General features: G+C 34.5%; 3 protein-coding genes and 1 long non-coding RNA gene across 10 annotated transcripts; 3 read left to right on the top strand and 1 right to left on the bottom strand.

Annotated features, from left to right (window-relative positions):
* The first annotated feature begins 21,145 nt into the window (after positions 1–21,145).
* On the top strand, positions 21,146–33,682 carry LOC137408706 (uncharacterized). 4 transcript variants are annotated; one of them, XR_010980116.1, is made up of 6 exons: positions 21,146–21,235; positions 22,134–22,324; positions 22,473–22,589; positions 23,301–23,429; positions 30,832–30,927; positions 33,530–33,682. XR_010980116.1 is itself a non-coding variant. In XM_068095282.1 (4 exons), exons 2-4 carry the CDS (start codon positions 22,135–22,137, stop codon positions 25,995–25,997), a joined length of 357 nt encoding a protein of 118 aa, XP_067951383.1. In that variant the 5' UTR covers positions 21,146–21,235; position 22,134; the 3' UTR covers positions 25,998–26,048. The 4 variants fall into 4 exon arrangements, 2 of the variants coding, with proteins under 2 accessions (XP_067951383.1, XP_067951382.1); XR_010980117.1 differs by lacking the exons at positions 30,832–30,927; positions 33,530–33,682 and adding an exon at positions 24,032–24,048; XM_068095282.1 differs by lacking the exons at positions 23,301–23,429; positions 30,832–30,927; positions 33,530–33,682 and adding an exon at positions 25,948–26,048.
* Positions 23,840–25,361, top strand: LOC137408707 (uncharacterized). The gene is made up of 4 exons (XR_010980118.1): positions 23,840–24,240; positions 24,409–24,541; positions 24,683–24,704; positions 25,153–25,361. It is a non-coding gene; the product is annotated as an uncharacterized lncRNA (long non-coding RNA).
* A 133-nt stretch (positions 33,683–33,815) lies between the features above and the next one.
* Positions 33,816–38,804, top strand: LOC137408614 (uncharacterized). Of its 3 annotated transcripts, none has more exons than XM_068095203.1 (10): positions 33,816–33,915; positions 34,550–34,723; positions 34,984–35,083; positions 35,448–35,565; positions 36,231–36,322; positions 36,630–36,744; positions 36,932–37,015; positions 37,695–37,781; positions 37,927–38,056; positions 38,282–38,804. In XM_068095203.1, exons 3-10 carry the CDS (start codon positions 35,039–35,041, stop codon positions 38,451–38,453), a joined length of 843 nt encoding a protein of 280 aa, XP_067951304.1. In that variant the 5' UTR covers positions 33,816–33,915; positions 34,550–34,723; positions 34,984–35,038; the 3' UTR covers positions 38,454–38,804. The 3 variants fall into 3 exon arrangements, with proteins under 3 accessions (XP_067951304.1, XP_067951302.1, XP_067951303.1); XM_068095201.1 differs by having other exon boundaries at positions 34,937–35,083; XM_068095202.1 differs by lacking the exon at positions 34,984–35,083.
* Positions 38,805–39,544: 740 nt separating this feature from the next.
* LOC137408767 (cytochrome c1-like) lies at positions 39,545–43,258 on the bottom strand. 2 transcript variants are annotated; one of them, XM_068095350.1, is made up of 10 exons: positions 43,175–43,258; positions 42,711–42,847; positions 42,376–42,535; positions 42,021–42,122; positions 41,528–41,725; positions 40,885–40,959; positions 40,669–40,751; positions 40,302–40,441; positions 39,908–39,968; positions 39,545–39,728 (listed from the first exon to the last, which is right to left on the bottom strand). In XM_068095350.1, exons 3-7 carry the CDS (start codon positions 42,410–42,412, stop codon positions 40,741–40,743), a joined length of 423 nt encoding a protein of 140 aa, XP_067951451.1. In that variant the 5' UTR covers positions 42,413–42,535; positions 42,711–42,847; positions 43,175–43,258; the 3' UTR covers positions 39,545–39,728; positions 39,908–39,968; positions 40,302–40,441; positions 40,669–40,740. The 2 variants fall into 2 exon arrangements, with proteins under 2 accessions (XP_067951451.1, XP_067951452.1); XM_068095351.1 differs by lacking the exon at positions 39,545–39,728 and having other exon boundaries at positions 39,907–39,968; positions 40,343–40,441.
* Positions 43,259–72,089: the final 28,831 nt, after the last annotated feature.

Below are 72,089 nucleotides of genomic sequence, written 5' to 3'. Positions count from 1 at the left end.
ACGGTTCACATAATCGATGATGAACGCTGAAAGTGATATATGTAGTGTGTGTGAACCAGCCTTTAGATGGAAAGTAGCTGATTATTCTATCTTAGATGAACTAACTATTTCAAAATATTAACGAAAACTTTCAAAGCTTCATTTGTTCACCTACCGCATTCAGAGGCGTCCGACTACCTTATAGCCAACCACCTGGTGCCAAAATATAAAAAAAGTTTACAGATGTAGAAAGAATACAATCGGAGCCTGACTGCCCTATGCATAGCCTACACTATGCCTGGTGGAACCGGGAGGAATCGTAAGATGCGATATATCAGCTAATTATAAACCCTCAAAATAACTTGGGAGGTTCAATAGGATCTTAGATTATCTTAGATCAGCGCAGTAATTCTTCACTTTTCCTGGTTTATCGGGACTGATGACCACCACCCGCCATAAGTAGAAATCCACAAATTAGAAACTACTAAACTCGTATGTAAGAAACCCACTTTTTCAGTGATCATAAGCATTTACGTCTTTTTTTAACGTTCATTAGAGAATATTGAGCGTGGAGGGTGTATAGGAGGTGGGATGAATGGTGTCACAAGTGCTTTGCAATTTTTTTCGACTTCATAAAACGTAAGAAGAGAACAGCGAATGGCCACGACTGCCATCTCACTGATGCTCATTGAGGTACCTCTGTACAAGATCCTTCGGTGAGAGTATAAGAGAAATTTATATATTTTAGTTTTTTTGTTCTTGTATATTTTTGCTAGTTTTCAATTCTTGACCCTAAGAAATACTGTGGAGGACGGGACTATACTAAACCATATGTTGTGCTTGAGACAACGTTATTCCTAGTTACTTTATGTATATTTCTTAACCGGTTATATAATACTCTGGTGAACCTGTTACATAATACTACATTTTTTGGGCCTGCTTCGCAGGCCTGCTAGCACCCCATTATACCTATTGTCTGGGCCTGCCTCGCAGGCCTGATATAACACAATGGATATTATATAATTGTGGGCGGAGCAAATAGTATAAAAGGAGCAGGCATAAGCCAACTCTTTGGGATTCTGCTTACGGAATTGATACTGTCAAGACGAAGTTGTACATGTACTGATATACGCTAAATACACTATACTTATTCTTACAAACTGCCTGCGTTTGATGCCTGCCTGGTCGGCATAATAAGGATCCTTCTGCCAGAACTGATCTGGCTTCAGGCACGAACTGCTTTGGGGAGACACCTAAGGAAGGCTAAGGGTGGGCTGCTTTACGATCGGACCTGATCAGAAATGCGATAGCATTGGAGATCAGGCCCTCCAGTAAGCTAGCCGGGACCTGAATTAGCCAAGATAGGGTCTCAGAGAGCAGGCCGTGCTAGCCTTCCAAGTGAGCCTGAACTGAGGACAACCAGCCGCTGCCTGATCCGACTACTAGGTGTGTCAGGCAGGCCAACGAGGGGAAGGCCCAGTGTTCAGACTGCACTGCCTTGCTAGGAAAAGTAAAGCTGGCTCAGCTACCGGGGCCAGACCTTTACAATACTGAGCTGTACAAACAAGGGCACTTGATTCTTCAACACTTGAATGCGCCTACGATCTGTTTCCCTGTTAGCAAAGAAGTTAAAAGGAGACACCTTGAGAATGGGCACAGAGCTTCTAAAATATGTACAGCTTAAATAAAGCAACTAAAATTTTTGGTCTAAAAATTCTGAAAGGTCTGAACAGCACTAATTAAATTCATGTTTTTCCATCAGTGTTTTGTATGATTGTCATTTCACTTCACACATTTGAGCCACGATCAAAAGAACATAAAGAGAATATTGTACTCATTAATAGTAAGTTGTCCAATCAGATGCAAGCTTTGGTTTTACTTGCTTGAACCAGGTTGAACAAGACTAACACCTTTTAATATCTAGAAGTAACTATTGGGTTACTTCAGCTGCTTCCTTAACAAAAGCCAATATTGAAAGTCTCGATTTGGCTGTAATCATGGTGGCTTTCCGTCGCAAATCCTTCGTTTTTTCGTGACGTAATTTTATCGTTGTTGGCCATCTTTATAGACAATTTTATTGTTTGAAACACGAAGCTTTTGCAATGATCTTTTGAAAACAACACCAAAAAGTACTAGTAAATAAAAGATAAACGATCGTTTTTTACAAATATGGCGGCTTTTTCGTGAACGAGCGCATGTGCAAATGACTTGATGACGTCAAAAAAAAACAATGGATTGACATTCATAAAACAGCCTACCATCTCACAATTTTTTACTCTCACTTTTTCGAAAATAGAGATAGCCAGCAAAGTGTTTATAACAATTTTTTTGTATCTATTTAAATAAGTTATAAGTTTGATTGGAGACGGCTGCTGCCTGACTGAGTTATCATTGTTAGCTTTGCTTGAGTAGAAGCTGTTTAAATAAAACATTTTTATGATCTGGCTTGCTCATGTTACATTTGAACAAGGAGGAGTGGGGTGTAACGGGCGCCCTAACTATAGTCATGACGTACAGCTATGTGATAACACGGATAATGTTCTGACTCACTATCCTTTGCCTCATAACTATAGACAGCTGCCTTTCACCCTCCAATATGTTAGTTTCCCATCACCGTCTACACATTTACTTGCGCAGGGATTTAGAAGAGCTTAGTTGCGCTTCTCCTCTGCTACCCTAATTAAACATGAATTTACAAACATTTTAGTAGATGTTGTCAGAAAGTATCGGTATATTTCTATTATCTGTGGTTGTTTTGATGTTTAAGTTGATCTGCCTACCAAAATGTTTCAAGATTTAAATCTGCAAAACTTGATCGGGTTTAACTGCTAAGAAGGAAAATAAAAGCCGAAATGATGTCACAAGTTGCTTGGCTGTTTGTCTCTTTCATTATTGATATCAACTAATTGGTACAAGTTGCTGAGTTACGAGTCTCTGTTGGTCTCTTTGCAACTATAAAGGTCGGTCTCTCACTTTTGGTTGAATTTGAATGTTTTAACCCTGATGCCTTGACATAAGGTGTCGCACAACCATCGCTCTATTATAGCACCCTGTAGAAACATGATCTTACGGAATCATAATTTGCATGTCAGCCCAGCGATTCGGCACTGACACTCAAGTGTCGCTAAAACATTCATGTATAGAAACTTAGTATATAAGTGGTGAATGTATATTATAAAGTAAACAAGTGGAATCATTCATATGAGCTGAAAATAAAGAATCAAAATGTATCTTTATATTGTAAGTTTATGACATTTAATAACATATTTCAAACTGGTTTACCATAAAACATGAAATTGTATTTTTAATATAGATCTGCTCACACGTAAAATTTTCCATGTTTTTATTTTAAAGTTGCATTTTGGGATATGTATGTAAAATATTTGCTAAAGAATAAGCAAGAACAAAACAGAACACCTTTTACAAGTCACTATCCTGTACCTTCTATGTTGTCTTCGTCTAAATCTATGAGCGGTCAACATAGGTACATTTAGACTTTGTGTGCTCCGATGCGATATAAATTACCATTGTTGCCAGTTATTTAAATCCATAATAACTAGTATTTTCTAAACTGAATCACTAATCATAGAATCATATCAGTTGCAAGTCTCTATTAAATTTTAAATGAGTGAGACAGGGTCATTGAGCTGTTCCAAATACCTAGCAATATTGACGCCTGTTGAAATCTGAGCGCCACTATTATTACTACCTACTACAGCAATCGTAAGTTCAACCTTTCATCCCGTTTGTAAACGAGAATATCCCACTGGTTTTAAAAACGTCTTCTCAAGTTTTGAACAGTGGTGGGCACCACCATGATCTTTTTTAAATTTAGTAATTAACTAGTGATGTAACTACCCAAAAGAGCAAAAAAATGCTCTCTAAAAAGATTCTAAAAGTTTTCTTCCCATATTACATTAGTGTGAACCCTCAGTGGTTTACACTATATAACTTTTTAGTGCACTATTTACTCTTTTTTGGGGGTGACTGCCAAAAAACTTATATATATGAATTGTTTCCTCATCATAATTTACCGAAGTAGGTGGTAAGGGGTAAACAAGCTTGGGTCTTCTACCAGAAACCTTGGAGTTCATTTATAAAATAATAAATTATCATAATAATATATACCAAGCATATTTGCAGCCATTAATTGGAAAAGGTTCAAACATACAACCTAGACATAATTTTCAAAAAAGCAGCAATCAGCAAGGCATTTAAAATGAACTACTAGCTCTTCTATTCTGATTCATTGAGACATAAATCAATCTTCAGCTTGATTTTGGCAAGCAGCAGGGTTGGCAGCACCAACTTGGCATTCTTGAACAACTGCATCAAAATGCGACTTTTTTTAGGGTTTTTAAATCCCCTGAACTTCTGTTACTCTAGTTTTTCTACAAAGATACTACTTATGTTTTAATGCAAGGGCGCCACAAAGCTTCATGCTCTAGAAAGCTCACCAAAACTCTACAAAAGTTCCACGCTGCTTACCCATGTACAAAGCTCATTGAAGTGTGAATTCTGCGAAGAGGTATCTCTATTAGAAAAGCATTTTTTAAGGAACAGCGGGAGAATTTCGAGTTACCTACCTTTTAATTTACATTAACTTTAAAACTATGTAAATAAATGTCTCACTTCAACACCTAAACACTTCAACTTGATGTTTCAAAATCAAAGATTCCCCAGCCATGTCAAAGTCTCTTCTGTAAAGCTAACTAAGCACTAAATGGTTATTTTAAAATAGCTTACCAATCTAATCTTAAGTTAGCCAGCAACGATAACCGCCACTTTCTGTGGTGAGCTGTGAACTCGGCAGGTGACTATAAGCTGAAAGCACGACTGTCAACCTAGTTAGTAGAACCTTGTATGAGCAAACATCTCACCTATTCATTGCCGCCTTTCTTCAGAACAAATCAAGTGCAAAAGCTTTGTTTCGAGCTCAGCATCTACTAGAAGAAATGTTAAAAACGAAAAGCAACGCCCGCAGCTGGACGATAAACAAATCTTAGGTGTTTTATTTTGTATTCATATATTTGACTCTTCCAATGACAAAGTTCCAACAAAAACCTGTAACTTAGTCAAAGTGGCGCATATAAAAAATTAATGGTAAACTAAACATGTTTCTCAAGTCTCGCTCTGACTAGCTAAGAAATATTACATAATTTCGAATTTCCATACTTTTGTTAGCTGTTACCGAACCAGGTGGCTGTCATTGTAATGACAGAGCTTGGTGTGCACTGATCCATAATCAACACTAGTTTATAACAAAAGATTTGTAAAGTTTATAATTCTATTTTCATGCTGTTGGTAGATTATTGATTACGTATTTCAAAAGTTACTTTTTTCTTTCGTTCTAGTCATTCGTAAAGCATTCCTCTTATTGAAAAAAAATCGATAAAACTGTGTACCTAAGAAAAAACTTCCTGAACTTTGTTTCGTGCATGGGAGTTTTAGTTTTAAGGTTTCCCTTTATCATCAACTACATTTCAAAATACATTATTTTGGTCACTCTTATTTCTGACTCATTTAAATAGGTTAAACGTCTTTCAATACCAAGATCATTAGACAACTCTCAGAGTTGAAAAAATATAACTATGTATATATATATACATATTTATGTATATAATATATACATAAATATGTATATATATATACATAGTTATATTTTATATATACTAAACTATATATACGTATACGTATATTTATGTATTTATATTATATTCAAGCCGGATTGAACTCACGACGATTCCATGACAACATACTAATCCAAACACTCTACCACTGAGCTACAAAGCCATAGTGGTTGAAGATGTTTTAATATAACGGATACACAATGAGCGTGCTAATTATTTTAGCCTTCAGCGTCGACGAGGTACGATGCTTCTGTTCAGAACTATTTTGGGGCCTAAGCATATGCAACACCATGCCTATTCATCTTTTTCCGTTTGGGTTGACTTATTCGGCTTCACGATCATTAATCTTGAACTTAAAACTTGACGAATTATAATTGATTATATAAGTTAATAAAAGATTTACGTCACTGAACTTTCCATGGCGAGTTATCTGTATCCGTTATACGGTATATTTGGTATCAGTTAAAATAAAAACATCTCGCAATGATATAAATTAATGCTAAAGGTTTATGGTTCACTAAACTGCATACTAAAACTTCTTTCAAGTATGTGTTTAGTAAACTAAATTCATTTAAGTTAGATTCGGAGTTTATGTTATACGTTTGTCTCGAAAGCAAAAACTCCACACGTAGCACATTGTAATGTTATATTATCTTGGGCACGCAGATCATAACCACTAAATTCACTGAAATCATTGTAGGTACCTATAGTTACTAAGGATAACATAGTATTTTGGCACTATTTTTAATGATGATAATAAGTCCCTACAGTCTACGATATTAGCCTACATGTCAATTTTTGCATGCCAACACTGAAACGAACTAAAATCATATCATTCTTATATCAAATAATTTTGGATTGTAATCGTTACAAAATAGACTATATTTTGCCATTATTTGCTAAGGATTTCACATTTACATTTAAACGCCTTTAAGTTTCTAGTTTTCCTTCTGATTTATTTCAACGAAACACTTCTTCAAGTTATGAAATTTTAAATTTACAGTTGTTTAAAAACTTTACAGTTGTTTTATTTATTTTTAATTTAGTTGTCATTCTCAAAACTTGTTCCTCATGGTATGAAGTTTGAAAGTTACAGTTGTTTGATCAAGTTTGAAAGCCTCTACAGCTGTTTCTATTTTCTCTTAAGTTATGTCAACTACACAAAACATTTCTTCTATGATATGTAGTTTGAAAGTTAGAATGGCAAATGTTGTTATATGTTAAATACAAATGAATTTTCTGTCCCAATAGGCCCGTGATATCGACAATAATTTATCTCGAACTTGAAATTTGGAGATTTGTATACTGATTATATTTAGTGGAGCCTCGGTCTCAAACGCTTCGGTTCTCAACCAACTCGGTTTTGGACCAAATACTTTAAGATTTGTTCATCTCGGGTCTTGAACATAAATTCGATTCTCGACCAAACCGGAGCATGCGCATTGGAATTAGAAAAGCTCCGGGAACAGCATGAAAACATTCGTTTCCAAACGAATAAACAATTTACGCTTCATAAATTCTTTACAAAATGGTGGAACCATCAGGGACGATGTTTCCTCTACCGAAGGGATTTGCTAGGGAGATAACCCCTCAAGTCGAGTTACCGTAAATTGTTTTGGAGGAAGATTCTCCTTCAAAAGATGTGAAGTGAACGTGCCTTTGCTGTTTGTATTTTCTTTTTCCTACGATTTTTGATGTAACTCATCTGCTGCATTTTTTGCTGTTTCCTTAACAATTTCTGCAATTTTTGTTATTGTATCTTAACTTTTAATGTTTTTGGTGTTTTAAGAGCAAAACATACAAAATGTTAACCTTTGTTTTCTTTTACAAATATCATAAATAGAAAACATTTTATTAAAATTAAACACGATCTATATCTACCCGTTTTTATCTATAGTATGCAGTATACAGTACATTTTATGGTGTAAAATGTAAAATACTTCACGAAAGTGTTTTCTTGCCTTGGAACGGACTAAAATTTATATACATTTATTCTAATGAGAAAAATAGTTTTGGATCTCGAACAATGAAAAAGCTGAAAGTTATGAAATTTTAAACTTACAGTGGGATCAAAACTTTTACAGTTGTTTTATTCACTTTTAATTTAGTTGTTCTGTACAAAAACATTTCCTCATAATATTAAGTTTGAAAGTTAGTTGCTAACAAATTTTGAAAACCTTTACAGTTGTTTTTATTTTCTATTTTAATTTCTTTCAACTACACAAAAAACTTCTCTCATGATATGTAGTTTAAAATGGCAAATGTTGTTATATGTTAAATACAAATGATTTTTCTGGCCAAAGACAGAAATATTTTTTGATAACCCGGGCAATGCCGGGTAGCACAGCTAGTATTGTATATATATATACATACTAGCGAAATGTGCGGCGTTGCACAGGTAATAAAATCAGCTTATAAACAATGAGAGGTAGTGTAGTTACCTGTCACTTGTTATTAGACTGGCATATTGCCAATGGCTAATTTGAGTATGCTTACTGATAAGAGCTAACTACTTGCTCTCAAAGTTAAGCACTCGTACAATTACGCAACTGCTCTCCGTGATGTTGCACCGTAACAGAGAGCGATAGCATATTTGCACCAATGTAATGACATACGAGGTCTGATCCAAAAGTTCCCGGAATTGAGTTGTATACTCGTGCATATTCACACGATGGAAAAACCCATTGCAGGGTTGGCTGGGAAACACCTCTGGAGTGTTGTCACAAAATTTCAGGTTGCTATGACAATGCGTTCTCATGTGAGCTAACGATATGTCAAGGTCTGTCCGGTGCTTCGGTATTTTTTTTAACAAATTTATCGTCATGCCTAATCAATCGGAACAGCGTATTTGCATTAAATTTTGTGCGAAATTAGGGAAAAAAAGTACTCAGACAGTTGAAATGTTAACTACAGCTTTTGAAGATGCTGGTCTATAAAGAACACAAATTTTTGAGTGGTACAAACGTTTTTGTGAAGGTAGAGACAGCACTGAAGATGACGCGAGGTCTGGCAGACCAGCGTCGGCAAGAACCTGCTCGTAAATTGACAGTGTGAGGTCACTAGTCATGCCAGATTGACGTTTAACCATTAGAGATATTTTGAGAGACTGGACTTATTTTTGGAACTGTTCAAAAAGTTTTAACTGACAATTTAAACAATTTTTAACAGATTAAACGAGTCGCAGCAAAGTTCGTGCCAAGCTTGCTGACTGATGACCAAAACGAGCTCAGGATGCACGCTTGCAACGATTTTAAGGAAGCTTTCAAGAATGATCAAAACTTTATTTTAAAGGTCGTAATATCCTTGTTTTTCTTAATTTCACACAAAATTTAATGCAAATGCGCTGTTCCTGTTAATTAGACATGATGATAAAAAAAAATTTTTAAAATACCGAAGCACCGGACAGACCTTGACATATCGTTAGTTCACATGAGAACGCATTGTCATAGCAACCTGAAATTTTGTGACAACACTCCAGAGGTGTTTCCCAGCCAACCCTGCAATGGGTTTTTCCATCGTGTGAATATGCACGAGTATACAACTCAATTCCGGGAACTTTTGGATCAGACCTCGTATATCGACAACTAAATCTATCAAGCTTGTACGGCTCAATTGGTAAGGGATCCCAGCAACCCTAAATTGTTGTGTCTTTCGGATCTAGACCGTAACTTGGAGGTCTCATTTGCCAGGTACCACAAGGTACCACATCAAGGTACCAAACTGACAACGTGGGCGTGTTAAAGATCCACCTCTGTCCTTCACACACTGAGCAAGTGAAAAGGCTACCTGGCTCTGCCAGACTGGACGTGTTGCACTAGCATCCCTTTATGTTAATCTGACAGTTCCGGAAGTAGTATAATATACTGAGAACTGGGTCACCTTTTCTCTTCCATAATGCTCGACCCAAGCATGCATCACTAAGATGCAAATTATTGTTGAAACAGACAGACGGCAAGGCAGGATATATAATATATATATACCATATAATATGTATTATATATGCTATATACAAGCTGTATTAACTCTTATGTTGTAGTGAAATAAGAATGTGATTTATAATGGCTGCATACATTAGATTGATGAATATTGATAAAATGTCAAAGATTATTCAATGAACAAAGTAGTTTTAGGGTTTAAAAAGATAACATAGTTATAGTTTCTGTTTAGTCTTAAATAACCCAAAAAACTAAATAACCAGGGATGCTACAAAATAGTAAATAAAAGTATACAGAAATGACAACTCCCAATTATGACTGCATACAATAGCAGCTAAATGTACGCTTACTGATATTCAGAGAAAATAACTCCTAATATGAGTTGATGGCATCCAGTAATCATTGCACAAACATTGTAGTGCTTATCTTTGGCTCAAATTCTATTGTGAGAATCTTGAGTAAAATCTTTTCACATTTTTGAACATTTCCAACTTTTAGTACGTCATTTTACAATATCTTATCTATATAAAACTTTGAAAATTGATCCATGAAATCTTGACTATTTTGTGACGTCTCATAGACATGCAAATGCATGTGACGAAAGGACATGATATTTATAACACACTAATGAACTTGGTAGCACGGCATGAAGTGTCACCCTATGTTTACTGACTTGTAGGAATATAGTATAATGTACTGTTTTGGTGTTTTGAAAATTCATCTCTCTTAGCTCGTCTCATCTCCTCAGTCATATTGTAGTAATAATTATGACATCACTGACTGTTGTCTTTAGCTTAGTCTTCCTGTTATTTGTGAATGTTTTGGTAACCTTTGCCTTTCAATTTAGGTGGCATTTTTCTTAAAGGCCTATTTGGACTGACAAATGTTAGTTGCACTAGTAGTGTATTATAGCAGGTAGCCTGCATAGCTATTATAGTAATTTATTTATAAACCGATCTTAGTAAAAATTATTGCTTTACATTATTAGCATCATATCTATTATTACATTAAAAGAGATTTATTTCACATCAAATTGCATCAAAATGCAAATGTTGTAGTCAATAAAGGTATCTATATTTAATGATTGATATTAGAAATTTATTTTTTACCAGTTCTACCAACTAAAAATTAGTAACTCTTCTTGTGACTGGTTATAATGTTGATAACTAAGATTTGAAACGCCAATCACAAATATTTTATCGTATATGAACAATAAACATTTACTATCATCAGTTGTAATCTGAGCCTCTGTGATATTTAATGTGGTGTTGTACTATTTATATAAATTAATTTTAATATAAGCAGTATTACATTAGTTTATATTTATAACTAATTATAACTAATAAAATAATTCCTATGTAGGTAGTAAATGTAAATGGTAATTTGAAACCAAATAAACAATGAATATATTGTAAAATATTATGTTATTAAAATATAAAATCTTGCTAAATATTATATTTAAAAGTACTAGGGTCAAGTGGGGTAAGTACACCATCGAAAAAGGGTAATTCAATTTTGCAGTCTTACTGCTTTGCTTTAACTAAATATTTGAGTCTAATATTTGTCATTGTGAAACTCCAGAATGTTCTGAGCAAGAATATCAGCACTAAAAGACTGTTAATTAAATATCATTGCTTTATGTGAAGCGCTAAAAGATGTGTGTCTAGGTGGTGCATTTACCCCATATACAGGGGTAAGCGCACCACCTAGCCTTCTTTGCCATTGTTATGCATTGGTTGATAAACAGAGGCAAATGCACCAAATTGCTGATATTGAAATTATATAAAATTCAATAGAGATGAAAAAAAAAGTTTTTTGAGCTCGTACCGCACCACTGAAATGTTGATCGTATTGAACATTAAAATTTTAAAAATTAGCAATTCTATACCATTGAAATTCAAGTGACCAGTTTCACTCAAGTGAACCACAAATTTGACATAGACTAACTCAAAAGTATAACAAAAAAGACTATAGAGATTGGAGAACTTAAAATGAGATTGAACCGTCTCTTTTGATGGAGAACTACATGTGTGCTGGGTGGTGCACTTGCCCTGCCCTTGTTATATATTACGGTGCACATAGGTTAATGTTAATGTATACTACATAGGTGCACTTGCCCCTGTCTCTAAAATTATCAGGGGCAAGTGCACCACCCCAGTTAAAATAATACAAAATTATTTGTTTGGATTAAAACAAGAAAAAAAGTAATCTATGGACAGACACCAGTTGCACTCAATAGTTAGCCAAAACAAATATCCGCTAAAATGAAAGTTATAAAATTAACAGTGAACAGCTCTAAATTTAAAGCCAACTACTTAAATAGCGCATTTACGTTTTTGTTGCTCACTTCACAAAAAATTTGAAATCCAGAATGCAGGGCTTATAGCTTCCTGTGGAGGATCATGGGTAATAGTCCTGCAACTCATAGACAGCTATGCAGGGATTGGCTGATAAAATATCAACAGCTGGTGCACTTGCCCCAATGGTGCACTTACCCCACTTGACTATATTCAATTTTATGTAAAAATGAAAACAATTTACAAATGATGTAATACTTATAACCATAATGTTAAAAACAAAATATTTAGTGCTTTTTTAATGTTTGCTTGGTCATTATGAACTATCTTGCTATTTACTATCTATCGGCAATCGCTAACTAGAAGAAAATGACAGGTGACCAGAATATCTTTAAAGCACATTATTAGTGTAAGACAAGCACGTACATGTAGTTTACGGTACAGTATATAAAATCTTTATTTTAAACCAAAGTTCACTACCAGTCTAGGTGTTTGCTTACAATGCAAATCGCTAATGGAAATGCAGTTATACTTACACTAAAAATAACGACTGTGATGACCATTTCTGTTCATACATACCCTCATCAGTATTACTATATTTAAAAAGGTGTAAAGTTAGTCTATGTTATTGAAACCAGCAGGGGGCAATTCCAAAGATCTCTTCTACAATTATTTGTATATTTCATTTTGCAAATAAAATAGATAAATTTTTTCCCACTGTTGAAGTTGGAAACTGAGATAGTTTTAGATTAGCACTGCAGACGTGATAATCATAGTTAAAGTAGAATGCTATAATTCAAATTTTCAAATGTAAACTTTTTTGCAATGCTGATGTTTCAAGACTAATTATTATTGTAAAACATTGCTAGATGTGCCAACATTTCTATTTTATGACAAGTTTGTTTGAATGGAGTAGTAAGGAGTTTATAATGATTTTTACGTATGAGCCTATTACTATTGTTAAACAATGTGCAGGTACCTACCCGTTTCAACACGGTAGAATAATACCAACCTTTGGGTCCTCCTCTGCTTATAAACCAGTAGTCTCGACGAGCCATGACCTCGCCATAAAGCTGTTAACATTATACTGTTGCACTGTGATAGCTTTAACACTATCGCGATATTGCCATTGACCTTGAATCTTAGTTTTGTCTCACCATAGCCACAGACTTCACTGCACTGCATAAGACCTTGCAACCTGATTACACATTTAATATAATGGCGGCAAGTTTCAATGACCAGCATCGCGCTGTTCTGCAGCTGCTAATAACAATAAAACTGCTGCTCGGAGATTAAAATGCTTGCAAATTATATTTAAACTGCAACAAAAATTTGTTTTACTTTAATTTGAAAAAATTTTGGAATTTATATTTTATCTTTATACAGAAAACAACAACGATAAAACTACCTGATACCTCCACATGGGCTACCATCTCAACACTCAACAAAATATTTGTTTAAACTTAACTTTAAAGTTAATAATCCTTGTATTGTAAAGTTTATCATAGAATAAAATGTGGAGATTATGAAAATAGAAAACTTTGTTGTAAACTTACCCATTATAATATATTTTCAGTCAAATCTTAATAGAAGGTTCCCAAATCTGGCAAGCCTCATAATAACAACTCTTGCCCATTTAGAATATCAACCAATAATCTTATGTGCATGCTTTGTTGAATATTGCTGTTTGACAACCTTGTCGTGCTGCTGTCTTATTATGGAATGTGAGGGTTCTCCATTAGTCCAGTTAACCAAAGGGGTGAGAATTAATAATGAAAACTACCGGCACACAATCCACTACAACATACTACAATAGTACTAATAATAGAACTCGCTGGCAGCAAGAATTTATTCATTTATTAGTTTATTCTTAACTCTTGAGACAATTATTATTGTTTTTTTGATTGAAGAAATATTCAAAAGAATGATAATTCCTATGTAACGATTATAATTAATTTCAGGAAAATCAAATTATACCGTAATCAATAGTACCTGTTATATAAAGAAAGCGCACAGCAATTTGGTCACTCCTTGTATGTACCCAATTCACCACGACAAGCATGGATTTTTTGGTTGTCAATTCAGTCATCAGTAAGATCTCATGACCATTCACCAGGCATGAAAGAGAGTGAAATCTGTAGGGAATCTGATCTCTCTGAGCTCCAAAAAGAGTAGAGAAGATTATTTGCTGCCTACAATCAAGGGAAGGGGATGATATTGGAAAATCAACCTAACCAAATAAAACTTGACTATCATACATGATTCAGACCTGCTGGCATCATTTTATTAGCTATTGCAATACGAGATGATGCAGCCCATACGGCAGCGTTTACTACCTGTGTCGTAGTTTTGAATACTACCAATACGGTAATATCATAGATATATAAACCTTTATATATCTATGGGTATCTATGGGTATCTATATCTATGGGTAATATTCAATCGCTGATACTACCATGGCCGTAGTAATGAGAACTGAATACTACCAGTGTCATATAGGGAGAGTTACGCCAACTGGAGTTACGTCATTTTCGATAGTTCCAAACAAACTCGCTTTGCAATATAAAGTTTTGTTGAAAATTAAGGTATTGAATCAAAAATACGACTTACCGGGTATACACAGTCAAAATCACCATTTTTTTAGCCTTTTTATATACCACAAAGATCGTCATAATTTTCTGATTCTTTTCATGTATAATACGAGCATCTTATCTGTAGCTAGTTAGATTTACACCAGGCTAAAATCAAAATTCCGTTTATCTGCCAGCGTGGAATTATTTCGATCTTTGCGTCAACACTTTTCCCCTTTATTTTTTATAATTTTAAATTTAATTGTGATTTACACAGCATCTTCATCATAATGGTTAATTGTTGGGCTGTGGGATGTTCAGGCAGATCAGAGTTAGGCCTACAGGTTTTTCAATTCCAAAAAGATCCTGAAAGAAGGAATGCATGGATTGTTAAAGTGGGCAGGTAAGATTCATGTTGTTTTTAGTGTTTGCAATTGTATAGATTTAGATATTACTATAAGTTTAATGTTGAAATGATTAGTAGGAAAGCTAAGGATAGTTGTAGACTATTATTCACAGCCGTGTCAGGCCTATGTGAACGGAGTCATTTTTTATAATTTTATTTATTTAAATAGTGTCAATGTGAAAATTACAGGTTGGATTCTGAAAGTAGTGTCACGTGAGAAAAATTATAAAAATAATATTTTAAATAATATATGTAATAAACTAAATAATATAATATATTTGAATTATATAAATATATTTTTGTTTGTATAAATATAATGTATTTCTAAATTACTCGTAGTGTGGTGCAAAGCTACAGCTTTGTCACTGGAGAAAATTTAATAATATTTTATAAATATGTATGTATATAATTATTCAAACTAAATGAAAGTTTCAAAATTTAATAAAATACATCTTATAAATGCAATTGTGTTTTGTGTGTGGTTCTATATAATGTTGTGTAAGGTAGCACTCCTGACTGCTTTTCTCACGTAACAAATAAATTTTTCGAACTGGCAAAGTGGCTCTTCCTGCCAGGTAAAGAAATGTTCTCTATATCAATCGACTGTCAAATCAATCCTGCGAATTTTGTGTATGATCTGTTACCGTATCTGCAATTCTGACACAAGTTGTCTTCTCCTGAATATTTTATACTTATCTCTCAGCTCAGTAGTTGTCTTGCCTCGCTTGGGCAACAATGTATGTTCATTTGTAGAATGAGTGTTGTTTTATCAGTATATAGCCTCTCTAGGGCGTAAATTTCAAGTGCTGGTTGCAAACTCAAATATTGTTGTCGTATCAATAATAGATTGGCCTATCTCAGGCTTCGATATAAAGTATATTTATCAATAGCAAGCCTCACTTGGGCATAAAATGAATGAAGAAATTTGTTCAAATAATTCGTTGTTCGTAGTATAATAAGTGTATATCTCGTCAAAATGAGTGATAAAAACGTGTCCTCAGAAACGTACAAATGCTATCGTAGTATTCAGCCAAATGGCTTTATCTCTTCGAGGCAACAGTTGTAAAAGGGGTATACGATTTCACCCACTTGGCCTCCCTGGCCCGCTCTCTGCCTTAATCACTTTCAGAGGCTCCTTATATACCAGCTGTCTGGGAATAATAACTTCTAATTGGTTTCTAGTCAGCATTTTGCAAACTTTGTGCAATTGCTGACTGTGCATATCACAACAGACCAGCTGTGGTGGAGCGGGTGAGCTCATCTTTCTGGGAAGCCCATGATGTTTAAAAAACTTAGCCAATTTTCTGAGTGTGGAATTTATAAAAGTGTCTCTATCTCTTTTGTTTTAGCTTTAAAAATCTAGAAAAATTCTGGAGTATGTATTTCGCTCCATTCTTTTTATTACTATAAAAGTCATATTTTTAAAAAATTTATTTTAGCTGTGAAAATTCTTAAAGCTTATTTTTTTAAGGCTCTGCTTGCTGCTAGAAGCCAGCTCCTTGGGAAATTCCATGATTAAATGGAATCCCATGGAGATATAGTTGAAAGGACTGTTTTTCATGAGTTTGATAGTTTCTGAGGACTGCTTTGACATTACCAATGTATAAAAAAAACAAAACTAGCATAACACATAAAATTTAAAACTAACATAAAGTAAAAAGCATAAAATACAAAGATTAAAGTGTAAGCTCAAGTCATGCAGTTATTGTTTATGTAAGATACTCAATCATTTGTTGTAGCTCGGGGATGTATGCATGGAGGCTCTCTTCTACTCTGTACAGGTTCTCTATAGGATTGGATGGCTGCTCAGCTCTCACGTCTTTTCTTTCCGATGTTTATGCAATATTTTGATGAGCTGTGTTGAATCTGAATAAGCATATAAATAAATATATATATTATGGTGAGATAAAGTGATTTGTGGTTTTCCCGGCCAGCTAGCATCTGACATCCTGGGGTGGTCTGTTTGTTGTGCTAAGATGAATAGGTGATTAAATTTCCTTTTTGCGTGTGTTGTTGTCTTCATGGGTCATAGTAGTTGCTGGTTTCCTTGGCAAAATAGGTTCTCCTGTTTTATTCTAGAACTGATATCTGACAGTAGCAAAAGGAATCCGAAACTTTTGCAGCTAACTGCTTCTTCTAAACTTTGTGAGGTTAGTCAAAATATTATTTAGAATTATCTTGTTATACGTATATACGTACATGTATATCGGTTTTTAAACATACCTGCCAACTCTCACGCATTGGGCGTGAGACTCACGCAATCACCCCAAAGAAAAAATCAAAAGGCGTGAGAACTGCGTGAGATTTTTGCCCCAATTTCCACCATTTTATATATACTATTATTGACACATAAATTGCCCCAAGCCAAATCTCACGCATTGTCCTACTCTTGGGTTGGCAGGCCTGTTTTTAAACCAATTGATATTCTTATTGTCATTGTAATTAATGCTGCTAGTTGTTAAAATAAATTTTACAATTATAATAAATGCTAATCGTAAGTTTAGTTGTTTGTATAGTACCACTATTGTTTTTGTCAAGTTTTATTATTATTACCAAAGTTTTCTTATCTGTTGTAATGATTTGCATTTGTGTTATTATTGAAGTTGATAAAAATAGCATATAGTATCTTGCATTCATTAAGAGATAACTGGTTAAAAGTATTAGAAAAGTTGTATAGGCATTTAAGAATAAGTTGAATAGTATAATAGTAGTGGCCCTATTAGTAGGCCTAATAGTAATAGTAGTTTTCATATTACTGTTTCCCTTGCTTACCTCTCCTCTTTTTTATTTACTTATAGAGACATTTTGAAGAAAAGTGTTTTACACTGACTAAAACGGAAAAACGTCGACTGACAAGTGATGCTATTCTTGCTCTGTTTGCTCACAGGCCACCACCTGTCTCCGAAAAAAAACTGCTTTAAAAAATACTATAATCACAAGCCGCAGCTCTTCTGCATTCCCCATCACAAGCCAAAATATGGGTAAGGAAATTTTTTTCATTAATTTCTATATTCAATTTCTCATTTATTGCTTATGATATATCAAACTGTGCAACAGATTTTTGCAAAAGTAATTTTATATTACAATCAGTTTCAGTTATTAATTTGAATGTATCTTTTAACAGGTGATTACAAAAAGGTATGGAAACAAAATTGCTGTGTGATTAACAATTGTATTCTTTATATATGTAGCTTTCTTACACACTCTAACTTTACTAACTGACACTCACTTCTATAACATTTTCCCAATTAATTAGCAGTACAGCATTTATCTTATCAGTTGCTGTGGCCAGTAGAATTTAGGGGTTCAGGTATAAGTGATATGTATGATTTAAATATCTGTCTAACATACACGTATTTACTAATGAATTCAATCCCTCATCGCCAATGATGATAAATTGCTCTTGCTGCACATTTTCAATTCACACAGGCAAACGTTTCTCACATTCTATTCATATTGATTTGCAAGTTTATGCGCTATCCGGAGAGCAACAGTGCTCCCCATTTGCTGATGCTTAAATCTTAAAAGTGACTATAATTGTCATTATTTTAATATGGTATATTTAGATTTTTAGAAATTGATTCACCGAATGTCTTGGAATCAGAACTAGCGACAAGTAAGCCTACAACTTTGATCACATCCGAAATCGAGAGCATAGAACGAATGTTACGGAAGAAGCTTAAGAAAGTATGTTGTTGGTAAAAATTGAGAGGGAGATTACTGAAGCCCTTGAGTATGATGCTAGCAACAGCTCCGTAATAGGAGAAGTGATGTTACCTGGCCATAGTGGCCTTGCTAGTCATGGTTTAGTGGTTATGCTTGGAGGTTGGTGACGTTAATTTCTTGTTTATTTCATTTATTACTTTCCTCTTTGTGTCTGCAGTTTTACCACTAATATTACATGTACTTTGAATCCAAGTGTTGGCTGTATCTTTGCAGGAATTACTGAAAGATGGAAACAAATTGTCGCATTCCATCTCACTGGTAAATCTATTTCCGGGGACAGTCTAGCTTCTCTTATTATTGATGTCATAACACATGCAAGCGGTATTGGTCTGAAAGTTGTTGCTGTTACGTCAGACATGGAGTCAAACAACCAAGCGATGTGGAAGACATTTAGTATTGAAAGCAAAAGGGACTCACCAGTCAGCTGTATTCCACATCCTGTGTCTGGTGATAATGTACTTCATTTCTTAGCTGACGTTCCTCACGTTATTAAAAATTTAAGAAATGCGTTTGCCACTCATAAAGTTTTTACAATAGCTGACGATATTTGTAAAAAACATAATCTTCATTTTAACTGCATAAAACTCTCCCATGTTTTGGATCTTCTTGAATTTCAGTCTGGTAAAGACTTAAAATTAGCACCCAATCTGTTTGATAAAACTGTCTCGTCTACAGAACACTTAAGCAAAATGAATGTGGCGAATGTCATGCATCTCTTTAGTAAGTCTGTTAGTGCTGCTCTGAGGTACCTCGTTATTAAGGAAGGTAGAGCTGAGGAGTATTTGACAACGGCTTGGTTTATTGACACAGTCGACCATTGATTTGATTTGAAGTCCTCTCGACATTCGGTAATGGCTTTATCTGAACACAAACTTGACGCTTATGCCGATGCTCGTTCATTTCTTGATGATTTTATACAAATAGTTCAGTCAATGCGGATAGGAATCAAGTATGCATGGAAGCCAGTCCAAGCTAGTATTCACCTATCTACATGATCCGTACTCAACATTTGTGATGACACGCTTGACAACATGGAGTTCTTACTCACCTCCAGGTTGACACAAGACTGTATCGAGAACCTTTTCAGCTTGGTAAGATGTAAGAGTCCTGTGCCAACAGCTAGAGAATTTAAATATGCTCAAAAACTGATCACTGTGGCAGAGTATCTCAAACCGACCAAAGCTTCTAACTATGTAGAAGATTAGCGAGAGTACTTCGGAGATTTATTGCCATCTACCATAGAAGTACCAACTGCCGAGCCTTTGCTCATAGATGTATATCTGGCTTCATGTGAGGAAATCAGCGCAGCAGAAGAAGAGTCGTTATACTATCTTGCTGGCTGGCTGCTTGCTCTGTTCAAAAAGTGGGAGTCTGTCGTGAGAAGCTTTGAACCTCATCTTAAGAACAACCATATAGGTACTTTGATAGCTTCTAAATGCATAGAGAATATTGATATGCTATGTGAGCTGCCCACTTGTCATGCTATATTGCAGAAACTAGTGAGAAAGTTAGTGAATGTTAGACTTCATATTTTATGTAAAAAACATACCTCCACCTCACAGTCAGTGCAGTTTGGTAGCAAAAGCATGGCCATGCGAACACTAGCTCAGAATATTCATCATTAAGTGTTGTTGAAATTTGATGCTTTCTGTATTTTTACTGTACTCATTCTTGTTGACTAGTATTATATTTATATATGTTATAAACATGTGCAAGTCAGCCATTGCACACAAAATACTACGTTGGCGTACCTTACTATAGTACTAGTACAGCTTAGCTTCTTTGACTTGTTTATTCGAAGTTAATAATTTTTATTGTAACATTACTATGAAAGATTTTCTATGTAGTATAATATGCCCTTTTAGTATTCAGTTTTTATTATGGAAAGTTGTTCAATTTTTACGTTGTACCTCATACTTCTTGCATGTTTAGTTGAAATCTTTGTCCGTAATAAATTTGTGGTTGTCCATTAATTTGCATAAAACAAGCCTGCTTATAATTTTTATGAACAAAAAAATTGGCAAGTGATGATATTATAAATATAATTATCATTGTGAATACATTTAATTGTTTGTTTGGTCGCCCAAAGTTGTGAAATTGCAAGTAAACACAATTTAGCTAAGACATTCTAGTGCAGATAATAAAAGGTATTTACTATAAAGTAGCAAAAAACCTGTAAATATGAAGTTCTCATTTTTACAACTGCTATGTGAGTTAGAGCAAAACCTGAGCTTTCTTGTGATATACTTGATAGGGCTCTAAGGTTACCCAAAGTAGTTTTATTAACTGATAAACAAAGACAGGTAAGTGCAGTCCATTGTAACTCTATATAAAAGTAGGCGTGGCCGATGTTTGCTTGGAACTTTTGATGCGTTTGTATAGGCCCCGTTGGTGACGTAACTCTCCCTATACGACACTGAACACTACTTCACACGTAGTATCGAATCATTGCTAAAACTGGTTAATTGTTAATGAGAGTTATCTTTTCTTTTCATATCTATGCCAATTTTGTTTCTATGGTATTTTGCTGTTCATGCAGTTTTGTTTCTATTCTAGCGAGTTGCATTCAATGTTTTTATAGTAATTGAATTGACGCTGGACTGGTGCGGTAGTGAAGTGTAATCAGTGAATAATTATTTTTAACTTTTGCACATCAAGTTTGAGCTGGATATCGAAACTACAACATTCAAAGGTAGAGATTTAACTGTAAAGTTGTTTATAAAATAAATTTTACTGAAAGATTTAAATTTCTGTTTTAATTAATTAAAAATATTCATAAATCTAAATGTAACAAATCAATCAAGGGACGGCCTTGGGCAGGCAGGCTTGTGTTGAATGAAGTGATGCATCGTAATAGTTTATTTTCATTTTAGTAATTAATCAGTAATTAATTTTTCATACGAACTGGTACTGTATGTTATTAACATAGCCTACTTCGTTTTTTATTAATTGATAAAAAACAATAACTTTAATGTAAAGTTTAGTAGTAGTTAGTTATGGATATTAACATAACTAACTCTTTTTACTTGTTCGGTGAATGATAGAGAAAACAAAATGGTTAAACAAACAAAGGTTATTTATAAAATAAAGTTAGCAACATACAGTAGAACAGTAGAGTATAAGTAAGTATGAATAAATGAATTATATAACTCTCCCAAGTCCAGGCCAGTGATTATATATAGATAATCCTCAAATGAAATATTAAATGAATACTGTAAATTAAAATATAAAAATTAGTTAGAAAAATAATCCTATATAAAATAATACTAATAACTATTTCACTACATGTTACTCTATGCATTCACTCACGCAATCCCCTACTCTTAATGTGTTAGTTTCTAAAGGAGTGCTTACATGTTCTACACTATATCTAGTTGATATCCTTCAACCAGAAAATTTATTTATTTGAAGCTCATACATGTATATTTGTGTAGTCTAAGCCTCAGACTTAAAACGTGTGGAGTTGATGGTGCCCACTATCCAACTCCAAAATGAGCCAAAGGGTCATCATACAGCTGGCCTGTGTTGGGTAGTCAATGGGGGTAAAGGCACGATTTGCGTATTTATCGTGTGTATTTTGATTGTTTTAGCATGGCTAACTATGACCGGTATCTTGATGCCTGTCTTAAAGAGCAGGCGACTAAACGTCCAGCTGCAGACTATCAGGGCTATTTGAAAACATGCATTGCTGAGCAAGAATCAAAGCGCAGCAAAGATAATACAGGATATTCCGATTATCTGGCGACAGTACAGCAAGAACTAGGCAAGGCAACTGAAAATGGTAAGTGCTGTTTTAGTTCATAAAAGTCTAAATCAGCCGGATAGAGTTCTAAGATGCTTTAGGAAAAGTGCAAGATTTTCAATGGCGGTATTCGGCTTTTTACTTACCGCAATATTTTCTCTTTTTACCCACTTGTTTCATGTTTCAGCACATATGGATAGTGTCAATATAGAGAGTGCCACAAGCCACACGTGTATCGATATTGAGGCCACCCAGAAAGCTCTTAGCTCTTCGCACTCCTTGAAAAACAAGCAAGATTCTTGTGGTAAACTCAATAATTAAGTCATACTCAGTTATCATTGTTTTTATTCAAGCAATTCAGACATCGGAAACGTTGGGGGATTGGAAACCTTTTTTAGTGCAACTCATTAACAATAAAAAATGCAGCATAGTCGCATTCAAAATTTATAATGTTTCATTGCTATGCTCTGATATTCATAACTAAATGTGATTGTTGACTCAGGATATTGAATGAGTTGCTCCGCTTTCCTTATTAGTCCAGTGCATGTGATGCTGAATTGTAAAATATCAGAAAACGGCCAGCAGAAGCTTTTTTGATTATTTTAAAATGGTTGATGTAGCATAAATTAACTAAAATAAAGTTCTTGGAATCTGAAAACTTGCCATTTCTAGTAAAATGTTACAAAATATAGTTGCACTATTTCACAACGCGCAGTCATGATTTTATAGTTACTACGCCATGTTAAACAATCCGCTTTACTATGAGTAATCCGGTTTGTTATTATTAAAGAAAGTAGTGCGTAAGCCGCATGCATGTTTGCAAGTTGAAATGAAGAAAAAGGCTGCTACCTCATGTGCTTTTCACTGTCTGAAATCAGAAAATGACAACTGCAACGTGATTGTTTTATCATCAAAGTGGCTCGGCACTGCTGAGTCATATGCTCAGCAATATATTAACTATTATCTTGAGCCGCAAAGGAGTTTATCTAGACTCTATTTGCAACGATCTTCTAAGGGACTAGGAGCATCATCATCTTCGACCAGTTCCAACACCTCTCAAGATATCACTATCAGCTGCCATGAGAAATGCTACAGCCATTTCACTCACGAGAAAACATTACAATCAGCTCAAAGGAGAACTGAAGTGAGTTGAGTAATACTATCTCAACCAACAATCTCCTTTGCTTATAGCCTTTGGAAGACGCCATGAGAGTAAAATAAAGTTGTGTCACTCTGAGAAAACATTCAGAAAGCAGAAAAAAACAGAAACAAGCTATAAACAAAATTCCCAATTTTATTTAAATACATTTTCATTTCAGATTTTTCGCTCATTCAGTATTACAAAAACGATCGTTTTTGATCCTCAAAACGGCTTTTTTTGTTGCTAGCAGAAACCAATCTATTGTAGTTTACTATTGGTAAAAAAATTAAATAAAAAAAAGACAATAATCTAACCAGAAATCAGTTTATAAAAAACGTTCGCGTGGTGACATAATAGTCGCTCTGCCCACCAGCGTCAGTATCGCAAAAGGGTTAAGGCTTATTTATATATGAGATGCAACTGTTTTACGCAGAGTACACAAAAGTCTAGTGTGTATGTGTAAAATGGTCTGACTCAGTGTTATCAAGTTACCTGGTTGAGAACCCGCCACCCCAGCTTGGCCTTTCATTCCATCATAATAAAAACCTATTCTTTGCAATAATGAATGTAAGCTTGCACATTTTGCGTAATATCACCACAGCCAGAGACAGACCAAGCTGTCAATATTAATGAATCTCAATTGGGAAATGAGGGTATAGGGGAGACACCTAGGCCTGCTAAGAGAAAACGAGTGGCAAACCAGCGACCAATCTTACCTCCAATATGTATTCTGTGTCAGAAGGAACGCAAGTACAAGACTGGATGTGTAACCACTACTATTGATAAACTCTGAAAAACCCAGTCCAAACTGCAAGTATGTCAATGAAGAATGTTTAATTAACCTGTGATGGCTGATTTGATCTAGTTGGTTTTATGGCATAGTATTATTATGGCGATATCATCCAATTTTGACCTACTAAAGGTAACCTGTGATTTATGGTATATGTTTGAGTTGTGCTATTGGTTGTGCTATTTTTCAAAGGTAAACTCCAGGACTGTGCAGAGATCCTTGGAGATGAACGTATTTTGCGGGAGTTTAGCTGGAGTGATGCTGTCGCTCGAGAGCTGAAGTACCATAAATCCTGCTATGATAAATATGTATATGACGCCGAGAGGTAAATTTCCTATTCTATTTCTTTTTAAGAATATTATTATTGTTAATGCTTTATAGTCTCTGTGTGAACAGGTATTCTATCTTTGATATTTGTTTGTCATGTGAAACACTCAACACTGCAAAGCATGATTTTATTTAACAGATTATGCAGGAAACATGATGTGGTATGTATAGAGTGTGTAGAATAATAGGTATAAAAGGTGTATGGTATATGTTGTGATTTGTGTGGCCTTCCGCTATAGAGATTGACAATCTGTTTCAGTTGTAGTTTGAGGCAAAACAACAACCCCAAACATAGTGACGCTGAACTAGATTATTAATAAATCTCAACTTGAGACTCTTCATTATGGATCATAATTATTCGGCAGGGGGAAATAACTCACCTCAAACATAAACCTATCAGTGCAATGTAATTTTAGTATAAGAAAAACAAATGATTTGTGTTATATAAATCTTTTTCAACATGGCTTCATTATTATCCTGCTAACATCTACACACCCTATGACTGCTAATAAAAAGCTTTCACATGCTTGTCTAACAATTTGATATAAAGCCATTGCTGTTTATGGTATGAATTAACATCGCACATATATAGACTTTATTTCTTTTAAGCCCAACATTCCTCCACCTCAAGATAATGGCTGGCACATGACTAAAGAAGACACTCTAGAAATAACTTGGTATCAGAAATCTGTCATACCACCACAAGTTCTGAAGACGGTACAATGCAAGTGCGACAAAAATGGTTGCCGCCAAAGATGCTCATGTAAGATGGCCAACTTACCATGCTGCGACCTTTGTGGCTGCACCAATACAGAATGCACTAACAGGGGTGTGAGAGAAGATGAGGAGGATGATGATGAGGAAAATGAGAGCTAAATCCTATTATTAAGTTATCAATATGTATGTATTGTTATTTATCAAATCTCAATGAAAACCACAATTATTTGTTGAAGTTGTTTTTCTTGTGTCTGTAGAAAATACATTTAATAACATAATGCATCTATTCACTTGTGTAATAGTTTAGGACCTAGGTATGAAATACATTGATATAATCACCTTATATATAAAACCAAGTTAAATAGTTGTTTAAAAGCCTTTAGGTCACCTTAGACTGCCACGCACACAGTACATGTGTAAATGGCAAATGTCGCTGCCAATAAATTTGACGCTGATTGAGTATTGGCAAGGTTGGCCATTCCGACAAAATGAATTTCTAAAGACATACATTACAGCTATCTTTTGGAACAGTCAAATCCTGCTCTGCTTTTGGTTTCCTAAACTAAAAAAAATTTAACAATTCAGCATCACATGCACTGGACTATATCAATTGTGCAGTATATGAGGCAATTCTATGTAACTAACCATGCACTGGTGCAATCATACCACTCTGTGACCATATTTTAGAATACCTTCACAGACCAGCAGGCAGACAAGTAGAGATGCCCCGATTCTAAATTCACCAGCCGATTCAGATACCGATCCGGTATACCGATCCTAATTGAAAAATAATCCGACCCAGATCTTTTGTGTTGCATAGATAGTTGTTCATTTTATTATGCAAATACAAACATAATGCAAAAAAAACATGAATATTATTGTATTTATTTGTTTGCATTTATGGAAAAAATATATATACATATTTACATACTGACATACCGTGCATGTAGTAACAAAACAGTCCATGTTTCTTGTAATTTGTAAATAAAGGTAATTAATGTTAGTGGTACAGTTCTATCTGTGATAACGAAGTCCCTCTTCTATTGTTGGATGAACTGCTGTGCCTTTACAAGTTTAGAGCAAATCAATGTTTCTTTTAATTACCGTTAGTGATTCAATTATCTCAGTAAGACGTCTCTTTCTTCCATCATAATCAATGTAGCCAAGCGTACTGAAGGGGGATTCACTTGCCACAGATGTTGGAGGACAGGCTACATACCGATACGCCACTGGGGTTACCGTTTTTTGTACAATACAAACAATCCATTGTATCGTCAAGAACAAGAGCGTGATAGATAACTTTATGCGTCGACTGTTTAAATTACTTTCGTAATGCTAGCAAATAGAAATATTACACTGCGTTCTTGTCTCCCATTTTTGTTATCTTGTTCGTGATTGCCTGCAATAAATCCTGTCGCTGTGATTGGGAAATGCCACACTTTTTGTTTACGTTCTGGCTAAAAAGCTTCCTTCGCTGTGTTGATCAGGCTATAGATATGAAATAAATTGTGTGGCAAGCCTGAAATTCATTAAGTAAAAGTAAGAAGCTTACAGCTGATGATTTTTTATTAGTATAGCAGGCTAAAATACAGTTTTCTGCTAAATGGTTGATCTGTAAAAAGTATCGGAAGGTTCAGATTTTTTAAGAAAAGATCGGCCGATTCCGATTCAGATACTTGACACCCATATCGGCACCGATACCGATTCCGATACCAAAATTGGGGCAACTCTACAGACAAGTATCCTCGGAAGTACGTGTAGACTACTCACAATACGTCAGCTTAGTGTCTGGTTAGTATTAGTAGCATGGTTAAAGGCATACATGTTGTTAACTCTATCAGATGTAAATAGTGTGATTGGTAGGCATAGGTATATCCTGACATTCACTTTATGACACCCCAACCCCACAAGAAAAATATAACTGCACACAACAGTAACTATTGTGCCATGCAGTTACTGAGTACGAGGCTTACAAGTTTCATGTTCATTACAATGAAACGACTTTCATGGATCATAGCTTGAACAGCAATGTCTTCACTCAACCCATTGGAAGCCATCAGCATGGCATAAATAGTCACCATTGCCCAAAGCAAAGGCCTTTTGTTAATTTCAATACGATCATGAAATTTACTAAATGACTTAAGGTGGATAGGCTTATTTTTCTAGCCACCCTCTCTGGCTAAGAATCCAAAACCTACTTGTAAAATTCATTATATGGCAACTTCCTCAAAGGCCTAGATGTGCATTATTATCCCACGACCAAACAAGAACGAAGCGAATGATTGGGAGATTTATGATAAATGCACATGTGCACACAACTCCTGAAAAATTATTCGTTAACGGCCATCACCGAACCCTTGCAACGAAATCCTATCAACAAATTTAACTATTTTTCAGTAAAGTCGTTTAAGTATAATAATGACAAAAAACGCATATAAACCTATTTGAATATGTCACCAAGCCTTTGAAAGGTTACCGCAAATTTCTAAAACTAACCCATCTGATCGGATTATACACAAATAGACAGATTAATTTGGACGAAAATCGCCACAAAAACGCTTGAAAAGCTTGGTTTATTAGTAGTTTCGACCGACCTACGAAATGCCAATAAAGCCATGCGACAGATAGTAGAACTATTTAGCAGTGCGCAATTCAGCACGAGAAAAACGTGCTCATTTCACCAGTCTATGGCATTGTTTAATTGCCAAGAAGGTTTGTGTACTGTTTGAGGTGTAGACCGATTTACAGGTACGAAAATGTGGTAAACACTTTATCAGCCTACGTTTTTGTCCAATTACCGAAGGTTTTTCAAATTATCTAGAACATCAGCCAGATTTCTTTACATCTTATCTACAAGATAGGGCGTTACTACAACGCTCTTTTATGACAAGATATTTTTTTATTTCACTCCAGTTTGCATAAAACTTCCAGACGCGTAAATGCCAACACTTGCTTTCTGTTACATATCGCTGTCAAAACCATTCTACATTCACAACACAACCAACTTTCAAACTGTATATTACACATCAGCTTGCCGTTTATCTTTTAATATTGCATTTCAGAGATATAATAAACATATTTCTTTATTGTTGTTGTTAGTTAAATTACATACAGTAGGATGGGTCTACAGCTTGAATTAATATTTATTTTATTATTGTAAAACATAAGTTTGAGATAGTTGAATATTTATTTTATTAATATTTGTTTCTGTTACATATCACTGTCAAAACCGTTCTACATTCAACACAACCAACTTTCAAACTGTATACAGTGAAGCTCGGATAACTCAAACTTCAAGGGACCGAGCAAAAGTGTTCGAATTATCAGAGTGTTCAAGTTATCAGAGCACTGTCACAAGTCCATGTATTTACTTATTTATTAGTAGATACATGAACATATACAAACTATAATATAAATCAAAAGCACAAATGGCTTGTTTCAAATTAAATGCTTCTAATGTAAAGTTTAAAACGTTTTTATCAAAAAGTATAGAGATTTTTCTATCACTTGAGATTGGTTTGTTGTTTGAGGTGATGTTATTGCCAGGACGTTTTTAGATTGACATTGGCAAAACTTGATCGTTGCTGAAATGCTCAAAGAAAAGACATCTTTTTCTTTTGAGCGTTTTACCTATGATCAATTTTGCCGATCTTTCTTGAAGTTTATGGAAAGATTACCTTACTTTACCTGGGATTCGTTAAGAGCAACACTCCGAGGTAGTTCAATTAAAAGTTTTACTAGGTTTTGCGGTACATTGTATATCACTCACGCTTTTTGAATGGATACTTATTGAATGTACACACGTATTTTGTGTTTAGGTCAAACGATGAATAGTTTTTTTTAGCTAAGACAAAGTATACGTTTGATTTCAACAATTTTTAAGACGTTTTAAACATTCAACATTCCGACGTTAATTCAACACGGAATCAACGTCGGAAAACTATTCATCACGGGCTAGCCGGGTCACGCACTCAAGGATTTTCGCCACGCAAATACAAAACAAAAACATGCTGTTTTTGTTTTGTATGTGCCTGGCGAAAATCCTTGCGCCCGTGACCCGGCTAGCCCGTGGTATTCATCGTATAGCAGTATAAATCAAATTTCACCAAACCTTTAGAACAGTCGTTGACAAAAATATTTTGCCGATGGAGGTAATAACGACGCTTATGAATTACGAAAAGTTGAGGTTTACCTCTATGGCTTGGAATAAAGTGATTTTCTAAAGCGATAGCAACCGTTTCGGTAGCCGTTGGGCAAAAAACAGTGCGTTATAACAGTGTTGAATTCGAGTTATATAGAGCCATTTATCATTGCGTGAGAACGGACCAAGCAAATCCAGTCGAGTTAACCATGTGTTCGCTACATCCGAGGGCGAGTTATCCATGTTTCACTGTATTACAATATATTTTACTTTTAATATTGCATTTCAGAGATATAATAAACATATTTCATTATTGCTGTTGTTATTTAAATTACGTACAGTAGTTTAGGTCTACAGCTGGAATTAATATTTATTTTATTGTTGTAAAACATGAGTTTGAGATAGTAGTAGATTAGGTCTGATTTTTATACAACCTTTTGTTTTGCATAATTGACCTTTTGAATTTCATTTAAAAACTACTTGACAACTACCTTGGACATACAACCTCCCAGAACATTACGTCGTTGCCTTTTTAGAGTCGTGCTCACTCAAATTTATTTTATATCATCTCAAACAAGTCTCATTTACATTATACTCTGTCAATTCCTGCTGTGAACTACTTTTTCAACAACCAAAAGTACCCTTTCTTTTTTCCATTATTACTTTGGTCGTGGGCTGTATGACAGTGGAATTTCTAGTAATATAGGTGGTGATTAACTAGCTAAGCTCTATATAAACAGAGTTATTAAACTGCAAGACCAGTTAACAACAAGGTATGAGATATGTTTGCTTACCAGGGTAGTAAAGAACTGTAGTTGACTGATGGCAATGATATACCCTCACTCACATTGAAGCTACACAGCAATCAGCAAGTGAAACTCTTTATGATTGAAATCCTGTTTCTGGTATCAAACAGCCAATGTTGTATTTTTCTGAATTCATCAGCAGCATGATTATTGCCTGAGTCTTACCTGGCTACTATAGCGCTTTAGCTACCACCGCAGCCAAATGAGTTTGCGTGATAATATGATGTGTACCTCAATGGTATTTTGACTCCTTTGAGTTCAATGTGAAATTGTTTTCCTTTTCAGATAATATAGAATCTGAGCCAAGAAAAACAAGAAGGACATTTATAGAAACTAGTGAGGAGGAATGGGGTTTGGTCAGAGATAGATTGTTCAGTTTGTTTCAAGACGGAATGGCTATAATAACTGCAGTACATGATTTAGGTAGCATTTTTGTTATTTGTCAGAACTTGCCAGAACATTGATTTGGATGCTTAAAATTGTCTCTCCTATGACTTCTTAACACAACATTTGGCGGCTTAAGATCAAGAGCTCAAGCCATTAGGATAGTTCGCCAACAATTGACGCCAACAATTGACGTTGTATTTATTGTGCTTTAATTTACTTAATAATTGCTTCTCCTAGGTCAAAGATCAGCACATTATTCAAGCACTGAGTGCCGGGATTGTCTAGGAACAGAGAGTGAATCATATGAACAAAAGATATACATAATTAATCAGGGTTAGTTGAGTTTATACTGGTGATGCAGGACAATGGCTTGTTGAAGTTGGCTGCGACGTGACAAAACCCAAACTGCATAATCGAATGTGTTAACAAACATCCTTGTAAAGTGTGTGGTTTGAAGTATGGCCCATCATGGCTTTATGATCTTGCCGGCTGAAAGGCATAAACATTCATGATAGTGAGGTTGGACTCCCCTCCATGCCACAGCCTCTTGTGGATACATAGTATATAACCAGGTGTTTCATGATTGTGGTTAACGGCCCAGTCAATCCATATACCAGAGTTTTTGATGCTCCGAGAGTCACAAGGCTCAAAGTATGATGTTTGTTTAGTCGTGTCATGTTTTACCACACAGTTTTTGTTCCTTTCATCTCTTTTTTTATCAATTGAATGACAGTTCATGTGTATAATTGTGACCAACCAAATAATATCAAAGTCTTCCTTCTAAAAATAGGCAATACATTCCGATTTTAGGTTTCAGGCATCTATCCTGTTATGTTTGTCTGACATGCGCAATCAGGGAAGACCCAATACAGTTAATGCCCCTCGGATTGTTTCCTTTATTTCCAGATAAATTTGTTTTCTTCTCATTTGAAGTTTTGAATTTGTTGTCTACTATGACTAACTTCAATGCTTTAGTTAGTTATGCAACTATAGCCAGCGCAGTTAACTTCAACATGAAGAAGAGTTTTCAGGTATGTGAGTAATGTGCTGGTTCATCGATCTTTTTTGTGTGTAGGTGTGTAGTAAACTTTGCACGCTAATTAAAGAATAGAGAAAGCATAATATTATTATGCTTTATTAGTTATCTTGAGGTGTTGACTGATGTTCTAAAAAAAGAATCAAGGAGATTGACCCACTAGAAGCTGAGATATAGCCAGCCAAACACAGGTCTACCTAATAAAGAATCAGAGGAAAACCCTTCGAAAATCCCGAAAACTGTGACGTATAAAATCGACTTAATGGTCATGTGTCGGAGTTGCGCACCCTTACCGCCGTTATTTATAATGATGGCCAATGATTGTTTTGGCTACGAGATGTGAAACGCTTCTCGCGATACTAAATAATTTACAGACTAGCTCTGGTTTTTCAGAAAAATCAACCACACATTGTGTGGTAAAGGCTTTTGCCCACAACCCCTCGCCATGATTTTTAAAAACAGAAGAGCAGATTTTGACTATCGTGCTTCAAATTTTAACTCAATCTCCACGGATATGCTCCGAAGATCATCTGTTCAACGAAAGGCGCATGTATAGTCTATATGCGATATCCGCGAGTTGCAGTTTGTTTAGAATAAGAAATAGGAATGGGACTTTTTGTTCCTTCATCATTTTTCTACTGTGTATCTACTGCAGCATTCTTCTACTGTGTATCTACTGCAGAGTTCGGTTGATTTTCATGATTATCGTCACTATGAACAGACTGTAAGTTCACTACAGCCATAATCTTAAAAAACTAACCTGACCGTGCTGCTCTTGCTATAAGAAAAGAAAACGATAACTTTTGATTTGATTTTTCTATTGATCTATTATCTTATCTATGATTATTTTTTATGATTTATATAATAATCATAATGCATATTATACAAAATAATAATATAACTGCGTACAGAATAAATGATGTAACTAATATAATTTGTAGAAAATTCCAAATGATAACCGAGATTGATGATTGATTTAATTGATTCCAATTATTAGCTATAGTTAAAAAAATCTGAACAATGCTAAAGATGAGTCTGAATAGGGAAGCTAAGTAGAAGAACAGCAAAACTGAGCTGAACTAGCAAGATAGCGAAATGTTGCGAAATAATAGATGCGAGTAATTATTTTATGCTAAAACTAATCTACACGTCTGAGGGACTGGTTCGGAATTCTAGGAGCGATGATTGTTAGGCCCAATTTGATTGTTCTATACTTCCAGGTATTAAACCAATTAAAACGCCGTGATTGTTATAGGAGAGCGCATTAGTTAGCTTAATTGACCAATGGCACACAAGTCGATTTCATACGTCATATATTTATGATTACCAAAACACTTATGTTTTTTTGGTAGACCTGTGTTTGGCTGGCTATATCTCAGCTTCTGGTTGGTCGATCTCCTTGATTCTTTTTTTAGAACATCAGTCAACACCTCAAGATGAATAATAAAGCATAATAATATTATGCTTTCTCTATTCTTTAAACTCATGATCACAAACAAACCCCCCTCATTTTCCAAGTGTGTATAGTTTTGAAAATGAATGTCAGTTTACTTATCAGTTACAAATCTCTAACCAAGTGCATGATGCCAGTATTTGCAAGGGGTGTACCCCAAAACGATTTCAATTGGGAAAGGAAGCATTTTCACATTTGGCACACAAGCAAATGTGAGCCATCGATAACTTGTACAGCTTTTTTCCAAAATATCAGATGAGGAGCTTATCTCACAGCTTCTGATTCTTAATAAATGATGGAAAGCAAATGATGTATAACTCACCTAAACTATGCTATTGTTACACTTCTGGCAATTTCTGAGCTATTTGGGGTAGTCTTCAAGCTTCAAACTAATATTAACATTGGTGATGATCACAATGTATTTTGCACTTCATATTTATTTACAGATGTACAACGTAAGGCCTGAAGTTATCAATTGTGTCATGAGGGAGTGGAAGAGGTTGGAGGAACTAGCAATGAGTGAGAAACATAATTTTCTACAGTGTCCAGCCTGTAGCACAAGGCCACACACCATTAACGTTGATGGTAACTCTAAGCTATACCGCTATAAGAAAGCCGGAGGGTAAGTACTCCTATACTGCCCGAATTCCCAAAGAATATTCATGTATGGCGCTTGTGATTCTCTTTCAAATAGCACCTATAAGCCGTGTTATCTATAATTTTTAGGGTGACTGAGATTGATTATTAGTCTGAGCTCACATTAGACTCTACTGATGTTGACAAAGAGGTTGATAAACTCAGAGGCAGTAAATCAGGCACAGCTGTTCAAGAGGTGAATTAAAATTTGATGGCTCCATTTGGTTCACACATAGCACTAACTTTCCGTCTCATGAGTACCATAAAATATAGTTCATCCCAATTGCAACAGTCAAATCACATCCTAGATGTGTTAGACTATTTGGTTGCACAAATATTTAGCTGTTAGTTGGATTAAATAGCAGAAGGCCTGTGGTGTTGCTTTGGTATAGATGTTATGCTTAAACTGCTAGCAGCATACCCAATATTTACAGCAATAATTTGTTGAGTTTTGAATCTCCCTCCCAAGATAAGTTAAAACTCTACTGGTATGGCGTGTTTCAATTGAACTTTAACAATGTATTATATTACTGGACACCATTGCCGGATGTTTCAGCAAGGCTACGGATGAATGAGCTCGCCTACAATTTCTTAGCCCCACTGAAGATGCAAATTGCATATTGAAATTTGAGTTGATTGTATCTTTCATATGAAGGTACAACACAAGACATTGGGATTTGATCTAAACTTGGTAATAGATTGTGAAAGAGCACACAGTTATTCCTAATTTTGATACAATCATTGTCAGATGCCAAAATTTTAAATAATCGGTGCATTCCTTCCAGGCCTCCTACTGTAAATAAGCACATCAATCACGTTTTTCTTGAAAGGTTGTTGACAATTCATGTGGGGACACAAAGTTGAAAAATGCTAAAGTCGGTGGAAAGGCCCATTCTTCTAAAGATGAGACCGGTCTCATGCTAGCAACATGTCGACACGTGTTTATCCTGAAAGGACTGGACATGAAGAGAGGAGAGATATTCCAGTATCCATATATACTTCAGGTATCAGTTTGTATTTCATCTATATATAAACATAACTCTCTCCTAACGCTGCAAATCATAAGTTTGACATGCCATGATCATAAAAAAAAGATTTTGTTGTGAAATCTAGGCCAGGCGTACTTGAAGGAACTGTCATTTTCCTAACCTTTTGCTTTAAACATGAAATATCATATGGTTCATGGCGCAATTCATTGTTTTTACTTTGTTCTCTAGAAACAGTTTCCATCAGCACAGTTCTTTGCCTATGATGTTGCGTGTAGGTATTACCCTTGGCTCCAGAAGTTTGATGGGGAAACAGCCAAAAAGCAAACTCCAATGTTATCCGTAATGCATGCTAAATCACACCAGTGGTCATGTCAGGTGATTATTGTTATACGGTATAATATAGCAATAATTCATCAAGTTTTGCCAAAGCCCTTGTTGGCATAATTTTAAGTTTACCCTCAAGTAGGAAATCCTGGTTTCTAAATTTAGTAGATAACTTATAAAAAATATTCAGACATTTGTACAGTGCTTCCAAAAACCTGCATGAAAAAAGTTCTTTTTTGCTTAGTCATAAATAAACTACTGATGTAAGATTTTGGCACAGGCAATGCGGAAAACCACTTTCACTTCAACAAATGTTACGACGCCACCAGACTCTCTCCCACCCCCCACAGTGGTTGGCTCAGGCCTTAGCGATGTCAGTTAGTGAATTACAATTTTATAACAATTGTATTTTCAGATGAAATGGAGTGGTAAGGTGGTAAAGGGAGCTGGTCGCTCAACTGGAGAAACCTTTGAACAAGCTAACAGTTACCTTTCACGTTTAGGTCCTGTCACTCGAAACTCTCATTCTGCAGGTGCGTTTTGTAGCATCCCATGACTGACCATTTGATGAATTCCGCATAAGTTATTTAAACAGTTGGCATTGCTAGCACTGACCATTGTCCGACATGAGTTTCACCAACCATTCATTCACTCAACATTCCCAGACAAGCTATATTATCAGGCAAGGGACTTCATATTGTCTAACCCGACCTATAATATAGGTGACAAATTCAGACAACTCAAATGTCAAACTAACAATTACTGCCCTAAGCACTAGATGTGTTCACCTTTTCTCTGTCACACATTTGAGAAATGTCATTTTGGTTGACTCAAAGTGAGGAGGGTGTTGTTTTGGCATAAGATTATGGTTAATTGTGGATGATGGTTGACCTGAATCCTACCAATGTGAAAGTAAGCATTATGTCATTTCGATAGCAGATTCTCATGTGTCTATGAATTGTGTCTGGTCAGGTGTCTGGGACTGTTGTGATTACCAATTTTGACCTACACTGATGTATAACATTGACTGCGGGTGTGACTGGAATAGGGGGAAGGAGGCCAGCAACTTCTCTCAATAGACAGAGTACTTAGACAATGAACTTCTTGACCTCTCAATACATGCAAATTGAGACTAATTTCTGTTGTTATGATGCTGTGGTGTATGTTTGGATACCTATCATTTCATTGTCTGCAATAGCGCGTAGGGAAAGGATAACTCAGAGTGCTAAGTCCTGGAATAGCCGCAAGCTTTTGGAACTTCCAGTGTGGATTGCAGCACAGTTGAGCAAGGTAACAAGGTGTATTTCATTTGAGACATAGTAATTTGGTAAACAGAATTTGTGGTATGAGCTTTGCTTCCAAGGAAGAGTATTGGTTACTAACACTTCTATTTCACGTCTAGAAAATGACAAATGGAAGAAGTTCCGTATCTGGTTCTGTTACTGATTGAAATAATTGCTGTGAACCATATCTTCATCCGGGGGAAACAGAACTAATTACTTTGATGCCAGGCATGATAGGCAGAAGCTTGCATCAGGACTCATACCTCAATCAGGCTAACCAATGGGAAGGTTCAACCTATACTTGTATTTTGTAGATGAAGAGAGAAATTAAGGAAATGGAGGAGCAGTTTGTGGTGATGTGTGGAGACTTGAAGAAGAGTGAGGCTCAGATTGAACAGCTAGGAGAGGAATATTCCAAGATTGGAGAAGGTAATAACTATGTTGGCATTTGCAATACGGTTCAATTGGTTGCATTCGTTCAGGGTTCACAGTACAGAAAACCAAAAAATCCAGTACCCAGTCCAGTCCCATTACAGCAAAAATAATTATTTTGCTTTTTTGTAGTTTTCCCACCGATGGAAATGTAAATTAGTTTATTTTTTGTATTATTTTCTAGGCGATATAACACCACAGGAGCGGAAGATGGAGGAGCTTGCCTGTCGCTACAAAATATTAGTATCAAGTATATTTAGTGACCCAGGTAATAATGTACTTTTTGACAGAAGTTTTAATCCATTGAAATCAGTGGTACACATGCAAATTGATATTCAATATTTTTCATAAGTTACCATAGAACCTCTATTTGAACGCTGCCTCTATTTGAACGCCACCTGTATTTGAACACCACCTCCAATTGACTGTCACCCTGAGAGAAAGATTGAAAAATTCACCGCCAGCCTCTATTTGAACGCCGCCTCTTATTGACCGCCGCGTCTCATTGACCGCCACCTTAAAAGAAGAGTTGGAAAATAGAGCGCCATGTCGTTCAATTAGAGGTTTTACGGTATGTTGAGCTGCCTACCCTTGACTGTGAGGTTAGGTCCCAAACCATGTTTAGTTCAAAAAGTTAGCCAATAACTCCACTTTTTCAAAAGAGTAGACCTCAGTCATGTGCAGCGATGAAACTACAGAAAAAGATTTCTGGCCCAAAAGTCTACTTTAAAGCCTGGAACAATGGCAGAAACAAATTCTTTGGCCAAAGAACTACTGACTCAAGCAACTTCACAATGTTTTACTAAATATTATTATCATGAGGAGCTGAAATATAACCATGGCTTCCCTGGTCAAAGCTTCTGCTGGATCTACAGACAATTCCAATGGCTGCGTTGAAAAACTGTTTTTACTCTCAACTTAAGCTATGAATATTGTTATTGTTTCAGATTCTTCCAAGACCAGAAAAAGACACCGCGACATGTTGACCAAAGTCAAAGGGCAGTTTGAAAGTGAGGTGGACAAGTATCTGTCAGGTAATCATTGTGGTAAATTTCATATCAAAATGTTTGAGTTTTAAGGAAAATTAGCTAGTTAGTACAATGTACTTATATTTATATATGATGGGTCAGAATGATTATGATCATAGTTGTTGAAATATCATCTCATCATTTTGAACAGGTAGAAAAAAAGGAATGAAAGTAAGCAAGAAGGAACTTCTCCAAGTCCAGGACACCCTATATTTTCCTTGGATGGTTGCAGCACTCGAAATCAGTCCAGGATTGCTAGCAGCAGTGGATCTTCACCATCGGTGAGTTTGAAAAGTGCATAATTTTGGAAGGAACAGAGGGTGGCCAGCAGTTCACATAGAAAATAAACTTCATACAGCTTGAAAGTCTTTCCCTTCCCTAAAAATGTGTACTTTTTACACCAGGAGAGATGAGGTGTTCTATTGCAGTTTCCTCCATTGTTTTTTTTCCATATTGCTTTGGCAACCTGCTTATTCTTCTCTATTAATTGGTATTTATTATTGTAGGATCAATAGATGTTATGAAGAAGTAGAAGTACTACTTACAGAGAGAGACAACCTCATTGAATACATCAATGATAAGTTAGAAACAGGGCAGGATAAGTCTGGGTTGACTAAGGAGCTTGTTTTCAAAATCAGATTGCTTGCTAATTCAGATTGGCCAGCCAGATGTAGATGATAATGTAGAGTTTGAGGAGCCAGAATTAGAGAGTGATGTCGATGACAATTGATCACAAATAATGAAGGCATGATAGGATAGAACAAAATACAATTTGTCGCTAGTACGCAATTGCCAACATTGATACAGCAAGCTTTCACATACCATTGTCAGCTTTTGTAATGTACATGTATAGATAGTCGCAGTCACCTCTTGTCTGCTTTGCAATGAACCTTCAACTTTTTAATTTCAACGTTTGGTATGATTGTAGTGTAAATCGGCAGACTGTTATTATAAAAATATTGTTATTGTAAAATACATGTATCAATATTGTATAAAAGAAGAGTTGATCTCGACCATTGACCATCTCGAGTTGACCATTGATCTCGATATAGTTGATAGTACGATAAAATACTTTTATCTCAAAAATAATTTCAGTGCTCAAAAATATACGATCTTGTCCAAGGCTATAGTTTTAGTCCTTTTTAACTTGTGAATTCTCTGATTTTGCAGAGCAGCCCGGCGCCCAAACAAATATGATTTTGTTTAAATATCATCATTAATCAGAGCCAGAAGAATATTACCAATATCTTCTGTTGCCGCTTCCATCAATCATCTTGACAGAATACCAAAACCAATGATCAAACTATCCTCATAGTTGCGGTTGGCTAGTTACGTGTCAATTTGTCTGGGATCAATTTAAGCAGTGTAGGGAGACGATTACGATATTAAACAGTTACTCGGGCTAAACTATTACATGCACACAAACTATGAGAGCATATTTGAAATCAGCATGTCTGATATGTGTATGACTGATAGTTTCGAGTTCACGGCTCTATGATTGGGTTTGTTGAATTCTCTGATTTTGCAGACCAGCCCGGTGCCCAAACGAACATGATTTTGTTTAAATATCATCAATAAACAGAGGCAATGAAAGTATATATTTATCAGTAAATATATAATGATACAGTTAAATATGCGACAAACGTATAACTGCATGGGGTTAAACTTCCAGGTGCTCTGGTTGGTTTTGCTCATTTCTTTCTTTATATATGCTTTAAGGTCATGCGTATGTAACTCAGGTTCTGTATACGAGCATAAGCAATAACTCGCCTGGTTTTAGCGGAGCCTAGTATAGCCTTAATAATCGAGCCTACTTTGTCGTTAATAGCCAAGACAGTGTCAACTGTGCCAAATTTGATCCTGTTAGCCGAGCTGGCTATAGCTGTGCCAATTGTACTCAATTGGCTAATTTTCGATCGCTCCGTTGATAGCGAACAAAACTAGTTGTTAAACCTGCAAACATAATGTATGATGTATAATATGTGAATGTCAGGCCAATGTATTACACAGGTAGGTAGATGTAGCATTGTCTTTAAGTTTTTTCGTTCAACTCAGTCTACTTACAGATATAAAAAAATCAGCAGACTAATAGTAGCATAGATGATGTAATAGAATATATCTTCATAACTTACTCTGTGTGGTTGTCGTCAGGGAAGTGGCGGACTCTGACTGAGCAGCGTGTAAGTTGTTCCACTACAAAATTGTTATGTTGAGTATGACACATAGAGATGAACATCCTTCCAAGGAACTTTGCCCAAACAAGCATGAGATAAAAATAGATAGAATTTCGTTATCCCACCAAAATCTGTCACATTACCCAACATGATCCAAAATGAAATAGAGTCGCCTTAGCTTATTTTAGAGGTACTCATTACAATACAGGGCTGAGGCCACTTGTAATGCAAGTGGAATTTGCACTGCATTTTAACTTCCACTAGTGGAATGCTAAGTGAAATGCATCAATACATACGATACAATGGTATTCAGCAAATCCTTAGAATGATTCATATTCTACATAAAGTATACCTTCCCCATTCCCTACTAGGGCTTTAAAGTTCTAAACTCACTTCCTTGTTCATTGTCAGCAGACATTTTGGTCCTCTTGCTTTCTCTGCAGCTCCATTTCTTTCTTTGCTCCTTTCCACTGCTTTGCTTTGGTTTATCAACTAACAAGAATTTTAAATTTGAGGTACAGGCCTCCTGTTTTTAAACGGTCAGGTGATAAGAGAAAACCAAGCAGCAATTTTACCAAGGGGTGGATAGATAAAATAATATTAACAAAATTTCAAGCTGTCCCCTGCCATATAACATGCTTGTCACTTCATTGTAAAAAAACAATTCCTCATGTTTGGGACTCTCTCCCCCTTCTAAATTTTGACTGTTCCACAATCACCTTGTTTTCATGGTTTTCTGTGTTTGGTCGCTTACGCCTCTCACTCGAGCCTTCATCTCCTTGGTCAAGCTTTCATTCTTCACCTAAGAATATAATTTAAACCACAGTTAACAGCAGATCACATGACTTTTTTCCCAGGAGACCTGCTTTGGTAGACAAGTTTTTGCAAACCATTGTTCCTAAGATAGGTTTGGTAAAATTAGGAGTTATTCTCACCTCTGTCAAAATTTTCTCCTGTTGGCTCTTCTGTCATATCTGTGTCTTCTTCTGCCATCTGCCTGTGATCTGCAACTTACAAAATAAAAAGTATAGGCAAATTAGAACAAATTGATCCAATATATACATAAATGTAATACTGATCATAAGAAAGTTGCGTAGTGACACGCAGATCTTATCAGTTGACTCTTGGGCTGAATGTATTTTGAAAGTATAATCATACTACAAATGGAACTGTTTTGAAAACATTAGGTCTCATCATTTTCTTTAACAGCAACATGGTAGTACACTAATAATTAACAGTGAATGGCCTAATACATGCCATGAAACATCAAAGTTGACCTACAGACTAAACACGGTCTGCAGTCTAACGTATGAGTGCACATAGTATCAAAATATTAAGCTTTTTGATATGACAAGCATATACTTTTTGGACACAGATAACAGGTTTTTTCAAATACTCAGACTTCAAAAAGATGGTGTCGCTGACACCCACTATCCAACTGGTGTCAGCAACATAACTTGTTTCAGGTTTCAGTACTTTCTACAGTATTCAAATGTGACAACAAATGTATCATAAGCAGAACACCTATTGACTGATGACAATGGCAACCCGGTATTGCACATGGTGTTGAGATTTTACTGAGAATATCTTCAAGCTGCAGTTCCTGCAATGGCACCCATCGCCCAGTCTCATCTAGCATGGCCGGTCCTTCTATCGCTGACTCTCCTGCTGATTGTTGTTCTGCTGGTTCCTCTGCTGCTCTTCCTGGTTCTGCCTGTTCCTCTGCTGCTGGTTCTGCTGGTTCCTCTGCTGCTGGTTCTTCTGCTTTTTGTTCTTCTGTATAATTATAATGGGGAAGCTCATTTAGGCCATAGCAATGAAATGGTTTTTTATTGGAGTTGCCGCCTATCCAGGAGGAGAGGAATTGAATAGTAGGCACCAACAACCCCACACGTTTGAAGTCTGAGGGCTTAGACTATCATAATACACAAATATTGAGCATCTGAATGAGATGCCAATATAATAAGCAATAAAAGTGCTGTTACCAATCACAAACTTTTAACCCTATTTCCTCGCAGACTTTGATTGAGGTCTTAGATGACTAATATGGTTGGGCTATGTTGCTGCTTACCAGTAGTCTGTGGTAGTGCTGACGAGTTGTAGCGAATCTTAGCCCATTCTTTTAGTTCAAAAAGCTCAGGAGATTCACCCTGTATAGGCACAAACATATCATCTGCAAATAATATGTCATAGAACAGAAATCGTATAAATTTGGCAGAATAATCGCATCAACATTTGCATGCATGCGTGTTCCATAACATATAATAGTTGTTAGCGGTTGTGTTTATAGACTGCATAAATCATGGTGAATATTTCTTGTTTGCTACAAACTGTGCAGCCACCACAACTAGATCATTCAACGATGCATCTTCAATTTTTTTGGAAGAAAAAACCTTTAATGTGGGAGACAAATAAATCACTTATACCTTTCATCTGTTCTGTATATTTGATTCCAGCCCTCATCGATATCGCTTGTTTGAGCTAGTCAAGGCAAGCCGCTGACTCACAATTGGAATATACCTGTACCTTGCCAGGCATCCAAGCTGTGAGTGTGATGTTAAGACCGTAGCCTTCAGCATTAGCATCCTAACAAAAAGGATCCGATGTTTGTACATGATTGTAAAAGGTGTGCCCAATGTATGTGGAGATACAATACAAGCAGAATTTCTAGACTGTACTCATACTTGCTAGAGAATAAGTAGTGAAACCCATTTTACAGTAAAGCTAGTGTTTTGACCATTTGTATCTCAATCATGCTCACAGCTATTAGTAGCTTCTCCATAGCATTCCATCTGCTCCTCAAACTCTTCTCATTTCGAAAGCCTTCCCTTCTTTCTGCCGCTTCTTTTCTTGCCTCCTCCATCTTCATTTTCCAGCCTGGTCTTGGTATCTTCCTCCCTACAACAGCAATGATCAAATTAATAACATGGCAATCAGTGAAGCGGTGATTATATTTTTACTGTTAACAATATTAGGCAAACTGAGAAGAGCGCCAGAAATGTGTAACTATTAGTTTGGGGAAAGCTGATCTCTATAAATGTGACAATGTGAGATAACGATACTATACCTCCGAGACAGATTAGTTTTGAATTCAAATACATTTTTATAATTCAAACTTTCATGGGTGACTTATGGTTTGGCCAATGCGAGCACAGTCTAATAGAATTCAGAACAGTGTGATTTCACATGATGATAATGTCTATAGTGCAATTATATAAAACTTACCACACTTCGCACAATTCTTGGCTGCCCCTTGACTCACTCCATCACAACCGTAGTATATGCATTGCTTCATTTCTTTTGTCATAACTATTAAAATAGAAGCAATGACGGGTCAACTGTCAGTTTGTACTCAAACTGACTATTCAATATCTAAGACACAGTAAACATTGCTCAAAAACCATGTCCAAATCAAAATAAGGTTGGGCCTCTACTTAGCTGAGGTATTGACAATAGACTGCCATGAAATTGATGTTTATTATTTGAAGACAAAAAAGATAAACCAGCATTAAACTGCCAATTAATAATAGTGTTACTATCTGAAGGGTGGCCATAGGAGCGATTTGCAACTATACAAATTATAGGCCCTATATGCTGTATGTATGTTACAAAATATAAAAAATATACAAAAAAAATCAGAATCAGGGCAAAGAATAATATTTTATGACAAAATCCCCCGATGAGGACAATGAAATAATTGATTGTTTTACCAAAACGGAATCACAGGTTCACTGCAGACAGACAGTTCTCACTAACCCAACAGTCGTGTTCCCTGTTCTGTTCACTGTTCAGAAAATTATATTAATTGAACTTTATTCTTAATCCTTTTTTATTTACAAGAAAATAAAAATAGATATAACTCAAACTAAACTTTCTTCTATCTATTTTATATTCTTATCGTTTTTATGGATCACAGGCTCGTTCACAACAGGTAGAATATGTATATGGGAATTTTAACAGAGTCTTGGTCTATAGCTAAATTTGTAACTTTACCTCTCATTTGCTTAACCACAGTCTTTTGGTAGACCTAATCAAGTCTTGCCAGAGTTTCGCCTACAAACGGGGGGCTAGATCCTGCCCACTATGCTTGTTCCCAGATGGGCTACTCCAGCCACAGTCTAGCACTAAGTGCAAATGGGCCTCTCTAGTCATGGTTTGCCAATTATTGAGTGGGGTGTGCCCGCCCACTGCTCAATAAAACTAGTGTTGGGGACGACGAGGACAATCCGTTCACTGCTCATCGGGTTATTCCTACTGCAGAAGTACCGCCTAGATCCTGGCTATTATCTTTACTAACCTAGTCCTATAATAATTTAGATGTTTGGTCCAACTCTAGACCATGCACATGGAGCAGTACAAAGCAAAATCTAATCTACTAAGTAGAGCGAGAGAGTTGGGAATTTTATGAGGTTCACACATATTCTCATTCTATTTTACAAGAGCAGCTGATTATACATGTATTATACATATCAATTTACTCTGATTGGCTGGACTGCATCATCAAACGATAGCCACTGAGAAAACAAGAAAACAGATGCAGTATTGATTAATCAGGATCCAGTATTTCTAAAAACAGCCAATCGGGAGAATGCTCAAAACAATATACAGTCAATAGGTACTTAAACAGGAAATATACGTGGCGTTTTTTGGTTAGTAACGAGTACACAACGCGGTTACCAATTAGTTTCTAGTATATAGAGTTATAATGGCGATCTTCAAACGTCTGCAACTCGGCGACCGTTGTTCTAATTTTAATGTCCTTGGTACCATCGAATAGCTTAGTCTCTGCTCTTCATTCACTATATACAGGTTTGTATTTTTTCTATAAGGCGATATCTAAACCCGGGCCTGTTTTAGCCCACACACCGAGAGCGTTAGTAGAAAGTAAAAAGAGAGCCACTACCTACATAATATAATTAATTATGATTAAAAACGAGTATTAAATTTTGGCAATAAGATTTTTAGAAGGAATAAAATACAAGATAAAATGCAAGATTAGTACTTTTGAGAATAATAATGATAATATATATACACAAAGTAGGCTACCAAACGGTACATCGTACTCCGAGTATCTTTTACTTGAATTATTAAAATTTGTTAACAAATAAGAAATTTTATTCATGATTTCGGTTGAATCCATTAAAATCAAATACTAATTTCACTAGCCACGTCACCTAGTAACATCAGCATTTTCGTTCTTTAATCTCACGAAAAGACTGATGTTCTAACAATACTCAATCCAGATGATAGAATATAAACCTCAAAAATTGCCAATCTAATACTCATACAATCTTTATTTTCAAGCATCATTCTGTATATATTATCATATTATCGTTACAATTTTTTACCATTATAACACTGTAAAAATCTGTACAGGAACAATTACACTGTAGATAGTATTTATACACTCTCAAGTATTAACCTTTCATCTTGGCCCGAAAACGGGGGCATTTTTCTGTTTTAGTATTATTTTTAAGTAATAAAGAGTTCACCATCATCATAGGCACGTCACAAGACTTTTACTAAAAAGCGATTAATTTAAATTCCTACGTTTTATTCGTTAAAATCTAGCAATTGCCTACTATTCTTATCAAACTTGTACCTACATTGATTATTTACTTAACAATTTATCAATCATATCTTGTCTTGGAATACTTACTTGCTGTGGTAGTTTAGTTCACAGTAAGTCTCTTAGTTTTCAGTTTTGTAATTTGTTAGAACCTTGCGATTCTAAGATAATAAGTATGAGCATGAAACGCGACCCCAAAACTACCTTCGTGTTAGACTCAAATCCATGACCAATTTAATTTCCTTCCTATTTTAACACAGCCCATGCACAAGTCCATGACACTGTACTCCAATGTTTAAGTAGTGACTAACAGCACTAATACCTGAGAGATCGTTGTTTTATACGTATGCGTTCTGATAGATTGAGGCTTACTACGTTATCTGTAGTATTCGCACTTGGATAATCACTGTGTTATATCTCGTTTTGTCAGTTTCTGCTTACCGAAAAGGAGTTATCTCCTCATTGCTGGGAAATTCGACCTTTGCATTATCTAAGTCGGAACTGCGTAGGAAATTGCATTATGGTTTGGATCCGCCATCTTGTAATCCACGTTGGCATTCGCTATAGTGTATTTGGCACGATTAGTACGACCAATAACATTGCGTAGCTGACCTACGTCACATTGGTATAGCGTGAGTTATTTCTCTTAATAGGGGCAGTGCTGATAACCTCCCCCTGTCACAGTCCTTGCACTCGTTGGTCTTCAGATACAACATCTAACCGGGAGATTCGAACTATCCTTCTTCCTTTTGGGATGGACTCTCGACCGGTGAAGGCCGCTTCCACGAGACGGTGATCGTCCTGCATCTTTACTATCAAAATCCGTGCCTGGTCACGGCAGGCTGTGGACATCCAAGAAGGAGTGACCAGTCTGCAGTGGGCGATCACTGATAAAAAGGTAAATTACAGTTATAACATATTTTCATAATTAAAGCCATTTTTATATTGAATCGCGCATCCCACAATGTAATAGCTATAAGGTTCACACCGTAATATTATTAAGCTCTGCTTAATAATATTATGTAATAATAATAATAACAGCCAACGACTATCTTTCTCTCGCATGCTCAGCGAGCTGTGGAATATTGTGATATGTAGAGAATTTTAAACACCGATTAATTTCAGTTACGGATAACTAATTTATAGCGAATTCTTTCATATCAACTGCATAGGTAGTATATCGTGAGGTCATACTACCGATTCCGTAATATTTTTACTACCAGTAGAGTAGTATTTCATGCAATATACACTGGATGATAGGTACCAACACCCTAACACAGCATAAACGGCCCAAAGTGATCTAGCAAATACATAGAAGTTGTCCAAAGGAAGATGACAACTCCAAGTCTCAACTGATAATTTAAAACTACTTAAACCGAATATGACAGTTATATATACATTTTTTTTGTTTCCTCACCCCGGTTAACCCGTATGGGTGGTAGTAGTTTCTGCTCTAACTTGGGTCTCCTACCAGAGACCTGGGAGTTTAAGCACTCGCCTCAAGATCTTAGCTGTTCCCAGTAGCACACTTTTCTGCAACTCACCTGAGTTGATTGCTGTTGGTATTTGGGCAAGCCACATTTTATGCGCCGGTGTTATTGCGCCAAGTGCCCCAATGACTACTGGGATTACAGTTGTTCTTACATCCCAGCATTTTTCAATCTCTTCTCCAAGAGGGAGATATTTCTCTACCTTTTCTTTTTCTTTGCTGTCTATATTGTTGTCATTGGGTACTGCTATATCTATTATAGTAGCTCTCTTGTTCTCTTTGTCCACCACCACTATATCTGGTTGGTTTGCTAAAACATGCTTGTCAGTCCGGATGTAGAAGTCCCAGAGGATTTTAGCGCGGTCATTTTCATTGACCTTACCAGGAGCTTCCCACCAGTGTTGTGGTTTATTAAGGCCATACTCATCACATAGACTTCTATACACAACACCTGCGACATGGTTATGCCGCTCAGTGTATGCATTTCTTGCTAGCTGCTTGCATCCACTGATGATGTGTTGGATGGTCTCAGGTGCATCTTTGCACAGTCTGCATCTAGGATCGTCTCTAATGTGATAGATTTTTGTTTGGAGTTGCCTTGTTGGGAGCACTTGCTTCTGGGCTGCCATGATTAGCGACTCTGTATTGGCCGTTAGGTTTTCTTTGTTCAGCCACATATATGTCTGGTGAAGATCGCCAACCTTAGATATTTGTCGGTGGTAAGCACCATGAAGAGGTTTTGTGTGCCAGTCAATTTCCTCATCATCAGGGCGAAGGTCCATTGTAAGAGCAGCCGATTGAAATTCAGCTAGCAACTTATCTGAAGTGGCCATAGAGGCTGCATAGGCTTTGATGCTTTGCTTTTCCTCTTTCACTGTCTGCTGTACACTTTTGAGTCCCCTACCGCCATATTTCCTATCGAGATACAATCTAGTAGTATCAAATTTTGGGTGGAGTGCTCCATGCATGGTCAGCAGTTTACGAATTGCTATATCTGTTTCCTTGATGGCTTCCTCAGTCCACTTTATTATGCCTGCTGGATATCTTATTACTGGCAGTGGGTAAGTATTTATTGTCATGACTTGGTTCTTGGCATTGAGCTGGCTCCGTAGGACCTGCCGAAGGCGTTTCTTGTATTCAGTAATGGCTTTGTGATTTACCTCGGCTTCGTGGTTGATGCTGCTTTGCATAATCCCCAAGAACTTGTACCCTTCTTCTATATCTTTGATGGAACCATTTGGCATTCTCAGGCCATCTGTGAGCATAGAATGATTTTTCTTAAGAATTAGCCTTCCACATTTCTCAATACCGAAGGTCATTCCGATGTCCTTGCTGTATACCTGAGTGAGGTGTATTAGCGAATCGATGTCCCTTCCTTTGTTAGCGTACAGCTTGATGTCATCCATGTAGAAGAGGTGGTTTATCTTGGTGCCACTCTTAAACTGGTACCCATAGTGAGTCTTCTCTAGCATACTGCTTAGAGGGTTTAGGCATATGCAGAAGAGCAGCGGTGATAAGGAGTCACCTTGATAGATGCCTTGCTTAACTTGTAAACTCGCCAGCTTTTTGCCATTAGCCTCCAGTTCTGTCTTCCATTTGGTCATTGACATCTTGATGAATGCCACAAGAGCAGGGTGAACATTGTACATACTGAGACACTCAAGTATCCAACTATGGGGAATTGAGTCATAGGCCTTTTTGTAGCCGATCCAAGCCATGGCAAGATTGGTATGCCTGCTCCTGTTGTCTTGACAGACCGTCCAATCCACCAGTAACTGATGTTTGGCTCCTCGGGTGTTGCGCCCAATTCCTTTCTAAGCATTGGTCATATAGTGACTCATGTGCTCTTCCAGTTTGTCTGCAACTATTCCTGAGAGCAGTTTCCAGGTGGCGGGCAAGCACGTTATTGGTCGATAGTTCTTGGGATTCGGCCCCTGCTTTGGATCTTTTATCAGAAGTACAGTTCGTCCTTTGGTCAGCCATTCCGGATGGTCGCCTTGTTCTATTAGGAATGCCATCTGCTTAGCCATTCTAGTGTGAAGTGATGTCAATTTCTCCAACCAGAAGGCTTGAATCATGTCATGGCCAGGTGCTGCCCAGTTCTTCATACGCTGCACTCTGCACTTGATGTCCACTTCGCTGATGGTGAGTGCTTGCTGAGCCACAGTGTGTTGGTGGCTCTCTTTAAGCCTCTTTAGCCAATTTGCAGTGGTGTTATGAGTAGTCTCTTTTCCCAGATGTCCTTCCAGAACTTTGAGGTGCTGGATCGGAGAGGATCTGACATTGGCTTCCGCAGTTCACCTTTGAACTGAGAATACACTTTAGATGGATTATTGATGAACAGTTTGTTCATTCTCTTGTTATCCCGCTCTTTGGTGTACCCCTTCAGTCGTGCCGAGAGTGCTACTAGCTGCTGTTTGGCATATTCTAAAGCTTATATTGTGGCTTCCCTTTTTGGACGCTCCAAACTATGGTTAGATCTCTCACTGAGCCTACTAACTTTCTTGCGCAAGTCCTTGATCTTATTTTGTAACCTCAGCTGCTAAGATGGAATGGCTTGAAGCCTTGTTGACAGTGGCTTAATACCCATCTCCTCCAAGACGACAATTGCCGTACTGTAGATTAAGGCATTAGTCTCACTGAACGATTTAGTTGAGATCGACTCCAGTGCCAAGTTAATGTCTTCTAACAGCTTCTTGGGTATGGTCTTGCTAACTCTTCGTAGTGGTACCCTGCTTCCATAGTCATTAGCAGCCGGCATCTTGTTGATGATATTTTCCGCAAACTCCTTCACCCTTGGGTAAAGGTCAAAGTGCATGTTTTCTTCAACTTGTGAGTCAACACAAGATCGTGTATGTGTGACGGTGTGTGTTGATATGCACTCCTCGTTGGTCGAGGTTACTTGGGTGAACCGTTCCCTAATTTCATCCACCTCAAGTTCTGATATGAGGTGCCGCTTGATTATGTTACTTCTCTGAGCTACAAGTTGCTTAGCGGTTAGTGGCAATTCAGGGCGCATGTTTATCCACAGTTGACGCATCCTTCCCATATAGCCTCACTTTTGAGGTTCACTCATAAAGTGGCACTGCATGAGGTCCGTGTTGTCAGTCCGAGTCCATTTCATCCGGAGTCATATATATATATATATATATATATATATATATATATATATATATATATATATATATATGTATATATATATGTATATATATATATGCAACACTGTATTATATTCATAGAGATATTGACAGTCGACAAAAAGTTTGTCTCTCTGAGCTGTTTTCTTTGCCTATTCTGAGCTGCACTGAAAAGGCTTGAAGGTTGACTTGCAACAAGATTCACGTTACAGTTAATTGATATGAAAAGATTCACCATGTCTTACTCTGTTGTGTTGTAGGTGCAAAATATGTGGAAAGGTAATTACAAGCTCTTAAAAGCTCAATAACGAACAGAAAATTGCAGCCACACGAGACTGCCGTAGTTTGGATTCCCTTTCCAAAACGACTCAAATGTGATGTAGTTGTAGGAGATGGTTTCTGTGTACACTTTCTTGCAACCTTATTCATCAAAATATTTTCACAAATATACTTTACGCATTCAATAAAACTATGTCTATTGTTCTTAAGCGTCTGTTTTATCGCCATCGTAATGCTGTCACTTTTAGCACTGATATCTTATAGCTTACCTTAAAAAATCGTTAAACTTTTTAACCTTAGCTCGATGGAGTACATATCATTGGCTGATAATCATTATGAGCCTGTTGGTCACCTGTGATAATCAAAAAGTGCTCAAAAATTATTTGCAAAGGATTGGGTCACATGATCAGATTATGAATTGATGATTGAATAATGCTGAAACAAAACTGTAAAGTAGCGAGCATCTATATTTGATACGGGGTCTTTGGTAAAACCCGAAGTGTTTGTCATAAACTAGTACTACTATAAGTTTTATATTGAGCTTTTTATTGGCCTTTCAATTCACGTGAGAACATACGTGACAAGACGATAACCAAATTTCGTGGTTATGTCATCGAAATAAAGAAATTCCAATCTACGACGGCTTTTCGTTTTTGAGCTTTTAAGAGCTTGTAATCACATTTCCACATATTTGGCACTTACAACACAACAGAGTAAGACATGGTGAATCTTTTGATACCAAATAACTGTAATGCGAGATTTGTTGCAAGTCAACCTTTAACCTCATGGTGATGCTACTACAATAGTTGCACAAATAACCTTGAAAGTGAACTTTAAAAATATTTATTCTTTAAAGAATAAAAAATACTCTACATACAACTGTTTATACTCATATACTCATATATATACTCTACATGCATCTGTTTATACTTATATACTCATCTATATACTCTACACACAACTGTTTATACCCATATACTCATATATATACTCTACATACAGCTGTTTATACCCATATATTCATCTATATACTCTACATACAGCTGTTTATACTCATCTATATACTCAATATACAGCTGTTTATACTCATATACTCATATATATACTCTACATATAGCTGTTTATACTCATATACTCATATATATACTTTACATACAACTGTTTATACTCATATACCATAGAGTTAACTCCCCTAGAGTGATAACCGCACGAGCGTTTCCGGTGCCAACAAGGAGCGTTTAGGCCACGCCTCTTTTTTGTGCTAGTCAGTCGTAGTAATTGCCTAGATCAATAACATCAGCTATGAGAAGGGTTAAACAAAGATCATGAATTCCAGTTGAGATAGTAACTAATGCTCATATTAAAGAAATGATGATTATAGTTTATTACTTTAATATATGCTAATTATTTAAAGCAATTCAATACCTACCAGAGATTGCTAAACATATTATGGAAATGTTTACTTTTTCATTTCCATAAACATAAATATTTCCATAATTTTAGGGAAATGGATATGGAAATTTTATTTTACAAGTATGGAAATAGTATGAAAATGGAAATAATATGGAAATGGAATTAATATGGAAACGAATTATGGAACTTTTATGGAAATGGATATAATATGGAAATAAATTATGGAAATGGAAATAATATGGAAATGGAAATACTATGGAAATGAAATAGGGAAATGGAATTAATATGGAAATGAATTATGGAACTTTTATGGAAATGGAAATAATATGGAAATGAATTATGGAAATGTTATGGAAATAGAAATAACCTGGAAATGAATTATGGAAATGGAAATAATATGGAAATGAATTATGAAAATGGAAATTGTGACATACACGTAATCCCTGATACCTACATGACTTGCCAAGGCACTGAATAGATAGTGAGTGATAGTGAAGGTAATGCAAGCAGTTACTCATAGATAACATACATAGTCATACTGGGGTTGTATTACATTGGTGTGATGGGAAGCTAATCAACTGCCATCAACTATGAGCTGTACTACCCGGTGTTGCCCGAGTAATAAAAAAGTATTTGGACAGAAAATTTATTTTTATATAACATTTACTATTCTAACTTTTAAACTTCATATCATGAGAAAATATTTTTAAGCAGTTTAAATGAATTAAGAGGAAAAAGAAAACAACTCTAAAGGTTTGCAAGCTTTTTCAAACAACTACAACTTTTAAATTTCATATCATGAAAGAAGTGTTTTGTTGAAATAAAATAGGAAAAAAAATAAAAACTGTAAATGTGTTTAATTGTAAAATAATTAGCAAGTAATGGCTAAATATAATCTGTTTAGCTATGATTACAATGAAAAATTATTTAATATATAAGGTAATAAAAAAGTCTATTTTATTTTTTTATAATTATAGTTAGTAGAATTAAGTATAATTTATTTTTATTTAACATATAACAACATTTACCACTTTAACTTTCAAACTACATATTATAAAAAGTGTTTTGTGTAATTGAAATAAATGAAGAGAAGAGAGAAAATAAAAACAACTGTAAATGTTTTCAAGCTTTTTCAAACAACTACCACTTTTAAACTTCATATCATGAAAGAAGTTTTTTGTTAAAATGAATTAAGAAGAAAAATGAAACTGCAAATGTGTTTAAATGTAAAATAATTAGCAAGTAATGCTAAATATAATCTGTTTAGCTATGATTACAATAAAAAATTATTGTAATCATAGCTAATTTTTATTACTTTATTTAATAAATAAAGTAATTCACAACTACTTTTTATTACTTTATTTAATAAATAAAGTAATAAAAAGTCTATTTTATTTTTAAATAATTATAATTTAGTATAATTAAGTATAATTTATTTTCATCTAACATATAACAACATTTGCCACTCTAACTTTCAAACTTTTTGCTTGCTTACATCAAGCAAAGATGTCCACTAACTAGTGGACATCTTTGCTTCAAGCTAGTCTATGTATTTGATTGATATGTTAGATATATACGCATACCATAATATTGAAATCTAATATTACATGCAAGGGCTGTTTGTGAACTGAGGTGACAATGAATCACTCTATCACCATACAATGTCAATACTTTCAGTTGATGGCAGTCGATTAGCTTCCCATCACACCAATGTAATACAACCCCAGTATGACTATCTATCTTATCTATGAATAACCAATGATATACAGCCCCTCATGTGTGGGGGCTGTATATCATTGGAGTAACTGATTGCATTAACTCACTTACTTAACACCATCTATTCAGTGCCTTTGCAATGCATGTAGGTATTGAATTGCTTTAAATAATAAGCATATATTAGAGTAATAAACTATAATCATCATTTCTTTAATATGAGCAATAATTACTATCTTAACTGGAAATTCATGATCATTCTCATGGCTGACGTTATTGTTCTGTCGATCACTACGATTGACTAGCACAAAAAAGGGGCGTGGCCTAAACGCTCCTTGTTGGCACCGGAAACGCTCGTGTTGCTGAATGCACAGTTATCACTCTAGGGGGAGACAACTCTATGCCATATACTCATCTATATACTCTACATGCAGCTGTTTATACTCATATACTCATCTATATACTCTACATTCAACTGTTTATACTCATATGCTCATCTATATACTCAATATACAACTGTTTATACTCATCTATATACCCTACATACAGCTGTTTATACTCATATACTCATCTATATACTCTACATTCAACTGTTTATACTCATATACTCATCTATATACTCTACATACAGCTGTTTATACTCATATACTCATCTATATACTCTACATTCAACTGTTTATACTCATATACTCATATATATACTCTACATACAGCTGTTTATACTCATATGCTCATCTATATACTCTACATACAGCTGTTTATACTCATATACTCATATATATACTCTAAATACAGTTGTTTATACTCATATACTCATCTATACACTCTACATACAACTGTTTATACTCATATACTCATCTATATACTCTACATACTACTGTTTATACTCATATACTCATATATATACTCTAAATACAGCTGTTTATACTCATATACTCATATATATACACTCTACATACAGCTGTTTATACTCATATACTCATCTATATACTCTACATACAACTGTTTATACTTATATACTCATCTATATACTTTACATACAGCTGTTTATACTCATATACTCATATATATACTCTACAGTCAGCTGTTTATACTCATATACTCATATATATACTTTACATACAGATGTTTATACTCAGATACTCATCTATATACTCTACATACAGATGTTTATACTCATATACTCATATATATACTCTACATACAACTGTTTATACTCATATACTCATATATATACTCTACATACAACTGTTTATACTCATATACTCATATATATACACTCTACATACAGCTGTTTATACTCATATACTCATATATATACTCTACATACAACTGTTTATACTCATATACTCATCTATATACTCTACATACAACTGTTAATACTCATATACTCATCTATATATTCTACATACATCTGTTTATACTCATATACTCATATATATATACTCTACATACAGCTGTTTATACTCATATACTTATATATATACTCTACATACAACTGTTTATACTTATATACTCATCTATATACTCTAAATACAACTGTTAATACTCATATACTCATCTATATATTCTACATACAGCTGTTTATACTTATATATATCCTGTACTTACAACTGTTTATACTCATATACTCATTTACATGTATATACTTTACATATAGCTGTTTATACTCATATACTTAATTATGTATTCTATACACAGCTGTTCATATTCTAGTTACCTATGGACTCTATGTATCATGTGAGCATGCATGGTTCTTTAAATTTCCTATAATCATGTCTTTTTTGACAGGTATCTACAGCGGTTTGCCATTGCTTTTTGGGTGTTTTTATTGAGACACCATATCTAGCTAGCTGGATCTTAGATATCTTCATATTCTAGATGAGCACTAGAGTTAACATGCTCGAGCAAACTTTAAGACGATGTATTGAATCGATTCTCTCTTATCTTTTACTTGCTGTAGAATTGAATTGATTCGGCGCATCCTTCCAAATATAATTGAATCCAATCAGATTTTTGCTGTCACCATAGAGGAATTGATGTGATCTTCTATTTTCAATAACCAAAATGACTTCTTAGGTCATTCTAAAGGTCATCCTTTATTTTAATAAGCAAAATGACTCGAGACAAAATGAATCGATGCTTCCCTTTATTATTACTGTATCTATAACTACAGCGCTGCCAAAAGTTCATCACGGACAGTGATATCCTAAGTATACAGATCTTTTATTTCAGGAGAGCTTGAGCAAATGTCAGTGCAGTCTAATGTTGCTAGCTGCACACATTTTCAAAAAACCTCGATATCACTGCGTATATTTTGTTGCTCAATAATATGTACTACACAATCATATAGTATAGTTCTATGGTTTGCCTGCACATGTACAATAAGCTTAGTTATGCTGTTTTATGGCAGTGTAAACACATGTCACTTTGTTAGACATATATGCACAAGTCATCTGGAAAATATATTTATTTTTATGCTTATACTATCATGCTTACATTTAATTTTTGTATTAACGAATATCTGCTGCAACTCTTGCAATATGGAAAGCCTTTATAATGGATCGCCTATAGATCCCAAAAACTTAAGCCTTTACAGAGAAAACACCGTGCGAGTGTCAACAAAGGATTTTAGGCAAGTTTCAACTTTGTTCAAAAGAACAACATATTCCGTAGTGAAAGAGTCAACACTTGCTATACAAACAGTCTAAAGGCTGAGGTAGTCTGGTGTAGTTGAATTAGTAATTGTGGTTTTGATGGATTGTCATGAGTCAACTTCTTGCTAAGAATTGATAAAGAATTCACTTTGTTTATTTTGGTGAAATGAATTGAGTTGGTTCACTAAGGTTAGGATAGCTAAGGAATTGAGAATTGAATTATTACGTTTAGTGCTTAAATACGTAATTGAATGGATTCTTACAAGGTCTATGATGCACAAGAATTAAAAATTGAATTGTTAATTTCTTTGTGAGAATGGAACTGAATCGGCTTTTTTTAAAGCCTTATTAATGACTCCACTATATTTGTTACCTCAATAAACTTTATGGTTTTGTGTTTCTACTAGTTTTACCGGGATAGATAAGTTTGGTTTTTCCTTTTTTTCAGCTGTATTTCTATCATGTTGATTTTATTTTCCAAACAAATTCAATTGCAACCTTTTGGAAGAAACAAAATACTCAAACGATTTTGTCTGTTATTTCGCAACAAATCATTTTACTAAAAGCAACTAATGGTTGCCAATGGTAAAGCAATATAAGGTGTTGTGGGTATTATACTCCATGATAGAAAAATAGTGATTCTTTGGCAGGAGGTGTGGTCGAGATGTCTATGTAATCGTATTATGATAACCTCGATGTGATGCTATTACGATATCTCTACAAATGATCTTGCAAGTAAACTGTAAAAATATTTATTCACTTTGGCATCTCATTGGCTGGTGCATGATTTGCTTCAGTGCCAGCCAGCGCATGTTCCTGTTGCAATCAAGGGATAACCAGTATAGCAGTTGAAAAGAGGTGTTATCTAAAATTGCTGTCTTCTGGCTGGGTATGTAAATCTGCCATAAATATTATCAATCACACCACAATACTTCTTTAGGACATTGCAAAATATATATACTTTAGACTGAACTCTTCAACAGCAGTGTGAATCTGCGATGCTATGATTGTGTGTCAGTTCATAAAGGTTTACTAAATTAGTACATACATTGTACAATGCTAACATGCTATTTTCTCAAAATAAGTTGAGCTGAAATAGCATACATGTATGTATTACTCAATGCTGGCATACCATTCAAAAAAAGTTTAATTAACAGTACATAGGCTATATATTGCACAGAATTTGTGCTTAGCGCGCATGTGCGAGATGTACATGTGACTATAAGTATTTATTTATTTTTGCAGAAATTATGTATTCTAAATGACAATGCATAAAAGTTTTGCTCCGCTAAAAAATTTGTTTGGAACCTAATATTGACTAGCTCAGCTGTGCAGAAAAACAGTTAAGGTCAGCAGACACAGGGAAAGGCTATGAACAGCCAAAAAAATCAGAAATGAGCCCAAACGAAAGCAACAATCAGAACACAACTGGCTGAGCAAACGATGCAAACATTTTTGTTTCAAAAATATTAATTTATGTTTCTGTATGTATTATAAATATAGTTTTCTTATGTCACTTGTTCTCAAATATATATTTGCAGCATTCAATAGATTAATATTATACAACTTATAAAATTGCAGATTTATAGCGTATTATTTAATAGCATCATTATTGTTATCTAAACTCGGCTTCCGATAGTACCACACATATTAATGGAGGTAATGAGTTTTTATACAACATTATTACCTATAATATAATAACAAATAAAAATACATTCTAAAATTTAGAAGAATTACATGAAAAACTTAAAGTTCTAATTTTTTTCCAATCAGTTTATAAGACTTTTAGAGGTTAATTACAAAAATAGTTATCAAATTGTAGAGATATTTCTCAGTTTTTTAATGCAAATTTATTTAGAAATCTACAACCAGTTGAAGGTAAGTTGTAGCAGCCTTCTTGCATCTATATTGAACAATATAATTCCCCAACTGACAGGCTCATTCTTTACCAAAAAAGAATATAAAATATTCTTTATGAATAAGAAGAATTCAAATATCAGACATGCGGATATTTGAAGTATTTATGGTTAGTTCATAGTACGCTTTTACAGAAATTTAGTTGATTTCTATTTGACTTCTACACACAATGACAGAAGTAAAGTCATTTTATTAATAAATAAAAAGCAAGCAAACTTTGAAAAAGAATTTATGTATTTAGCAATAGACAGACCTCATTAAACTTTATAAAATACTTTGACCAGACCTTTTTAAACTATATAAAATACGTATTTAAGAATATACGTTTTGCATACGATTATGATGTTGCTTGGGATGACATTTTAGCAGTAAACTAACATAACTGTAAGTTAAACAAGGGCATAGTAACAATCAAATCTTCAATTATAACACTATTTAAACTTTCAGACTTCTCTTACGCAAATTTTTCCTTTAAGAGATGGAAGGTTAGTTTTCACTTTTGAACCTGAAAGGTCATATTTATATATAGATTATTGCATGTTTGAAACTCTCATTTTCAAAAACATACTTATATAAGCAAGCATCTAAAGATCATGTGATTAACATAAACCTAGCTTATGTAAAGAGAATAACCACACAAATGAATTTTATATATATTTAGATAATATCTACATGTAGATTTATAAAAAATGTAGCAATATATTTATCATTTAATTAGACTTCTTAAGGTCTTTAGTCTGACATTCAATATGCCCGCATCAAATTATATTCTAAAAACTATTCAAATATTAGAATTGAACACTAGTTTGCCAAGTGGATAAAATGTAATATGCCCATAAGAAATGCATTATACTTGCTCAGCTTAGGCTCAAAATGTACTCTTTCTTGTAGGTTAAACCTCCTCCTATAAGTAACGGTTGGTAAGGTTGGCAAGGATTGGTGGAACAAAAGCTAAACTGTATAAAACTGGTTGATCAATAAACTGGAAAATGCTGAGATTCCTCAAGTCATCACAATCAGAGACAAGACCAACATCAAAGGTGCAGTAGCTTCACTGATTTGATGCCAAGTAAAGTTGCATCATTATTAAAAAAGGCTGTATGTAGTACACTTGCCTCACAGATATGTAGCTAGATCTGATACAAACCTCTGGCAGATATATGCCTACATGTAACACAGTGTCTCACAAATATATACCTACATATGGTACACTTGCCTCACAGATATGTAGCTAGATCTGATACAAACCTCTGGCAGATATATGCCTACATGTAACACAGTGTCTCACAGATATATACCGACATATGGTACTGTTGTTTTACAGACATACATGTAACTACATCTGGTACAGCTATCTCAAAGTGATATGGCTACAAGTAGCATAGTAGCTTCTACATGTTATATTTGCTTACACTGCAGATGTCTTCCAGTTATAATACGCTGTGCTATGACATTATGATGTTTGAATTACTTATAGTGATATCTTATCACTATTTGTACAAGATATTAGATATAGTGTTAATATCATGATATACAAGTTAAGGGCTTAGTTCTGCGTAAACTCTTTTATAACACCAGTGTCAGAGCCAGGCCTGTATTCCCTTGTTGCAAGTTGGGGCGGCTAATGTTAGGCGACTAGTTATGAGCATATGGTGGTTTGGAGGGGGCGGTGTCAGCCCCCCAACAGGTTTCTTTCATGTGGGGCCTCAACCGGGCATCTCATGTATAGTTTTAAAAATTTTTATCGGAAAGTATAAACATTTTTTCTATTATTTGAGATTTGTGTGTTTTAGGTGATGTGACTGCCAGGACGTTTTCAGATTAACATAGGCAAAACTTGACTGCAGTTAAAACGCTCAGAAAAAAGACATTTATTTTTTTTTAGCGTTTCAGCAAAGATCGATTTTGCCGATTTTATTTTAAGTTCATCCGAATGTTTCTACCCTTTCATTGGGCCATTGCCAAGCGGATGTTTGTTAAAACTTGACCTTTTGCAAACCTTTATAAAAATCGTTAACAACAATATTTTGCCAATGATGAGAACAATGATGCCAAGAACGATTGAAAGTTGACATTTGTCTCTATGGCTTGGAATAAAGTGATAAAAACTGTTCCCGTAGCCGTTGGGCAAATAACTGTTTGAGTTAATGATGTTGAGGTCGAGTTATCTAAAACAATTTATCATTGCGTGGGAACGGACCAAACAAATCCGTTCGAGTTAACCAAGTGTTCGTGATAAAATTTTACATTTTATTTGAGGGCGAGTTATCCTAGTTTGACTGTACTTAGCTGCCAAAAAATCCTAAAAAGTTGGGGCGGCTTAGCCGGCCAGCCGCCCCAGGGAATACGGGCCTGGTCAGAGCAATTTAAAATAGATGCAAAACATGTTCATTGGCGTAGTAGATGCTTACACCAATGGCTACGCCAAAATTCTTTCAAGGTTTCCATCCTCTCAGCGTGAACTTTGATTGCAATAGGCAGTATCTCTGTTATTACAGTCCCACCATGGTGGCCAACTTGAAAAATTTGTAAATCTTCCAGCCTTTTAAACAAATATGTTTAAATGAAGGTAGTTGTAATAAAGGTAGTCTATATATATATATACATGTATATATATACATGTATATATATACATATATATATATATATCTATATATATATATATATATATATATATATATATATATATATATATATATATATATATATATATATATATATATATATATATATATATAGATACATATATATAGATACATATATATATATAGATACATATATATATATATATATATATATATATATATATATATATATATATATATATAGATACATATATATATAGATACTAGTTGTACTACCCGGCACTGCATGGGTATAATAAAAGTCTTCGGACAGAAAATTTATTTGTATTTAACATATAACGAAATTTGCCATTCTAACTTTCAAACTACATATCATAAGAAAGGTATTTTGTGTAGTTGAAATAAATTAGGAGGGAAAATAAAAAAACTGTAAAGGTTTTCAGACTTTATCAAACAACTGTAACTTTCAAACTTCCTATCGTGAGAAAAACGTTTTGTGCAGGTCAAATGAATTAAAAAAAAACAACTATAAAAGTGTTTCAATGTAAATGTGAAATAATTAGCAAGTAGTAGCTAAACTAAGTCTGATTTGCTAGGATTACAATAAAAGATGATTCAGTAATGGTACAATTAAGACGAACTGAGAAAACAAAATAGAATCCTGAACATGTTGAATTAATGATAACAATTCATTAGTCGATTAATACGGTTAAATTAAAAAAAATTACTGTTCCACCAGAAGCTATTCATCAAAACTTTGAATACGATGATACTGGTACCTCTCGATACTGGAACAAATGTGAAAATGAAATATCATACTGTCCTTGTCTGACCAAACGGAGAAAGATTGTCAAGGCTCTTCCTACAAAAATAATACAATTGGCCACGTGAAAAGAATCGGTATAGCACAGTATAGCCATTGTATAGCACTGAACCTTACGAAAAACTGAAAATAGAAGTTCAAAAAAACATGAAAAAGCATCATGTTTCATCGAGTTAATAGAATTCATAAAGTTTTAAATACTACGTCATTTAGCGTGTGCATACGGTATACAGTATATGATAATGTCTTTGATCAATAGGCCTTGTATAGCTTAGTGGTAGAGCGCGTGGTTCAGAACTTGCAGTTGCATTCGACCTGAGTTCAAATTCATCAGAATGCGAAATTTTAATTCCAAGATTTTAATAGCTACAGCTGGACATATACAATGACAAAAAACTTTGAGAAAAAGAAAAATATAGATTTTTCGAAGTTTGTCGGCTGTTGGTTGTCTGTCCTTCGGTATGTCCAGCAAAAATCCTGAATATGTTGAATTAATGATAACAATTACTTAGTCGGTTATTAAAGTTAAAAAATTTACTAGCGATTTAAATTTTGAAATTAAAGCTTCACATTCTGCTGGACTTGAACTCATGAAGTTTGCGAGCGCAATATTTTTAATCCAGCACTATGACCACGAGACCGTTATCGCTCTTACTCCATAACATATAGATCCTTTTCCGTTTTCACACCTAAAGTGACGTATTAAATGAAACTCTATGAACTTTTCTATGTCTATGACATGCTACACTTTTTTGTCCTTGTAGTACTAGGCTTATTTGTTTTCGGCAAAACGACATCAACAATAATCTCACAAAATTAAAATCTGGTGATTGTTGTACTAATTATAATGAACTAACTATTTTATTAGGTTTTCTCATTTTGTAATTATTGTATCATTAAAAAATCAGCTGTTTTGTAGTTTTTATGCTATTTATTTCACATCTACATTTATTTGCTCTTCTATTTTATTGCTGCTCTGAAGACTTTTGCCCAGCCACACTACACTTTCTTAATCCTGATAATAGCACATTAATTTATTGATATTTCCACGCTAAATGATGTGTTAATTGAAGCTCTATGAAGTCTACTAACTCTATGAAACACAATTCTCTTCCGTCTTTTTTAGACTAGGTCTAACTTGTTTTCCGCAAAACGATATCAAGAATAATCTTTCTCGAAATTACTGTTTGGCGATTATACATGTATTTCAGTTCAGCGTCATCTTCTCAGAGTATCTCAGTTCAGCGTCATCTTCTCAGCGTATCTCAGTTCAGCGTTAAAGTAATAAAAATGGGTTTGCAAACAGATAAGTGATGGAATTTTAATTAGAAGATTACTAAAATCTATATGAAAACTTCTATCAATTATGTTTTAGTAACCTAAAATCATATAGGTTAGATTCAGCGTTTATATTACACGTCTGTCTTGAAGGTGAAAACTCTACACATAGTACATTGTAATGCTACATACTTTTGCAGATCATAACCACAAAATGCAATAAAGATATAGTAAGTAACTATAGTTACTCAAGTTAACATATTGTTTAGTTACTATTTTTTAATGATGATGATTTTTAGCAGGCAGTGATTGCATTAGATAATTACTATGGGTTTCTATATCCCTCTATACGTCTACATGGTATTTTCACCTTATGATGTCAACGCTGAAACGAACTAAAATGATATAATTGTACACCAAATAATTTTTCATTGTGATTGTAGCTAAATAGACTATATTTACCTATTACTTGCTAATGATTTCACTTTTGCATTTAAACACATTTACAGTCTTATTTTTCTTCCTAATTTATTTCAACAAAACACTTCTTTTTATGATATGAAATTTAAAAGTTGTAGTTGTTTGAAAAAAGATTGAAAACCTTTACAGTGGTTTTTTCTCTTAATTCATTTGAACTGCACAAAAATATTTTCCCATGATATAAAGTTTAAAAGTTAGAATGGTAAATGTTGTATATGTTAAATAGAAATAAATTTTTTGTTCAAAGACTTTTTTATTACCCGGGCAATGCCGGGTAGTAAGGCTATTCATAGTATATATCACAGTGTATAGCATAGTATACTGTATATCATAGTAAATATCATAGCGTATATCAGAGTAAGTTACATTGTTTATATCGTAGTGGGTATCATAATCTATATCATACTATATATCTTATAACAACAAAATCTCAAAGTTACGGGCGTACGAGTGTACGTGCTTACAAGCGTATGTTTGTAGTTTGGTTTGTTCAGCTATATCTATTAAAATATTGGAATGAAGAACCAGTATCTCAAAATATTGGATCTCGGAACCTTCCATTCACCAGACCGATCTCTTACCAATTGAGCTACGCGAGATAGATAGATTGAATGGGCAATATACCGTATTTCGCTATTTGGGTGAAAATAAGCTACCACTCTCCGTTACGGCGCAACGTAATTTTATGCTTGCTCTGATAGCTCTTATTAGTAACTACTCAAAGTATTAGCTTAGTCAAATTTTTCATTGACAATGTGCCAGGCTAATGGCAAGTGGCAGACAACTACATCACCTGCCACTGTTTTATTAGCTGTTTTCTAATAGTCGTACAACGCTGGGCATTCCGCTAGTCATTGTATATATACAGTGTATATATACAATATGGCATATATTATAGTGTATACCATGGTAAATATCATTGGGTATAACATTGTTTATATCATGGTATATATCATAGTATATGTCATAGTAAATAATATAGTTTATGCCATGATAAATACACTGGTGTATATCATAGTATATATCATAGTATAGGCTTACCGTATATCATAGTAAATGCCATAGTATATGCCATAGTGTATACCGTGGTGTATATCACAGTGTATATTATAATGTACTATATCATAGTAAATAACATAAGAGATATCATAGTGCATATAATTGTTTATATCATAGTGTACATATCATAGTATATATCATGGTGGATATCATAGTGTATATCCTTGTATGTATCATAGTATATATCATAGTATAGAACATAGTAAATATCATAGTGTATATCATAGTGTATAGCATAGTGTATAGCGTAGTATATATATATATATATATATACTTATATACTACGCTATACACTATGATATACACTATGCTATAACATTCAGATTTATATATATATAAATCTGAATGTTTGTCTGTTGTCATCTGTCTCGCATTCATTTGTCCAGCTATAATAAGTGAACTATGTTTAACCTTTTGTTTTTTATAAAATTTAACTGGTAAATTGTGTAATAAATTTAGTCAAAAACATTATCTATTGTGATTGAACATAGATTTATTGCAAAGGAAACTTTATAGAGTTGTTTTGGAGGGTATAAATCTTTGGGAAGTATCTCAAAACTATTTCCATGTCTCATTGTGCCCAACATTGCTGCTTACGCTGTAGAACACCACCTGTTTATGTACTATTTATAATTACTACATACTGTTAACTACTTATAAATTGACTAACTACTATTTTGAAATATATTTAGACAAAGAGCGCAGACTTAGACGACTCCCAAGAATGTTCTTCTCTGTGTGAGCCAGTGACTGATCAAGGCAGGTTAATAACTGAACAAACCTCTGATGGTTATTAAACCAACTTCTGTGGCATAATTTTATATCTACAGACAGCATGGGTAATTTTTTAACTGAAATATATTTTTTTATATATATATGTTTAAATATATGTTTAAATATATATATATTTTTATATATATGTTTTTCATTGCAGACAACAATGACTGCATAACCATGTCTGAATTTGATGCAAAGGTAAGTTTACCATATATACTAAAACATTCTGAATTTTCAATAGAAAACATTTTTTCGTTGGGATGCGAAAATGTAAGAGAAATTTTAAATAAAAACTTTATGAAAACAACTTTTTCTATGCTAGTGAATAAACTTTTATCTCAAAGATTGTTTGGCTGATATACCAACAAAGTTTGCATGGTGCACAGGCGAGCAAGACTTCCTGTCCAAATGTTAGCAAAAATCAAAGCCATCAATTTCTGGTGTTAACATTGCACATGATAGTATTTGTGTAAAAGCCCTGCATGCATTTGTTACCAAACTATAGTATAATGTGAATTCGTTAGCCTTGGTGCAATTTTAGCAGCAGGGTGATTGGTAAGAAATGTGTAGGGTTTATTTCCTATTTAAAACTAGCTGTTAGCAGAGTTAAGTTACTAGTAAAAATTGCAACTACCTCAATTCTACCTACCAGTGTCGATCACTGTATCAACAACTAAGAAGCTATGATAATAAGTACTTGTACTTACTGTACTTGCTATAATCAGTTTTTGGCCTATACTCATTGGGGGTGTTTGTTAGATCATTAGAATAGGAAGTGATCATTATTTACTTGTTTGGAGTGTTTAGTATGTAATTTGAATAGAATGTGATCAAGTCAGTATCATAAAGTATACCATATTATGTATTCTAGTACATATCATAGTACATGCCAAAGTACACATCTATATATATATCTTGAAGTTTGTCATTTGTCGCCATCATCTGTCATTCTCTGTCTGTCCAGCTATGGCTATTAAATCCTAAAAATGAACGAATCGTTTTGTGCTGAATTTGAATTTACGAAGATTGCAACTGCAAGTTTGTAAACATACACATCTAACTACAAGGCTATACAGTTCTTACCAATATATCACTGGTACCATATACTGTATACCATTTTCCCGGTTGCACACGCTACGTATTAATATGCTAATACGCTATGTAATGTATTGCATACATTATGTATTAATTAATACAGAGCTCCCACGAGTTATGCCCCTGTGATAAGATTTTTCATTTCATGAATTGCAATGCTTTTTGTCCTTGCCATTCTAAGGCGAATTTGTTTTTCACCATACCGATATCAACAAAATTTTCTCTTGAAATTAAAGTTTGGTGGTTGGTGTACTGATTACAATGGAATAATAAAAATGTTGATATGCTATTTGCTAAAATACCTCCAACAATACCTGAAAGACATATGCGTTGCCTGTTATTTCAGTTCAGCGTTATTCGTTATAGTAAACACGAATTCGCAAACAGAAAAGTGATAAAATTTTAGTTAAAAGTTTGAAGTTTAGTAAAATACATACAAAAACTTCCTTGATGAGGGTGTTTAATAAACTAAATTCATTTAGGTTAGATTCAGCATTTATGTTATACGTCTGTCTTGAAGGTAAGAGCTCTCCACCGGATGTGCTGCATGTAGTTTATTGTAATGTTACATTTTCTTGCAGATCATAACTACTAAATGCAAAAAAGTTACTATAGGTAACCATAGTTACTAAGGTTAACATTGTTTTGTTATTAATTTCAATATGTACAGTACGCATATAAAATTTTGATGATTTCTATCATAAGGTGTTTGCATTATTTAAATAATTACTATTGGTTTCTGTGCCACTCTAACAATATGTTAGCCTTATGATGCCAACCCTGAAATGAATTGAAATCATACAACTGTATATCAAATAACTTTTTATTGTAATCATAGCAAAACAAACTCTATTAGCCATCAATTGCTAATGGCTTCACATTTAAATTTAATTGCCTTTACAGTTTTATTTTTCTCTTAATTTATTTCAACAAAACACTTTGTTTATGATATGAAATTTAAAAGTTAAAAATGTTTGAAAAAAATTGAAAACCTTTACAGTTGTCGTGATTTTTCTCTTAATTTATATGAACTGCACAAAAAACACTTCTGATAATGTAAAGTTTAAAAGTTGGGATGGGAAATGTTGCATATGTTAAATAAAAAAAGGTTCTGTCCATAGAATGTTTGATTTTTTTGATACTCGGACAACACCGGTCATTCCTCTAGTCATAGTATATATCTTAGTGTATAACATAGTATGTATCATAGTGTATATCACAATGTGAATCATAGTATATATTATGGTGTATATCATAGTGTATACCCTAGTATATATCATAGTGTATATCTTAGTGTGTATCATAGTGTATACCATAGTATGTATCATAATGTATATCATAATGTATATCACAGTGTGTATCATAGTGTATACCATAGTATGTATCATAGTGTCTATCATAGTATGTATCCTAGTGTATATCATATTGTATACTAGATTTTTGTATTTAGATGCAAAAAACTATGCTGAATTTAAAAATCTAAAAAGATTTTAGTTGGTTGTCATAGAAATAGCTGTATATCTATAAGAAAGTGTAGGCCTATAACTTAATTTTGCAGACATTAAAAATGGCTTGGCAGTACCGCGATATCGGGCACAGCCGTAGTATCATCAACAAAATCTTTAGAAAAACAATAACAGTAACATATTGCCCACCATCGGTCACTATATACTTCGATCTTGTAAGTTCGAAGGATTATTCTTATAATTAAAGTTATGAATTCGAATAATTATTCTTATAATTAAATATTTTTGCAAGACTTTTCGGCATTACTTTCTATTACTGAAACGATTACTTTCCAGCACTACTACGTTAATTACAGAAACCTTCCGCAATTGGACAATGCCATAGACTGGTGAAATGTGCACGTTTTTCTCGTGAAATGCGCACGACTTAATGGTTCTACTCTCTGTCACACGACTTTATTGGCTTTTCATTGGCCGGTCTTAATTTTGATAAAAAAGGCTTTTCAGGTTTTAATGACAATTTTAGGCCAAATTAATCCGTCTAGTTATGTATTATCCGATAAGATGGGTAAGGTTTAGGATATTGTCTATACTTTTCAAAGACTTGGTAACATATTTAAATAGGTTTATTTGTGTTTTGTATTGTTATTATATGTAAACGACTCCAAAAAAAATGGATAAATTTGTTAATGAGATTTGGGCACAAGGGTTTGGGGACGGCCGTTGATTAATAATTTTTGTGAGTTGTGTGCACATATGCATTTATCATAAAGCTCCCAAACATTCGTTTCGCTCGTGCTTGGTCATGGGATAATAGTTCACATCATAGTGTATATCAAAGTGTATACCATAGCCTGTATCATGGTGTATATCATAATATGTATTATAGTATGTATCATAGTGTATATCATAGTTTATATCATAGTATATATTATAGTGTATATCATAGTATGTATCATAGTAAGTATCATAGTATGTATCATAGTGTATATCATAATATATATTAGGGTATATCATAGTATGTATCATAATGTATATCATATTGTATGTAATAGTGTATACCATAGTATGTATCATAGTGTATATCATAGTGTGTATCATAGTGTGTATAATAGTCTATATCATATCATATATAATAATGTATATCATAGTAAGTATCACAGTGTATATCATATTGTATATAATAGTGTATATCATAGTTTATATCATAGTGTATACCATAGCATGTATCATAGTGTATATCATAGTGTTTATCATAAAGTATATCATAGTGTATATCATAGTGTATATCATAGTATATATCATAGTGTATGTCATAGTGTATATTATAGTGTATATCATGGTGTATATCATAGTATATATCATAGAGTATATCATAGTGTATAGCATAGTATATATCATAGTGTACATCGTAGTGTATATCATAGTATGTATTATAGTGTATATGATAGTGTATAGCATATCATTTATCATAGTGTATATAGTAGCATATATCATAGTATATATCGCAGCACATATCATAGTGTATATCATAGTACATATCATAGTACATATTATAGTGTATACCATATTGTATATCATAGTATGTATCATAGTGTATATCATAGTATACATCATAGTGTATATCATAGTGTGTTTCGTAGTGTATATTATAGTATATACCACATTGTATATCATACTGTATATCACAGTATATATTATAGTATGTATCGCAACACATATCAGAATGTATATCATAGTGTAAATAATAGTACACCATATATCATAGTACATATCATAGTGTATATCATAGTGTATACCATAGTGTATATCATAGTGTGTATCATAGTGTGTATAATAGTCTATATCATATCATATATAATAATGTATATCATAGTAAGTATCACAGTGTATATCATATTGTATATAATAGTGTATATCATAGTTTATATCATAGTGTATACCATAGCATGTATCATAGTGTATATCATAGTGTTTATCATAAAGTATATCATAGTGTATATCATAGTGTATATCATAGTATATATCATAGTGTATGTCATAGTGTATATTATAGTGTATATCATGGTGTATATCATAGTATATATCATAGAGTATATCATAGTGTATAGCATAGTATATATCATAGTGTACATCGTAGTGTATATCATAGTATGTATTATAGTGTATATGATAGTGTATAGCATAGCATTTATCATAGTGTATATAGTAGCATATATCATAGTATATATCGCAGCACATGTCATAGTGTATATCATAGTACATATCATAGTACATATTATAGTGTATACCATATTGTATATCATAGTATGTATCATAGTGTATATCATAGTATACATCATAGTGTATATCATAGTGTGTTTCGTAGTGTATATTATAGTATATACCACAGTGTATATCATACTGTATATCACAGTATATATTATAGTATGTATCGCAACACATATCAGAATGTATATCATAGTGTAAATAATAGTACACCATATATCATAGTACATATCATAGTGTATATCATAGTGTATACCATAGTGTATATCATAGTGTATATCATAGTATGTATCATAGCGAATATCATAGTGTATTTGATAATGCTTATCATTGCATTTATCATAGTGTATATCTTAGTTTATATCAAGGTGTATATAATAATGTATTTCGTATTCTAGTATATCATAGTATATATCATAGTGCTCCTCCCAATGCTGCCCCCCTTCATTCCATTCCTCATTATTCAATCTTTAGATTTTCCTGATTTTCAAGAACTGTGTAACAACTTTCTAGGCAGACTTGACAACAACATATCACAGCTCGCATGTACCGGATGTAATGAGAAACATTTCATTACATACAATGCTCAAATACAACTATGTCATACATGCCAACAAGTTAGACCTGACACTGTTAATAAATTCAGTGCAACCAACAATATGGACCCAGGTCCATCTGTTGAATTGTTATCTTCTCTTATACTTGTAGAACAGTTACTCATTGCTAAGGTTAATCCTACAATGTCAATATTCCGTCTTCCGCCGTTGTAGCCAATTTGGGTTCAGAGGTCATGTCATCAATTTTCCTCAGAACGTAAATGACTTTGTTATAAATATACCTGGCCAACTACAACAAATTGACATTATTGTCCTTCGTCGACGCGTTGACCAACCTGCCTTGCTAGCCAATCTCTTTACAGTTCGTCTTTAGCAGTACCCTTTCTTTTTTCATTATCACTTTGGTTGTGGGCTGTATGACAGGGGAATTTCTAGTGTATATGATAGTATGTATCACAGTGTATATCATACTGTACATGTATATCATAGTATATATCGCAGCACATATCAGAATGTATATCATAGTGTAAATAATAGTAAACTATATAATTTATAATATTACTATTATATTATAATAGTACGCAACATAGTGTATATCATCGTGTATATCATAGTATGTATCATAGCGTATACCATAGTGTATATGATAGTGCTTATCATTGCATTTATCATAGTGTATATCTTAGTTTATATCAATGTGTATATAATAATGTATTTTATATTCTAGTATATCATAGTATATATCATGGTATATATCATAGTGTATATCATAGTGTATATGATAGTGTATATGATAGTATATATCATGATGTATATCATAGTGTATATCATGGTATGTATCATAGTGTATATCATAGTGTATATTACAGTATGTATCATAGAACATATAGTACAAACCATAGTGTGTATCATGGTGTAGGTCATAGTGTATACCATATTACATATCACAGAGTAAATCACAAAATATATCTATATATATATTTCTCAAAGTATGTCTGTATGTCGTATATCTGTCTGCATTCAGGCTATAGCTGTTATTAGAATAGCCTAGCTAGGCAACAATGCTGACGCAATGTCATTGCCCACCGGCACTTGAAGCTTACTAACTAGCTTAGTGGAATTTTCCATTGGCATTGTGCCCGGCCACTTGGCAATGGCCTGCCACTTGCTGGAGAGCTGCCTGCCAGCAAGTGGTAAGCAAATCTCATCACTTATCATTGTTTATAAGCTGAATTCTAATACCCGGGCAACGCCAGTAGGCACAGTTAGTTATTGTATGCATTCCAAATCAAACTTACAGTGTCCTATGAGTTATTAGAAAAGTGATAAACGGTTTAGCAGAGACGCTAACATATCTGTATTGTTTACAAAGATCTACTTAGTTGTAAGTAGACTTCTATATTTAACCATTCAATTTTATAAGTTTAAACTGTTGATTTGTCTGCTAAATATCTTAAAAACTTTATTTATTAGGCATAAACATAAATTTATTGCAAAGGAATATTTAGCGAGTCTATTTATGAGGTTACAACTTTTGGACGGGTATGTCACAACTGTTTGCATGTCTCCTTGTGCTCC

The sequence above is a fragment of the Watersipora subatra genome, chromosome 11 (genome assembly GCF_963576615.1).
Source record: "Watersipora subatra chromosome 11, tzWatSuba1.1, whole genome shotgun sequence".
Taxonomy (NCBI): domain Eukaryota; kingdom Metazoa; phylum Bryozoa; class Gymnolaemata; order Cheilostomatida; family Watersiporidae; genus Watersipora; species Watersipora subatra.
The sequence above is the reverse complement of the archived record's forward strand: the minus strand, read 5'-3'. Positions and strand labels throughout refer to the sequence as shown.

Bases quoted from the DNA above. Each gene is read 5' to 3' on its own strand.
- LOC137408706 (XM_068095281.1), top strand. From the start codon at position 22,135: ATGGCTAACTATGACCGGTATCTTGATGCCTGTCTTAAAGAGCAGGCG. The intron at 22,325-22,472 runs GTAAGTGCTGTT...TTCATGTTTCAG, and splicing joins AGGCAAGGCAACTGAAAATG to CACATATGGATAGTGTCAAT. The intron at 22,590-23,300 runs GTAAACTCAATA...CGATCTTCTAAG, and splicing joins AAACAAGCAAGATTCTTGTG to GGACTAGGAGCATCATCATC.
- LOC137408614 (XM_068095201.1), top strand. From the start codon at position 34,637: ATGCTAGCAACATGTCGACACGTGTTTATCCTGAAAGGACTGGACATG. The intron at 35,084-35,447 runs GTGATTATTGTT...TTGTATTTTCAG, and splicing joins CACACCAGTGGTCATGTCAG to ATGAAATGGAGTGGTAAGGT. The intron at 37,016-37,694 runs GTAATAATGTAC...TTATTGTTTCAG, and splicing joins AAGTATATTTAGTGACCCAG to ATTCTTCCAAGACCAGAAAA.
- LOC137408767 (XM_068095350.1), bottom strand. From the start codon at position 42,412: ATGAGGGCTGGAATCAAATATACAGAACAGATGAAAG. The intron at 42,123-42,375 runs GTATAAGTGATT...TATTATTTGCAG, and splicing joins ATATACAGAACAGATGAAAG to ATGATATGTTTGTGCCTATA. The intron at 40,960-41,527 runs GTAAAATCTCAA...TTATTTTGTAAG, and splicing joins GCAGCTTGAAGATATTCTCA to TTGCAGATCACAGGCAGATG.